Source organism: Hibiscus syriacus, unplaced genomic scaffold, assembly GCF_006381635.1.
Source record: "Hibiscus syriacus cultivar Baekdansim isolate YM2019G1 unplaced genomic scaffold, ASM638163v2 tig00008146_pilon, whole genome shotgun sequence".
In the NCBI taxonomy this organism is placed as follows: Eukaryota; Viridiplantae; Streptophyta; class Magnoliopsida; order Malvales; family Malvaceae; genus Hibiscus; species Hibiscus syriacus.
In genome coordinates, this window is record NW_024062154.1 from 248,588 (window position 1) to 320,676 (window position 72,089).

At 34.4% G+C, this 72,089-nt stretch overlaps 1 protein-coding gene, 1 long non-coding RNA gene and 1 pseudogene across 2 annotated transcripts; 2 read left to right on the top strand and 1 right to left on the bottom strand.

Annotated features, from left to right (window-relative positions):
• Positions 1–18,553: 18,553 nt before the first annotated feature.
• On the top strand, positions 18,554–19,730 carry LOC120202079. Its single transcript, XR_005523702.1, has 3 exons — positions 18,554–18,805; positions 18,974–19,039; positions 19,131–19,730. It is a non-coding gene; the product is annotated as an uncharacterized LOC120202079 (long non-coding RNA).
• Positions 19,731–20,943: 1,213 nt separating this feature from the next.
• Positions 20,944–21,756, top strand: LOC120202047 (ethylene-responsive transcription factor RAP2-1-like). The gene has a single exon (XM_039202537.1). The coding sequence runs from the start codon at positions 21,083–21,085 to the stop codon at positions 21,548–21,550; it is 468 nt and encodes a 155-aa protein (XP_039058468.1). The 5' UTR covers positions 20,944–21,082; the 3' UTR covers positions 21,551–21,756.
• A 13,534-nt stretch (positions 21,757–35,290) lies between these two features.
• Positions 35,291–36,448, bottom strand: LOC120202085 (annotated as a pseudogene).
• Positions 36,449–72,089: the final 35,641 nt, after the last annotated feature.

The window sequence follows — 72,089 nt, forward strand, 5'->3', positions numbered from 1 at the left end:
CATTGCAACACCTAAATTTTTCATATCAACTTTATGACTCAATAAAGTTTTCAAACCGATAACATCATCCATGTTCTTGCAGCAATTAACATATCATCAACATACAGTAACAGAAAAATAAAAGAACCATCATCAAGGCTCTTAACATAGACACAACAATCATACTCACATCGCTTGTAGCCAATCTTGATCATATATGAGTCAAACTGTTTGTACTATTGTCTCAGAGACTGCTTCAACTCGTACAAAGATTTCTTCAATCTACAAACTAAATGCTCGTTTCCAGGTTGAGTGAAACCTTCAGGCTACTGCATGTAGATATGTTCCTCTAAATCACCATGCAAAAATGCAGTTTTAACATCCATCTGCTCTAAATGAAAATCCCAGCTAGCCACTAATACAAGTACTGCTCGGATTGAAGTGTGCCTGACCACAGGAGAAAAAACTTCATCATAATCAACTCTTTTCTGCTGTGAAAAACCCTTTGCTACCAAACGAGCCTGGAATTTCTCCCCCTATTTTTCTGTTACTGTTGGTTTCTTCTTATCAATGTTATTAAAACCAAACCGGACCGGCCGGTTCAACCGGTTGAACCATGAACCGGTGGCTTGTCCGGTCCGATTAACTCCCAAAACCGGATGAGCACAAAACCGGTAAAGAATCTGAAGAACCGGCTGAGAACCGACAAAATCGGGGTGAACCAACTGAAAACCGGCAAAACCAGTGTGAATCGTCGGTTCTCTTTTTTTCTTTAAAAAAAATTAAACCAAACGACGTCATTTGTTAAGCGAGCCAACTCGAACTTGAGTATTGCTGAGCTCGACTCGAACTCGAAAACTTTAAAAGTAAGCTCAAGTCGACTCAAAAACTCACGAGCTAAAAATTATCAAGTTTAACTCGAACTTGAAATGTAATATTGAAACTTAAACTCAAAAAGGCACGAACTCAAAAAAAATTTAGAAGCTCGATTGAAGCCTAAAATTCGATCTAAATTGAAGCGAAGGAATAATTCGCTCTGTGCTCACCAAAAGGCTCCATGATTTTGAATGTCAAATTACCTCTAGTACTTATAGAAGTCAATTGAGATTCTTTTTTATGTTTCTTAGCCATGTGAGATTGTTTTGTTCTCATATTTTTACTCTTTAGACTTTTGGGATGCTCTTCTATGTTTCTTAGCCATGTGTGATTGTTTTTAAAAAAATTAAACCAAACGACATCGTTTGTTATGATTTTTTTCATCCCCAAATTTATTTTTTGATTATAGTTATATAATTATATTTATTATTTAATATGTTTTACCTTAAATATTATGTTGTAGTTGATTTGAATCATTTTGTTTCACTTGATTTTATGTTTTTTAACTTATATATGTTATGACTTGTGATATTTTTATACCTTTTAATATTGTAAACTTAAAAAACTGTTATATATATATTAATATTGTTTTGAAAATTATGTAAAATTTTAAAAAATATTATTTTATATAAAATCCGGTTGAACCGCGGTTGAACCCAGTTGAACCAGTGAACCAGTACCTTCACCGGTTCAAGGTCCGATCCGATTTTAAAACATTGCTTCTTATACACCCATTTGCAACCAATAGGCTTCTTACCCTCAAGAAGACGAACTAACTCCCATGTATGATTGTGATTCAAAGACTCCATCTCCTCAACCGTGGAAGCTATCCACTTGTCGTTTTCCTAACTAGTAACAACATCATGAAAAGTAACTGGATCATCACTGCTAACAGTAAGTGTAAAAGAGACCAAGTATTCAAAACCCAATATGATCAGAGGTTTTATATTCGTCCGTCTCACCCTGTCACTGGCGAGACTATAATCCTGCAAATCAATCGTAGCGGAACCACCAGAAGTCGATTGAGAAGTTTATGTTTTCTTAACTGGAAAGTGCTTAAAATCTACCACTGTCGTGTCTTTCTTTTGCTGCAAGATGGGTTGTTCATCAAAAACATCTCTACTGATCACAATTTTCTTCGCTACTGAATCCCAGAACTTGAATCCTTTGACACCTGTCTTGTAACCCAGAAAAATGCACTAATTCGATTTTGCATCAAGTTTGGATCTCTCATCAGCAGGTACATACGCATAAGCAGGATAACCAAACATCCGTAAGTTATCAAAAGTAACATCATGACCAGTTCATACCTCTTCTGTAACTTTCCCAGGCAATGATTCCCTTGGCGATCTATTGATAAGATAACATGTCATGTTAACAGCCTTAGCCCAGAAGTATTTGGGAAGCCCCGCATTCAACCGCAAACATTTGGCTCTTTCATTCAACGGCCTGTTCATCAGTTCTGCAACACCATTATGTTGTGGTATCTTGCGCACTGTAAAATGTCTCTTAATCCCATGCTCCTTACAAAAGTTTAGAAACCATGAATCTATGTACTCCGTACCATTATCAGACCGCAAACACTTGATTTTTCGTCCTGTTTAGTTTTCTACCTCAGCTTTCCATAACTTGAACTTCTAAAAGACGTTAGATTTCTGTTTCAAAAAACACACCCAAACTTTCCGTGAAAAATCATCAATAAAAGTAACATAATACCTATATCCACCCAAAGACAATGTTGTGGAAGGGCCCCCATACATCAGAATGCACATAATCAAGAATCTCTTCAGTTGTGTGCTTCCCAATCTTGAAACGAACTTTAGTCTGTTTACCAAGAACACAATACTTGCAAAAATCGAGCTTACATCTTTTAACACCATGCAACAGATTTCTTTTATGTAATTCAGCCATACCACATTCACTAAGATGAGCAAGACGCATGTTCCACAGTTTGGTAGTATCATAACAGGACTCAACAGAATGAACTCCACCTACAACGATACTCCCTAACAATCTGTAAATATTCTCTGCAATCATCTTTCCTTTCATCTCAGTCAAAGCTCCTTTTAACAATCTGAATAGTTTCCCTATCCTCATCAGCCTTAGGGATAAAACCATTCTTGTGCAAAGTGCCCAAAAAATCAAAATTTTCTTCAAATCTGGGACATGTCGAACACCACACAACATCCGAACAGAACCATCATACATATTACTTCTGACATCACCAATACCAACAATATTACAACATCGATCATCACCCAAATAAACAGAGCCAAAATTAACCAACCTGTATGTCAAAAATCATTCCCTATTTGGCGTGATGTCATAAGAACATCCAGAATTAAGAATTCAAGACTCCTTCAATTGAGTCATTGAAATAGAGAGCATATTACCCTCACTGCAATCAGAATTGTCATCCTCGACCACATTCATAGACTTGGAAGAGTTATCACGCTTCTCATCAGTCTACTTTTTCAACTTCAGATAGTCTCGCTTCATATATCACACCTCATTGCACTTGTAACAGTGAATTGTCTTCTTATCCTCAGATTTGGATATGAAATTCTATTTCCCAGACCCTGCCTTCTCTGGCTTCCAGCCATGGTCTCGATTACCCTTGACATATAAGCTATCAGCTTGAGAGCTTTCCCCTGCATTCTGCTTTCGTTGGTTATGAGCCAACAAGGATGCAGTAATCTCCTCAACTTTGATAGTCTCTTTCTCATTTGTAAGAGTAGTCACCATGTGTTCGTAAGAGGGAGGCAACGAACAAAACAGAATCATCGCTTTGTCTTCATCCTCAATTTTCATATCAAGCCGAGCCAAATCATAAATGATTTGATTGAAGACATTCACGTGTTGCGCCAAATCATGATCATCCTGTATCTTCAGCCTATACAGTCGCTGCTTTAGATACAGTTTAGCCGTTAAGGATTTGGACATAAACTGACTTTCCAACTTCTTCCAAATTTCATCTGAAGATGACAGATGCATGACATGAAATATGACCTTGTTCGCCAAACATAAGTATGGTTCCTGTCGCTCGCTGCTGCAATTCTTCCCAATCTTCCTCCTCCACCGACGTCAGCTTTGTAGGTCGCAAAGCCTTCAGGATCCCTTGCTATGCCAACAGATCCTTCACCCTTGTTTTCCCATATTCCGAAGTTACCCTGACCATCGAATTTTGCAGCTTCGAATTTGGCTCATGACATCTGATACCAATTGTTGAAAACTTGGGTAAAGAAAACAAAAAAACACAAGAATTTTAACGAGGTTCAACAATGTGCTTACGAACTCGGTGCCCTAGGTGGTTCTAGAATTTTTATTCAATATCTCATAGGTTTTGGTTACATCTCATTTTATAATAAATAAATCATGGTACATATTTACAAAAATAACCCTGTATATTTATGAGTCATACCTAACATAATATAACATAAAAATAACATAATTATAATATAATAATATAATTATATTGAAATCAAATTCAGACAAAAACGACTGTCGACAAAGGAACTTTAGCAGCATCACCCGTCTAAACTGCTGACCCATCTAAACTGCTCACCCACATACTTGTTCTTGAATTCCTCTAAGAAGAATTTTCAGGTCACTTGTTCCGGTGGTGCATACATCATAGTATTTAACCACCATACTCGAGGTGATCCCCTAAGTAAAGATACAACTCCACTCATCTTTTCTGAATCTGAGCAGTGAAGACTTTCAAGTATTACCATTACATCATTTAGCCATAAGTCAGCCTCCATAAGACCTTCATCCTCTTCTCCCCAGAACTCAGGAGCTCCTAAACTTTTCAATTCTTTTGGAATCAACATCCTCGATACTGAAGAAATAGGGGGAGGCATAGTAGGTTAAAATTGGGTTAATATGGTGTTAAGATCTTGCATAAAAGCTCCAAACTCTGGCACGGGCAGACCCTGATGTGTAGGATGCACTAGCGTTCTCTAATGGAATCAGATGCTCACTATTCTACTCATAGCTTTTGCTACCCGGTCATTCTATATTTTCTCGATCTGTCGCTCTTCGTGAGTTTGAAGATTCTGACATCTTCTAGAACATACATAATAGTACTAAAGTTAGTAAGGAATGACATCAATCACACTCTAATAACACCTTATCAGTAACCTTGACAATCTTAATGTCATGTAAACCCTTTTTTTCTAAATTCAAATAAACTCGATTTCAAAAGAGAATCGACTAAACCTGTAGCTTTGATACCAATACATGTAAGACCCATTTCCCGTATATGTTCTCGTACACAAGTCACAAGTGTCACATGACTTTTAAAAACATTATCTTATTTATAAACCTGTAAAATTTTGTTTCAATATTTAAAACAAAACATTTTTAATATAAGGTAAAACATTCGTTGTAAACTATTACAAAGTTATAACTTAAATACATTACAGAGCATTTTATTAGATTCATATACATGCCATCTAATTATCAAAAGAAGACTTGATTGTCCTATGTTATTGATTAGTCAACCTTGAATTGATGTTCTCTGTTGCACTCCTTATTATGCTAAGTCTTTGCGTTTACCTACACTTGAAATCAACACACGTTAAGTATTTAGTTAGTGAGGCATAATAATGTAAATGAACTAAAAATTCATACATAATCATATTATAACTATTGAAATACGAACTAAATCATATAGTTCATAAAAATTAGTTAACCATCTCAATTAAACCCATGTTTCTTTCATATAGTCATCAAAACCATTCTTATTATGCCCATCATACTTATTTTTCTGTATTTTATTCCCAATTATACTTTATTTTGCCCAATATATGTTAAATAAGAATTTAAGGTACATACATTGCACTGAAGTGCTGAAATGGTAATTCGTCTTTTATGAATACCATGAGTGGCAGCTTTTATGCGAACAATGCACCATTATACATTTTCATTTATGGCACCTTTCTGCCAATAATACACCGTTATGCATTTTTATTTATGGCACCTTTCTGCCAATAATGCACCGTTATGCATTTTCATTTATGGCATATTTCTGCCAATAATGCACCGTTATGCATTTTCATTTATGACACCTTTCTGCCAATAATGCACCGTTATGCATTTTCATTTATTTCAGTAACATCGATAACCATAACACGACATTAATATTCCTCCATTCATTTTAGAATAATTCATAGTCTAAAACTTATTCATAATAGCATTTCTATATACATTATGAAAATATACCAAAATGTTGTAAAATATACATTTAACAAAACATTTGAGATTGACTCATCGCGAGTCTTCCTTCTTTCATACAAGTACCATAAATGCACTCACGTGATAAGCCTCGCTAATAAGCTATAATGATGTCTGGCTATTCGCCAACCTTATCTTTTCCCTTTTTCTTGCTTGACTCAGAAGCTTGGTTATAATCTACACAAGAATCTATTAAAGGCACATACCATACCAATGATAGTATATTCCCTAACATTTATACTATAATAATACTCAAAAGTACTAATATTTTCAATTTCTATTACAATTTCAACCTATCTTACAATTCCAGACTCAAAGGTATCGGTACCCCTACTATGGTATCGATACTTCTATACTATGGTACCGATACTCCCTTTCAGTATCGATATCATTTCTGTATTCTGGAATCCATGGTATCGATACCTTTCTCTTAGTATCGATACCCACAACAATATCGATATTAATTGCAACAGTATCAATACTAATTGCATCAGTATCTATATTGATCATCGTAATTCTTCAAATTTAGACCTATAGTATCGATGATATTCTTCCAGTACCGATACCCCTACCCATATTTTCCATTTTTCAGTTCGATTTTTACTAAATTTTCATTTAAATCTCTTACTTTTACCTTAAACAATACCCTTAAACTTAACATCACTTAACACAACTAACTTTCCTCAATTTAGCTTCTTATAACATCTAAATTCTCCAAAGAACATCTCAAACTAAGAATCATACTACTTTTTCTAATGTTTTTAATCACATCCAACGCTTCTAATATCTTATTTACTTATTTTACAAGTCAAATCTTCTAATAAACCTCAATAAAAACTCATATTTCAACATACCATTCAAAAACTCATTTTCTTCAATCTCAAATAAATCATCAATTTCTTAGTTTTAATCTTCTTTAACCCTTTCTTAAGCTTCCACATCACTTAAGGTTTCAAGAATGAAAGGAAAAACTAGCTACTTGAAGCCTTACCTTTTGCTATGGAAGAGAATACGGTCACAGGGGAAGAAGAAGAGTAGATGACTTAGTTTAGTTTTTAACTTTCCCCTTTTTCCCTTTCTTAGATCCCTAATAAAATGAATTTTAAATCCATTTCACTCTAAAGGACCAAAATGCCCTTTTATTTTTATATTCTTACTAATTTGTCTTAATTAAATCATTTCTTATACTTTACCATTTATTCAATTTAATCCTCCAAAATTTTAAATCCTTTCAAAATAGTCATTGACCTAATATTTGGGGTATTACATCATATCAACATAAGAGTTCCATAACTAGGTAGTCAAATCTATAAAGGCGATGACTTACAAACAAAGTTGATTTACGAAAGAAGAGCTCAAAGTCGATCAATGACTCATATTAAATGAACGAAGGTTGAAATGGTACCAAATAGTCAGATTCTAGTTGAGTTAAGAATGAAAAGATCCTTCATGAGATATCAAGGTCATTTTCCTCGCGGAGAATCCCACGAAAATGGAGGTCTAGAGATCCAATAATTATAAAAGGTGAATTAAAACGAAGATAAGTGGATCAACACTTTGAGAAGTCCAATAACGACTACGAAGATAATATCGAATCGTGAGAAAGGCCCAGATCAAGTAAATGACGAAAATAAAGCTTGTATGTCTAGTGTAAGGAGAACTTATGGTCTAATGAAGGTTGTTCTATGGTGGTCACTTTTGGAACTAACTCCTTGTGCATTGGCATTTGCATTCTCATTCTTGTTTTGCATTAGCTTATTAATTTATTTATTTTGTTATTGTTGCATTTATAATAATTCTTTCACCTTATTATCTTATTTGTACTTACTTATTTTTTGTATTGCTTTTTTTTCTGCTTGTATCACATGATCATAACATTTTTCATAGGTGTTTATTTGTGAGTGGTCATCAGAGTAAAAGGTTTTTATGATGGATAAAGGGTTTCATGATCAAGTAGACTATAACATAACTAGGGAATGGCATCCTGAGGAATCTCCGAGAATAGTGGAGAGTTATGTACCCAAAGATCGTATGTCTGACGAAGAGCAAAAGGAGATAAGAGAAATGAGGGAGAAAATGTCCAAGATCATGGATAGAATAACTGCTTTGTCCAAAGGAAAAGAGACTTCTACAAAAGGAAAGAAAGAGCTCGATAAAAATAATCTTGCGGTGTTAAATACACAAGGGATTACTTTAGAGCAAGCTAATTCTAGTCGATATGAAAAATCACATACAATCATCATTCGTGTCAACAAGTTGTCTGGAGACACCAAGGATATTTTGACAACGGTGGAAGTTCAGAAAGATGAGAAGAAGCTATTCGATCAGAACTCATTAGGCTTGAAAGTCTACTTTCAACGTTAGAGGGAATAAACCGAAAGACTCCAGTTCAATCCAAGTGACAAGGTGGCTCTCATTTTAATTTTATCCCTATATCCTATAAGGAGTTGTATGATAAGCTTTTAGAAGCCCAAGAGGTGGCCCTGCATTATGTGAAACTTTGGAAACCTCCATATCCAAATTGGTATGACGTCAATAGTCGTTGAGAATATCATGCCGGAGCTCAAGGATATTCCGTCGAGAACTGCACTACCTTCAAGCATCGAGTCCTACATCTTTTAGATCATGGAGTATTAGAGTTTGAGATGAAAGGTCGACCTAGTTTGGTAGCTGATTGTCCTGTTAAGGTGGATTCGAAAGTGTTCAAAGGTAAGGGTATCAGTGGGGATATCTAGAAGGAATAATGTTTGCCAAAACACGAAGCTCAAGTGCGTTATTTGAAGATCGAGAATGATAAACTGAATAGAGAGATGGAAGCCATGTGTGATTATTTTCAAAGAATCAGTCAAGCCTTTAAAAATGTTGGTATGGGAAATACCCCAGAGGAATAGACAACAGGGGTCACTAAATTGAAAAACGATACTGAACAATAGAGAAAGAATTGTAAGATTCATGAAGGTCGAGCAAAGAAGTTCTCTTATGATTTACGAATTGCAGAAGAAATACGTAATACAACCGTTAATGATTTGGGAAGATGTCAAGCGAAAAATCAGGTGTTGAAAATGCCCATATCCAATATGGAAGCTTTATATTAGCGCAACAAGCGTGAGAATGATGCTGAGCTAAAAGCCACTAGAGCCAAGAACGAGACATTGATGAAAATTATAGATGATTATGAAAATTTGGTACGAGAAATTTGTAACCATAAAGACTTTCTTGCAAGGAAAAATGAACAACATTGTCTACAGCTCCGAGAAATGACACATAATATGAAGGGAAAAGATGACATCATACAAGAAGATGTTGATCAAGCAAGCAATGTGGCTCATAAATTGGTTAATTTAGTTGGCTTTGCAAGATAATTGAAGCAGATTAACAACTCAACACCTGAGAATGAGTGAAACTTAACTTGGCTTTTGAGAGAGATAGAGAAGTTAGGAGTGAAAGTTATAATTTATATGTAAAGTTTGTTTGATGTAACGAAACCTTTTATGTTCAATGAAAGTTGTATTAAGATGATCACTCTAGAATGACACCATTTGCATACATACATTTGCATCGTATTTGTTTATTCAAGTATTTTTAATTCATTAGTTATGAAAACGTGGAAATAATTTACAGAGGATTATGTGATAGTAATACCAAGATCATTAATTCATATTTCTTTCTCATCATCATGAACAAACAAATGGAAACACAAGATCGGTTGCAAGAGCAGCTGATTAGGTTATAACGAGTATAAGGAATCAAACATCGAATTCTATAAAAGATGAATCAAATTGAATGATCCAGCTGCTGGCAACCAAGGCTGCTGATAGAAGGGAAATTACCGCTAAAGAATATTAGTGTTATCAGACTAATGCGTCAAGAAGTATAACCTACCCTGGGGAATCCCACTCGAACTAAAGAATAGCCTCATTAATCATGAGCAATTAGAGAATGGATTCAAGAAGTTGAAAGAAGAAATTGGAGCTATGAGAGGTGTTAATGCCTCCCACAAAGAACTAGAAGTGAGAGAGCTCAGTTTGGTCCCGGATTTGGTCATCCCACATGAATTTAGGATGTCTAATTTTGAGAAATATGATGGCACCAATTGTCCCCTAATTCATTTGAGAATGTTTTGCAGAAAGATGGAATGGTACTTAAATGATGATAATTTGCTGATTCACAACTTCCATGATAGTCTTGTTGGGCCAGCTATAGTATGGTATAATCGTTTAAACAGATAGTAGATCAAGAGATGGGTAGATATAGCTGATGCCTTTGTGGGGCAATATCGATATGTTAAAGGCTTAGCTCCAAAGCGTCAAGATCTTAAAAGAATAAGGATGAAAGTTACCAAAAACTTTAAAGAATATGCTCTAAGAGGAGAGAAATGGCGGAACAAGTTTAGCCTCCCATGTTAGAAGAAGAAATATCATATATGTTTCATAATTCTCTCATGGATCCTTTCTTCGAGTTAATGTTGACAAACTCGACATGGGACTTCAAGGATCTTGTGATAACTGGGAAATTAATTGAAAATGCAAACAACAAAGGAAACTTAAAAGTCACTTCCAAAAGCCCAACCGATCAAAAAGCAAAAGCTGATGATGTAAATGAATGTCACGTCTAGAGCCCCCACAACCGTAAAAGAAAATGAGCAACTAGTTGTTCGGGCCGACCAAAAAAAGTCTCTCGATCGAGAAATACTATGGAGGTGTTCCAAACTTCTATCTCATATTTGTACCCTCATTTGATTAAAGGTTAATACCTCACACCGAGGCCAACAAAAGTGCCACCAAACCCTTTTTCCCAGAACTATGATCAAGATAGTGTCTTGATTTCCACTTGGGGACATCAGGGCATTCTACGGGGAATTGTAGGCCGTTGCTAAAGGAGATAGAGATGCTTGTTGAAAAATGGGACGTTGACACAAGAACTGGTGGAATAGTGGACAACGAACTCGAGTGGGGCATCAAAACATGATCTGTAACATCGCATTGAGTCAAGTGCCACTACATTAGATGAGTAATAGGGCATCCTAATTAAATTAGGAATATATTATTTCATCCAACATGGAGCTTTGTTCCATTTGCAATATCTTGTTTGAATTTGTTTTTTTCATTTCTCAGCCTTTTTGTAAGGTTAGTTAAATAAATTTGTGCTATTTTAAAGATGGTGAGAATTGAATCAAATTTGCAATATTGTAGTTCTTTGAATATCAACTGAATTAAAAACTCTTTAAATTATTAGAGTCATGGATCTTTGACAAAGTAACAAGATTGAAAACTAATAAAACAAGGACCCTTGAACTTACCCCAGAAGACACAATCGAACACCCTACCATTCTCTCGTAGGGACCAATGTAGCCTTCTCCTTTCATGAGGAAATGAACAGGAGGCTTGGTATTCAGGTATGCATAGGAGTGGACAATGGGCAACTCTTATGTATGACATTGCAAAATTGACTAGACTACACTTCTATTGAGGACGTTCAGTGATGATCCTAATCTTAACAAATGGAATGGTGGAGTGGATGTATTTAGTATAGGTCAGTTGTTTGGGAACTGAACACTAAATATGAGATTGTCTGACCATCAAAGACACATAGACTATAACAAGTTCTTCTCGATGAGCTTAAGAAATTTTGAATCTGAATACTCAAAAGGTTAATAAATAAAATATTAATATATATTATACAATAAAGCTGAGCTATTCTACTAAAGCAATTGGTTATAGAGGAAACTCAAAAGCCCCGACTTTATGAATAGATTGTATTCAAACCATGATATTGCTTGGGTACTCAGCAGTTCAGTGTTTGCTCCACTACGATTATCAAGTTGAAGACTTTGTGATGAGATGATTCCTTCAGCTAGCCAAATAAAGGCGATTATAATATATATATATATATCCACACAATAAAGCTGAATTCATCTAGCCAAACAATGGTAAATTAAATCAAATTATTTAGCATTGGTTTTCCTCGCATGAACTAAGGGAGTTGAGAAACACCTATTATAGTCACCCTCACACAAGCACTCAGGAATTTTATATTTAGATTGATGTCCCTGCACTAGCTCTACTAAAAACGTTTGTGAAGCTTAAACAAATGGAAGATTTCAGAGAACTGAAATAGAAGTGTTCTAGAAAGTCTAGTAATTGATTATGCTAGTTGCATCATTTTGTCCATATCCGATTAAAATACCAAGCCAAGAAAGAGAGGCATGTTATAATGTTCACAAGGACCCAGAAAGAAATGACATCTTTGGTGATCGAAACCTTAGAAAATAGGAAGCCAACCCATCAATCTTAACACTTGTAAAAGAGTTATAACTTTGAAAATATTAAAAGAGTTGTTGATTCTTTTGATATTATGTGAACTCATGTTCATGATTTGCTTCAATTGTAAGCCTGAATTAAGGGGTAATACTTTACAAAAATCTTTCATTCTTTGATTTCTAAAATAAAAGAAAGGAGAAACATTTTCAAACATGACAGTCTCAAATGCGAAAGGTCCTTGAAGCATGGTAGGCCCAATTTTCCTCTATTGGAGAAAACGAATAAACGATGCCAGAATAATAAAGCATTCCACAATCTTGAAAGCAAGTAGTCCTAGAGATCAGAAGGGATAGAGGATAGAACTTGTAACACTTCTTAGTGACGTGGTCGGTAACCCGTCGAGAAGCAGATGATAGCCTTATTTGAAAGGGGCACATATCCCAACGCATAGCAAAAATGCAAGAGTGCGACTAGCCAATGATGAATTTCAGAACCCAAATAGAGAGGAGCCATAAATACTCGCCTTGGGGCATGACCAAAAATCCAGATCATGTAGAGATAACAAGGTTTAAACCAAAACAACATTGAGAGTGAGTCTCACAACTTGAAGTGTCATGGACAGACCATGAATTTGAGTAGAGCTTACCTTGTAAAGCAAATTAGTCGAGCATCAACTAATGGAAGAGTCCCGAAAAACAACTCTGATAGCGCAATTGAGCCAAGGACAAAAAAAGGCATCAAGATCATATTCCTGACTGCAGCAAGAAATGAAGTATTTCTTCTGAGACTATAATGTTGATGAGAGGAAAAAAATATGCAAAAGACATAAGATGATCAGATTGCTCTTCAAAGTTGCAAGCATGAAATCATAAGTGGCTACACTGATATCTACGTAAACCTTGGAGAGAAGTGATCAAGTGGAAGAAGATCGAGTTCTCCACTTTGGAGTCAAATGAAGATTGAATCAACATTTATGCATTCATAAGAACATCATTTGCATAAAAGAAAATGTATTACATTAATACATTTAATTACATTCGTATTTCCCACATAAACACGTGGTTTTTACAGATCTTCATGTGAAAATAGAAGATTCATGATGTCAAAATCCTAACAAGTGGAACGTAGAATTCAAACCTCAAATACAAGAAATCATGTTTAGAGAGGCATAACCTGAAGAACAAGGGGCTAATCCATAAAAGAAGCATTACTTTTAAGTGAGGCATGTTACCCAACCATTAAGTTATTTTGAAAAATAAGAAAGCGATTTCCAAAGTTTCTCGTTTAAATCTTTTCTGAAAACGAATTTTTTGAAAAGTAAGAAAGTATTTTCCAAAGTTTTTACATTTTAAACTATTTCCCAAATTGGTAAGTCCTTCAAGCCATCAGTAAGTCTTTCGAGCATGATGATTAAATCCTTTGGTTCATCTGTAATTCTTTCGAGCAAGATGATAAGTTCTTCGGGACATCCATAAGACCTTCGAGTAGGATGTTTTCACATGAATTTAAAAAATGAGAAAGCGATTTCCAAAGTTTCTCATTTAGTATTTTCATAAAATGAAATTTTTTTAAAAGTAAGAAAGCGATTCTCAAGGTTTCTTACCCAATAAACTATTTCCCAAATTGGTAAGTCCTTCGGGCCATTAGTAAATCTTTCGAGCATGATGTTTAAATCCTTCAGGTCATCTGTAAGTCTTTCGAACAAGATGATAAATTATTCAGACCATCCATAAGACCTTCGGGAAGTATGTTTCCACATGATTTTCAAAAAATGAGAAAGCGATTTCCAAAGTTTCTTACCTAGTAAACTATTTCCAAAATTTGTAAGTCCTTCGAGCCATCAGTAAGTCTTTCGAGCATGATGAATAAATTCTTCGGGTCATCTGTAAGTCTTTCGAACAAGATGATAATTCCTTCGGGCCATCTATAAGACCTTTGGGCATGATGTTTTCACATGAAATTGAAAAATGAGAAAGCGATTTCCAAAGTTTCTCATTTAATATTTTCAAAAAATGAAATTTTTGAAAAGTAAGAAAGCGATTTCCAAAGTTTCTTACTTAGTAAACTATTTCCAAAATTGGTAAGTCCTTCGGGCCATTAGTAAGTCTTTCAAGCTTAATGATTAAGTCCTTCGGGTTATCTGTCAGCCTCCATTGAGGTATCAACGAGATAGAACTAGACAAAAACGTGTAGTCTTTTTATCTTTGCCCTATTCTTGTTAACACGAGCATGGGCAAAGAGGGGCAGCTATAAATACATGTTTTATTCGTGTTATTATTAACATTTATTATTATTATTATTATTATTATTATTTACTTATTTATTAATATTACAGATTTTTTTATAAACCCAAAATCGGGCCCAAGCTATTACAACCCAACAGCCCAAGACCCAACCAAACTATGGTTTTCAGCTATGGCTTCCAGTCGCCTGGTCTCTTAGTCATCGGATCAGAAGGCATCCAATGGTTCAGATCAAGGATGATTAGGGTTTTACCCTAATCAACAACTGCCTCCAAGCGCCTAGGCCGCCTCCACGCGCCTGATGCTCATTGCACGTCAGCCACACCGCCCGATTGAGAGCCACCTGTGACTCATTATCGTGTCCCGAAGACTGCCACTGCCATCAAAAAATCCGTCGATCACCACAAAAGTAGATAAAAAGAGCCTTGGGTAAAACCATCTTACCCCATTCGTATATACGTCTAACGCATCTCACTCTCCTAAGACATACCAACCAAAGCCAAAAAAAATCAAAAGAAACAAAAAAAAATCAGTCCCATAAACATGCAACGGAAAAAGAGGCCCTTTATATTATCAACAACCAAACACAAAAGGAAAAAATCCAACAAAATAAAACTCTGAGAACAAAAACAAAGAAAACCCGAGAGTGAAAAAGGAGGAAAGAACCAAAAGTTGAAAAAAATGAGAGTTTTTTTTAAAATAAAAGAAAGGGATAAAGGATCAAGGAGAAGAGGATTACCTTGCAGTCACTGAAGTCTTCCAACGTCATCAGAGGGCCTTGTTTTTCGAAGGTAAAACCCTAGATCTACGGTGTTATGAAGATATTTGGCTTAGGGGAATATGAATCTAAGTTTAAGGGAAGGAAATGGTCGTTTTGGGTAAATTTTTAGGTCGTCAGTTGTCGTGTGCAACGGCGAAGGGCTCCGAAGAGCGATTGCTGGAGGTTGTCGGCCTCTCCCGACGAAGGAAGTTAGATAGAGGCTAGAGAATTCTTTTATCTATTCTATTAGAGAGAGTAGAATGAAAAATGGGGGAGTTTTGGCCATTTTCGGCTATTTGTTGGATATATATATTGTGGCCTAGACGACGACATTTTGGGGAGGGGATTTTTGCGTTTTGGGCATGTGGGCAAACCCTTTCCTAGGTCCTTCTAACTTTGTAAAAATCTGATTTGGTCATTGAAATGAACATTTATCTATTTTAATTTGCGCTCTAAGTTTTGCCCATGTTTTGTTTTAGTCCCCTTTCTACTGGTGATTTTATTTTTAGCATTATTTTTAATTTGAGCATCCTATTTTAATAATTTTCATTTCAGTTATGGGCTCGTTTGTTTCATAGTTTTATTATGATTTCTTCATTTGGTGCCTTGTTTTAATAATGTTTCATTTTGGTCCTACTGTTTATGGTTTTATTAAGATCCTAGTACTTGTGCTTCATATTATTTACATTTTGCTCCTTACCTTTGGCCATATTTATGTCAGTGCCCATGTAGTTATTGCTATTTATATTCTGGCTTGTCACGTTTATATTCTTGCATTTAATTCCCTTTTATTTATTTAACAAATATGTATGCAATAGTACATTACATAGCCTCATGTATTGTTTTTAGGTATTATGTATATATTATATGTTGCTATTGGCCTTTTATTGTTTATAATTTTTTCTTGTATTACATATATACCTAGTATTAAATATATTTTGTTAGATTCGATCGTAAACATCTTTAAGATATTATTTTGTGAGGAGAGATCATGGAAACGCGTCCTAACTAACAAGGAATATGTTTCCGAGGATTGTCCGCATAAATTAGTATTCTTTTTATTTTTGAAGTTTTTTTTTCTTTTGAATATATTAAATATTTGAATTTCACTAAAAATTAAGGCAATATTATTTTGTGAAGAGAATTCATGGAAACGCACCTTAACTAACAAGGAACGTGTTTCCAAGGATTGTTCGTAAAAACTAGTATCCTTTTTGTATTCGAATAATTTATAAATATATTAAATATATACCTTTTATTTCCTTTAAAAGAATAAATTAAAGCAATATTATTTTGTATGGGAAATTTATGTAAAAGCACCTTAACTGATAAGGAGTGTGTTTTTAGGATTGTCCATACGAAATAATACATTTTCGAAAAAAATTTCTAATATGATCATAATTTAAATGTATACTCGACTGTATAAATTTCAATACTTAGATGACGTATAATCGCTTAGGTACCGATTTCGAGCATTGTGGGGTGCTAATCCTTTCCCACATGTAATCGACTCTCGAACCCTTTTCAAAACAAATTTCTGGTTAAACGTATATCGTGTTTTATCTTTTAAAATTATTTTTCTTAAAATTATTTTAAAAGTTATCTTTAGATACTCGACCTACCTAACCCAAAGATCGATTGCGACTCCAAAACTATTTATTTGTTATTTACTTTAAAACTCAATCTTTTCCAATATTAAGTTGGATCGATCCCTTCCATAACCCTAAAAAGCTTAAGGATCATTCTGACACACATTCTATTAATATAATTATTCAAATTCGAAACCTTTAAAAAGAATATATATAATATGTTTAGCCATATGTGTTATATTTAATTTTTTGTGGTATTCTAAAACCAACAAAATCAGTTGGTATAAAATAGTGTAAGCATTAAATGAAAAAACAAAAGGCTCAATATAAAAATTTGAGTCAAAATTATATCTTCACTACAACAAAATGAGCAAGTGGTATTTTTAGCCGTGTTTTTAGAACAAACGCCACAAAAAAAATTTACGGCGTTTGTAGGAAAGCGCTGCAATAGTCATGTACATATAGTGGCGTTTTTACGAAAAACGCCGCAATAAATTGATATATAGTGGCGTTTGTTTTAAACATCGCTAAAAACTTGTTTTAGGGATTTAGTTGTAAACGCCGTAAATTTCCCCCAATTGGTTAATAGATAAGACAACTTTACTCTCTTTATTCTTTAAAACTTAACCCGTCAATTCTTCGTGTTCTACCCTTCATTTCCTCTTTTTGCTCGCTTCCTTCTCTGTGTTTCCCTCGCTTCCCTCGAGCGTTTCCAGAAACCTTCCTTCTCGTTCCCCTCTCAGCATTTCTCTTTGTTCGACTTCTATGGCTGGTGGTGATTCTGACTCGCCCCTAACCTCTCTTTCCTTGGAGAAGCAGTTTAAGAAGTTACAAGTCCAACTAGAAGATTCTGACGGTTATTCTGACTCATCTACTCGTCTCATGCAAGCTAGCCTCCTCCTCGGTCTCCAATCTAAACCAATTCCTTGTAACATTTTTTTTTCTTTTTTTTAAATTTATATTAATTTTGAAATATTACCTAATTTTTAATTTTACCTGTACATATTAATAGAGGTTTCAGAGAAGGCAAATACTCAGATTAATGTTTAAAGGATCTTTACAATAAACTTGCTGAAATTGTTAGGGAATTCCCTGGATAATATTACAGGTGAGATTGGTTTTAGGTTTTTGTTACTTTCAATTTTTATGTTGAAATTGTTAGGGAATGCCGTGGATAATATATTATTTTCATTATATTTAGTGTGCTTAGATTTCATGGATATTGGAGGAGTGAAACTTAAATGGTCATTTCTTTGCTTGCCTTTATGTGTTAGTTGCCGACTCCATTTATAGTTTGCAACCAATGCTTATACGAATCTCTGTTTAAGTAAGGACCTTTTAGTTCCCCTGTTTTGCTTTCATGAAACTGGGTCATGTATTTGTTCCATTTGCAGTGGAATTGTTGTATTGGTGGTAATAAAATATGCGGACAATATTGTGAAGGTAAGACATGATATGAAATTTCATATTTATTTAATCATTTATTTGTTTGAATTTACATCCATTTCTCTGATTTTGTTAGGATCATGTAAATTTGAAGTATGTATGTAAATTTGTATGGTTGGTGTATTCATAGTCTTATATTAGGAATCTAGCCAAGGAAGAGATATTTCTTGAACATTTACTTGCTAACTCCCCAGGGCATTTTGAAATTTGTTATGTGATCATCCCATTATCTTTCTTAATGTTGAATCGGGTTGATGATAATGTCTTATTAGCCAAAAGTAGTAAAAGTATACTTTAGTAGTTATCATGTCATATGCGATTCAAGCTGATTGCGTTTAGTTATTTGGTTCAGCAATGGAGTTGGCCTTGTTCCTGGAGAAACTAACAAATGAAAAGCTCTTGAACCTACATAGTGTAAGACTCTCTCACTCACTCACTCACACTATCCATATGTATAGTTGTATATACATATTCTTTTCCATCTTGTTCTCTGCTTGTAGTTTTGAATTTTGATTTTAAAATTGTTAATAAGGTGATATCACACAGAATTTTTTAACTAATAGTTAAGATTTTGGAAAATAGGTAGCTGCGCGGAACCATGACGGGCAGTTGACAGAATTCATCGAACGCAAATACTAAGCTGAGCAGGTAAAATACAATTTTTGTGTCTATAAAATTTACTTTTGTTGATGAATACTGAAAACAAGGTTTTTGATTCTGTTGTGCTTTCTTTTTATAGGTGGAGGCCATCAAGAAAATATCGGAATACATGGCTCAATTAAGCAGAGTTGGAAAAGGACATGGTAAGAGTCTAAACTTCTTTAGTCTTCTTTTTGTGAAAGGTGATATCTTTAACGCTAAATCACCATGATTTCATCTTGTTAATCTATTATTGGTCTTCATGCGTTAGAAATATCTCTTCATGTATTTGTTCCATTTGCAGTGGAATTTTTATATCGATGGTAATGAAATATGCAGACAATATTGTAAAGGTAAGACATGATATGAAATTTATTTCTGCCTATTGAGTGTGCTGATCTGGAAATGTTTCTCTCATCATGCATGTATTTGTTTCATGTCAAATGAAATAGTAAGAATTATGTTAGGTATTTGTTCATAGACTGTTTTCTTGCAGTCTCATAATTATGTCAGGAATTGTTGTATCGAAGATAATTCTGTTGTTGGTTGTTGTTGATGTTCACTACTTGTTTAGGTGGTTGCTCTTGTATGCCAAAACTTCAGTTGCAGTCCCCGGTAAGCAACCCTAAATCCTTACAAGATCTGCTCTCAAAAAAGTCTTCATCGCGGTTTGATGGATGAATTAGTCAAGACTCGAAATCTGCCCATATTTTATTATACCTTTATTTCTTAGTAGTGTATAAAAACAATCACATATTGATATTTATTTCGTAATAATAATATTTCTTTTTAAATAAAATATGATGTATAATGATATTTATTGCCATTTAAAATGTTTTTTCCAACAAAATTAATATTGATATGTGACGTCAACTTAATCCAATTTGCATCAGTTTGGTACAAAGAGCAGAACATGATATTTGGCAAACTATGCTCTTTTGTGGGCTTTGTATAACAAACGACACTACAATTCACACTTTTTTGCGGCGTTTTTGAATGAAAATGCCACTAATGACATATACCCTTGCGGCATTTGTGAAGAAAAATGTCACTATATACATAGGAATAGGACGTTTGTGGTAAAAAAACACCACTAAATATCATAACATATAGTGGCGTTTGAAAATAAAAGATGTAATATATCACGACTATTAGCGGTGTTTGTGGAACCAAATGCCGATATATGTTGTGATATATAGTGGTGTTTTATGTTCACAAACGCCGTTAATTATTGTGGCACTCGATTTAGCGGCACTTCTTGCGACGCTTTTGTTAGCGCCATGAGGTTTTTAGTGGCGCTTAAAAATGACCTATTGAACTAAAAACCGTCTCTAAAATCCTATTTTGTTGTAGTGTTTTTTTCCTATTTAGGTGTAAAAAATACTTGTTTGACGTTTATAACATTACACTTTTAGATGCATGGACCGTCATCGTCGGTAAATTATACCGTTAAATGACACGTACCACATTTATAGAATTTTAAAATTTTTATTTAAAAAAATTAATTTTTTTTAATTTTTTTTATGTTAAGCAAAAATAAAATTGGGAAATGATTTGCTTGGCAGTAGGATATCCCAGACTAAAAATGCGTCGGCTATCACATGGTTAGAACTGAGAAGCCGCTACTTTAGTTGATTTCGGTTAAGTCACTAAACACCCTTTCGTATTCACCAAGAGAAAATTAGTGTGTCATTGTATGTAAGTGTGTTTATTATGTTATTTATATATAGCATTTATAGGTTACTTAGAGAAATTAAGATGTGGAAGACGATGGGTTATGTCGGCCAAATTTGCATTTATCTTTAAGGATGATCAACGTGGCGGCCGTGCCCAGACGACAGACTAGCAGCCAAGTGGGAAACTATACTCCCCCACTCTTTCATTTTTGTATATAAAACTACTCAAAATACCTTTTGAAGCAAAGGCTATCCTTTGATTAAACAAATATACATTTCTTTTCTTCTTTCTCTTGCTATGTCTTACAAGTTTTAATTTTTGGAAAACCAAGATCCCGTTGAAGGGTTTTCAATTTGTTTAAGGTTTGGGTTTAGCATGGAAGGTGATTGTTGTTCAAGTTCGACGAGCGGAGAGATGCGGAAGGTGCAAAGGCAACAGAAAAAGGAGAAACCATTTAGAGGGATAAGGATGAGGAAGTGGGGGAAGTGGGTGGCTGAAATCAGGGAACCCAACAAGAGGTCCAGGATTTGGCTCGGTTCTTACACTACACCTATCGCCGCCGCCCGCGCCTATGACACCGCCGTTTTCTATTTGCGCGGCCCTTCAGCAAGGCTCAACTTCCCCGACCTCGTTTTACAAGAAGAGGAAAAACTTAGGGACATCTCAGCCGCTTCCATACGAAAGAAAGCAACCGAGGTTGGTGCTAAAGTCGACGCCTTACAGTCGACGTCGCCGTCGCTTCATCATAATCATGCTTCCGCATCGGAATCACCGAATAATACTCATCAAGTTTTCCAGAATCCTGATTTGAATAAGTACCCTGAAAGTTCTGGAGAAGATTGAGTCCATATAATAGTGATGATTGATGAAAATAACACTCCCCTACTGGAAATCCCCGGAAAAAAACTACAGTTCATGGGCGCCATTTTTTTCTTCTTTTGTGTTTATCTCATCGAAAAGGAACCAGTGAGTGAAAAATGGTTTGGTTCTGTTTGATAAGGTTGTATTTTTCTTTGGAATACAATTAAACTTTAGTTTATGGCTTGTAAGGATGGTCATGGAACAGGAAATTGGCTAAGCCTATCTAGTTAACTGCGTTGTTAATTACTTTAATTTTTTCATCTTTAGATACATACGATACTCTATTTGCATGGCGTCCAACAAATTTAAAAGTTAGAATCTGGAAACAACCTATTTTAGTTTTAATATCCATTAAAATTGGGTTAATGACCGATTTATCTGCTGAAAACCTGTTCGATTTCTGAATGACAGTTGGAAAATCCCCTTCGAACTCGAGTTTTCGAAATCCTAACTCAACTGTCAACATGATTGCCTTTTCGCATATGCAACAAACACATCAGCCACGTCTTCATGAGGGTACAAGTACACACTCTCATGATATTTCCTGTATTGTTACGAGCTAAATCACTGGAAATAAAACTCTGCGTGTCAGGATAAAAACTATTTGTATCAAAATTGATTTTTATACAATCAGATGTCGGTGGCCTCTATCGTTCTTGCTTAGCCGTTATTTTTCTTCTAAAATATCATGATTCAATCAGAAACAGTCTAAAAAATTATTGTTACACCCTGCTAGAGAGTTATCATAAATAATCTAATATTTAATTATAATTCTTAGTATCTATTTATTAGAATAATTAATTAAAAATGAAACTAGTTAAATTGAATTTCTTTTTATTATTCAACATTAGACATAGATATGTTTCTTTAAACAAACTAGAATTCATACTTTCTTCAATTTTCTTTTTATTTATATATCATCAATTGAATTAAACTGAATTCAAATCAAATTCTAACACTTTGTCTATGTGTATTTGGGGGGGAAATTAAAACCCCAAAAATAGAATAAACATATGAAATAATATAATTTTTTTGATTAATATGAGATAAATACAAGTCAATATCTAATCAAGATAAATATCAATCATTTGATAGTGAATGTTCACATCCTAGTATTTACGATGTTCAACCTCAAAAAATAACAACAATTTATTTTTTACTAAAATCACTTAATTCGTGTAATTAACGGTCAAGAAAGTGTTGAATATTCAAGGCATGGGCGACTAATTAGCATGGCGCGGCTAAATGTGTAATTTGGTCCAAGTTAGGCAGCCAATTTTGTTGATTTTTTATATGGGCAAATTACAAACTTTAGTCACTAAACTTTAGGATATTTATAAGATTAGTCCTTAAGCTTCAACTATAAATACCCTGACTCATTTAGCTTCAAAACTATCTCATAGCATTCTAGCTTTCTTCCAATACTAGAGAGAATTTAGAGAGTTTCTTGAGAGTTGTTTTCTCCTTTTTATCAAGAGAGAATTATCATTGTTTTCTCCTTGGTCGATCGAGAGAAGTTGTAATTCCTATTTTCTCATAGTGAAATTCTTCTACCGTTGCCCATGGTTTTTACCCTATATTATTTAGAGATTTTCCACGTAAAATTTGTGTCTTCTTTATTTTCATTTTTATTTTCTGAAATTATTAGTTGCGATTTTGCTCTATTCGATAGTGTCTTCCGCAACAATTGGTATTAGAGCCAGATCTGAGTGTGTAATATCTGTTTATTGTCTTTGTCGTTGCCACCAAAAGGTGGATCCTCCAACATAAGAAAGTAAGAAGGTATTACCCATTCTTTGAAGGTTCCAAAGAACTATTCACGATAGTGAAATAGTGAGAGCTATCAGTAATAGAAGCTATGACAACGAAATTTGATATTGAAAAATTCGATGGGAGAAATTTCTCATTGTGGAAATTGAAGATGAAGGCCATCCTGAGGAAAGACGGTTGTCTAGCAGCTATCAGTGAAAGGCCGGTAGATTTCACAGATGACAATAAATGGATCAAAATGGACGGGAATGTTATGACAAACTTTCATCTAGCATTAGCAGATGAAGTATTGTCAAGCATTGAGGAGAAGAAGACAGCTAAGGAGATATGGGATCATCTCACCAAATTGTACGAGGCCACATCGTTGCACAATAAAATTTTCCTTAAGAGGAAATTGTACACTCTCCGGATGCCAGAATCTACTTTAATGACGGAGCACTTAAACACGCTGAACACTTTATTTTCTCAGCTTACATCCATAAGATGTACAATAGGAGAACAAGAATGTGTTGAACTTCTACTTCAAAGTCTACCTGATTCGTATGATCAACTCATCATCAACTTGACAAACAATAATGTCACCAGTCTAGTCTTCGATGATGTTGCAGTTGCTGTTCTACAAGAAGAAAATTGGTGCAAGAACAAGGAAGACAGACAAGTAAATCTGCAACAAGCAGAAGCGTTGACAACGATGAGAGGGAGATCAACGGAACGTGGCCAAAGCAGCAGTTACAAACATGGTAGATCAAAGTCGAGAAGCAAGAAGAATTTAAAGTGCTACAACTGTGGAAAGAAGGGTCACTTGAAGAAGGATTGTTGGAGTCTAAATAAAAACTCCAATCTACAAGGCAATACCACAAACACTTTAGATGATGAAGATGCTCTATGTTGTGAAGCGTCAACCACCGTGGAAGGCAGAAAAAGATTTGCAAATATATAGCTCATTGATTCGGGAACAACATATTACATGACCTCAAGAAGAGAATGGTTCCATCATTATGAACCTGTCTCAGGAAAATCTGTCTATAGTTGCAATGATCATGCCTTGGAGATTATTGGCGTGGGGACCATCAAATTGAAGATGTATGATGGAATAATTAAAGTTGTTTGAGATGTACGACACGTGAAAGGCCTGAAGAAAAATTTATTATCCTATAGATTGTTGGATAATAATGCAAGCAAGATTGAAACACGAAAATGAATCATGAAGGTGTTCCATTGAGCGCTTGTGGTGATGAAAGGCGAAAAGATAGCAGCAAACGTGTACATGCTGAAGGGAGAGACTTTGATAGAAGCAGAAGCCTCTGTAGCCTCATGTAGTTCAGATTCTGCAATACTATGGCATCAGAAACTTGGACACATATCAGAACAAGGAATGAAAGTCCTTGTGGAGCAAAAGCTACTTCCAGGCTTAACAAATGTATCACTTACTTTTTGTGAGCATTGTATGACAAGTAAGCAGCACCGATTGAAATTCAACACATCAAATTCTTGAGAAAAAAAGTGTTCTAGAATTGGTTCACTCTGACGTATGGCAAGCACCAGTTACATCCCTAGGCGGAGAAAAATATTTTGTCTCATTTATTGGTGACTACTCCAGGAGATGTTGGGTGTACCCTATTAAAAAGAAGTCAGGTGTGTTTTCAACTTTCAAAAACTTCAAAGCGCAGGTGGAACTTGATTCTGGAAATAAGATCAAGTGTTTCAGAAAAGATAATGGAGGAGAATACACAAGAGAAGAATTTGATGACTTTTGCAGGAAAAAAGGCATCAAAAGGCAGTTCACAGTGGCGAACACTCCTCAACAAAATGGAGTGGCAAAGCAGATGAACAGAACCTTATTAGAAAGAAAAAGAGCAATATTGAGGAATATAGGCCTAGAAAAATCATTCTGGGGAGAAGCAGTCAATACCGCCTGTTATTTGGTGAATCGAGCTCCATCAACTGCAATAGAGCTGAAGACACCAATGGATATGTGGACTGGTAAACAGTTGATTATTCAAACCTCCGTGTATTTGGAAGTATTGTGTACGTGATGTACAACTCCCAAGAAATTTCAAAGCTGGATCTAAAATCCAGAAATGCAAATTCTTGGGGTATGTTGATGGTGTAAAGGGGTATCGCTTGTGGGATCCCACTGGCCACAAAGTGATCATTAGCAGGGATTTTATCTTTGTAGAAGATAAGCTGCAAAGAAAAAAAGAAGATGGTAGCACTGAAAAGTCAAAGACTACATAGATAGATGTGGAAAAGGAGTTTGAACAAGGAGATTCTTCTGAAGCAGAACCAGTACATGATGAACAAGAACCAGAGAGTTTTGAAGCTCCAACAACTCGTCAATCAGATCATGTGAGAAGATGTCCCAATTGGCACTCAAATTATGTTATAGAAGGTAATATTGCATACTATTTTTTAACAGAGGACGGCGAGCCATCAACATACCAGGAGGTAATAAACAACTCAGATGCTTCACTGTGGATGATGGCGATGCAAGAAAAAATCGAAGCCCTTCATAAAAATAATACATGAGACCTTGTGCCACTACCACAGGGAAGGAAGCCAATTGGTAACAAATAGGTCTTCAAAATCAAGCGAAATGGTGATGATCAAGTGGAGAAATATCGTGCAAGACTGGTGGCAAAGGATATGCTCAAAAAGAAGGTATTTATTTCAATGAAATCTTTTCTCCTGTGGTTCGACTAACAACAGTACGAGTAATCTTGGCAATGTGTGCTACGCTGAACTTACATCTAGAGCAGCTAGATGTTAAAACAACTTTTATTCATGGAAATCTTGAAGAAGAGATTTACATGCTCCAGCCTGAAGGTTTTGAAGAAGACAAAAAGAAGAACTTGGTTTGCAGGTTGAACAAATCTATGTACGATCTAAAGTAGGCGCCGAGGTGTTGGTATAAGAGATTTGATTCATTCATTATGTGCCTTGGATACAACAGACTTAATGCAGACCCTTGTGCTTATTTCAAGAGGTTTGGTGATAACAATTTTGTTATATTTATATTGTATGTGGATGACATGTTGGTTGCAGGACCCAACAAAGATCATATTGATGAATTGAAGGCACAACTGGCTAGGGAATTTGAAATGAAGGACTTGGGATCAGCAAACAAGATTTGGGGATGCAAATTCACCAAGATAGAAGTAATAGGAAGATTTGGCTTTCACAAAAGAATTACTTGAAGAATATCTTATCACGATTCAGCATGCAAGATTGTAAGCCAATTTTTACCCCTCTTCCTATTAACTTCAAATTATTCTCTAATATGAGTCCTAGCAGTGAAGAAGAGAGGATGAAGATGTCTTGAGTGCCGTATGCATCGGCAGTGGGAAGTTTAGTGTTCGCTATGATATGCACAAGACCATACATTGCACAAGCAGTGGGAGTGGTTAGTCGGTACATGGTGAATCCAGATAAAGAGCATTGGAATACAGTGAAGAGGATTTTGAGATACATCAAAGGGACCTCAAATATTGCATTATGTTACAGAGGATCAAACTTACTAATCAATGAGTATGTAGATTCTGACTATGCAGGGGATTTGGATAAAAGCAAATATACTACAGGATATGTGTTCAAAGTTGATGGTGGAGCTGTAAGCTGGGTTTCAAAATTGCAGCCAGTTGTGGCTACGTCCACAACAGAGACAAAATATGTAGCAGCTACACAAGCCAGTAAAGAAGCAATTTGGTTGAAGATGCTATTGGAGGAGCTTGGGCACAATCAAGAGTATGTCTCTCTGTTTTGTGACAGTCGAAGTGCCTTGCATCTAGCAAGGAATCCAACATTTCATTCAAGGACAAAGCACATACGAGTTCAGTATCATTTCATTTATGAAAAGGTGGAAGAAGGGACGATAGATATGCAAAAGATTAATACCAAAGACAACATAACAGATTTCATGACAAATGTTGATAAATTTACTTGGTATCGATCCTCTTGTGGCCTGTTAGCAACGTAAGTAACATGAAGGTACAAGGTAGAAAGAGTGGTGTGAAGATATGATTGTTCCAATCAAATCTTCAAGTGGGAGATTGTTGAATATTCAAGGCATGGGCGATTGATTAGCATGGGGCGGCTAAATGTGTAAATTTGGTCCAAGTTAGGCAGCCAATTTTGTTGTTTTTTTTATGGGCAAATTACAAACTTTAGTCACTAAACTTTTGGGTATTTATAAGATTAGTCCTTAAGCTTCAACTATAAATACCCTAACTTGTTTAGCTTCAAAACTATCCCAAAGCATTCTAGCTTTCTTCCAATATTAGAGAGAATTTAGAGAGTTTCTTGAGAGTTGTTTTCTCCTTTTTATCAAGAGAGAATTATCATTGTTTTCTCCTTGGTCGATCGAGAGAAGTTGTAATTCCTATTTTCTCATAGTGAAATTCTTCTACCGTTGCCCGTAGATTTTACCATATATTATTTAGGGGTTTTCCACGTAAAATTTGTGTTTTCTTTATTTTCATTTTTATTTTCTCAAATTATCAGTTGCGATTTTGCTCTATCTGATAGCCGTCTTCCGCAACAGAAAGAAACCGAAAAACATACTCACCGCCCACCTTCATCACCTATCAACTTCCACCGACCAAACCGTTTCGTAAGCCATCAGCAATGATGAAGGCGACAACCTCCAAAGGACCACTCTTTTTTCTCTCTATGGGGTTTCTCTCATTTGGTTGTTCCCCCAACAAATTCATAAGTATCCCACCCTTATCTCCTTATCAACTTTCTTTGGTTTTAGGAACTTAAAACTGGACACACACAAGCTAGTAGTCCTCACCCTTTGTGTCGTCATACTTTATCAGACGATTGAGGTAAGAATTATGGAATTACACTATTACGAGATCCTTATCGCTTCGAATTTGGAGCTTTAGTTCTTATATTTTGTCTTTTGAAGTAAGGGACTTGATAGAAAAAAGGATGACAGAAAAGCTGATTGATATGGAGTAGTGAATCCTATTAATGCCGACAGAAAAGCAATCAATTTAGGATTTAAAATCAACAATATTAGTGATTATGGTATTTGTTTGATGCTTAAGTAGTTTAGGACCATCTTTAAGTTGGAATACATTAAAAAAGAAACAAAAATCTTCTAGTTTTAGTTCATTTTCTTCAACTACAGAAAACCCTTTAAAATCTAAATCATCCATCAACCATGCCCTTATTTCTGCTTAAAACTGTTCATACTTGTAATTTTAACTGAACCAAAAATAGAGTTTAGACTCTAGACCTTATTTTTCATGCTTCGACGAAATAACTACCAAGTTCGCGTAGTTTATTTTGGCACCACCAGTGATTGAAGGTAACTTTAGAGAATCATTTAACCCGACCTTTAATAATCTCAATAAAAATGCAGAACGTCATCGTCCATTAAACCTGAAAAGGACCTCAGTCGGCAAAAAGGCTAAGAACTCCTGAAATTAATACATCGATTGGAATTAAGAGCAATCTAATTATCCAGAATCAATACAGGCAATAGACAGAGGGGAATAATGCGTGGATGCTCGAACCGGACATGGAAGAGGCGATGATATTGTCTGGTATGGCAAGTCATTCATTGATGACAACAATCAAAGTTGTTGTAGTCGAACTTCCCAAGGATAAGAAGTATGTTCCGGCAATGCCCGAGATATGTGCGGCATGGATTACTGAGGAGGAATAACAAATCACAGAGGGCATTTCCCTGTTGGGTGTCAATGGAGGAATAACCACTTTTTCTCATGCACATAATGGGAGACAAAACACCACGCAAAGGGGGCACTCGAATTTTATGGGTTTTCGTGGGATTGGGTGATTTTTTTAAAGATGAGTCAAAGCTGGTCGAAATTGCTATCGCCAAAAGGTGTCAGGTCAGCTGAATTAACCAGCCATGTCAACATTCAATTTTGAGGATAATAAGATTCTTTAGATTTATGGGTTCACTCACAAGTCTTGAGCTAGTAGAAGGGTTAAGAGAGTTAGAAACGAGATCGATAATCCACTCGAGGTGAAAGATAAGCTTGGCCTGCTTCATCCGGCTTTTAAAGCCATTAAGGTATCCTCTTCTAGGTTTAAATCCTTACTTTTTTCTCACATTAATTATAATATATATATATATATTAAATGTTATAATTGATTAATGAATATGATATTTAATCTAATGGTTAATGTATCCATAATTGTTCTTTATGTCCCAGATTCAGTCCTAATTACCCTAGTTTTTTCTTTATATAGTAAACTTTAGGCTTAATATGAAAATAAGTGTCTAATTCTACCGCGTTTCTTAAAGTGGTGCCCAAATTATACTATTTTTCTCAAAGTGGTGCCCAAATTATACTATTTTTCTCAAAGTGGTACCTAAATATTTTTTGGGTCAATCCATATACCTAACATTATAAACATTATCACTTTGGGTGCCTCGACCGTAACAGATGTTAAAAAAGCCTGATAAGTGACACATGTCGCCTTCAAGTAATTTTAAAAATTTTATTTGTTTAAAAAAACTTAAGAATATTATCAAATTAAAAAAACTATAATTTCTCTTAAATTACAAAAAAGTCCAAAATCCCTATAAATTACAAAAAAGTCCAAAATCCCTAAAAATCCCAAATTCTTAATTCTAACCTTACCTCTGTTGCCAACCACGCTTGTCACTGCCGACGTCATCCTTGTCGTCAATTGACCGTCAAGATCACGTGGGGTCGCGGTTTGCAACTTTGTTCTTTGTTGGGGTAGTGTGATTCGTCGTTAATTGGCTTATTGGCTCATATTCTAGTGGTTGTTCGTGGGGTTAACTGTTGTGGGGTGAAGGTAAGGTCAGGTGGTGATTCGACGACGATAAAGGACGACGACCGACATGGGTTTAGGATTGAAACGAAGGTTTTCAAAGTTTTGGGATTTTTTTTAAAGATTTCCAAAAATTTTGGGATTTTTATAAAGAAATTATATTTTTAAGTATTTTATTTTAAATATAAATTTTTAAAATTATCAGAATGTGACACGTGTCACTTAGCGATGTTTTTTAATGACCGTTATGGCAGAGACACCTAAATTGTTAATGTTTATAACGTTAGACACCTGAATTAACCCAAATAAAATTTAGGCACCACTTAGATAAATCAGTATAGTTTGAACACTTTTATATTAAGACTAAACTTTATTGGCAAAAGTGCCCAAATAAGGAGGTGGGAATGTTTAATTCCCAATCTCACTCATCCGATTAATTTCTGATATAGGGTGTTTTCTACAGGGTTTTGGGATCTCTCAGCGTCTTCAGTAGTGTTGATTATTTCTTGGGATCTCTAGGCATCATCAATTGAAATCCAGGGAAAAAATTGGTGTTTTTATACAAATATCACCTTAACATAAATTAATTACTTGTTAGACACTGTTTAAGAATGTTTTACGGATCTAGCAAATTTTTAAATACTTTCTATAAAATTATTCCTGCATTAAATTACACAATATAATTATTTCTACCAATTACCATTTGACACTTTCTGATGCGTTTTTGACCCTTTCAAAATCCTATATGCATAGTATATTCTAGGAAAACTTTGAGCTTAAGTAATTTAAAATATATATAATTTTATAAAATATTATGGATCATCATCATCATTATCATTTTGAAAATAATTTTGCAAAAAGGTGCGCATTGCATAAGATTTTGAAAAATATTTATAAAAGTTTTATAACTAATATTTATTTTTTAAAATCCTATACGGTGAATGTGTCGCGCCTTTTTGCAAAATTATTTTTCAAAATCCTAGAATATAGTATACGTATAGGATTTTGAAAGTGTCAAAAACGCATCAGAAAGTGTCAAGTGGTAATTGGTAGACATAATTGTATTGTGTAATTTAATGTAGGAATAATTTTATAGGAAATATTTAAAAATTTGCTAGATCCGTAAACTATCCTTAAATATTTACGTTTCAGACACCCTTTGAGATAATATTTCCGATCTAACACCCTTTGCAGAAAGGAGCGACCATACACCTTCCATCCCACCGACCCAACTGACTGTTCACACCATCCATCCCATCCTATAAATACCTCACTCTCAACTATTTTCACCACACCAAATCCTCTCAAATCCTTTCAAAAACCAAACCTCGTTCAAATTTTATTTATAAGGTATATTTTGTTAGTATTTTATTTAATTATTGTATTATTTAATTTTTTATTATTTTATTTAAATATTTTATTTTTTTGCAGTTATAAAATAGAAAGCGATCTGCTTCGTTTGGATGGAAATCTGTATAAGTTAACGGAAACAATGATGTTTGATATATGTACTGAAGCGACGACATTCTTCTAGTTGAGAGGATTGTTGTGAATGTTTACGAGTTGAGAGTGTATTTATAGTCGAGAAAAAAGTTTAAAAGCGATACATGAGTCGCGCCTTTCAACAAAAGTTTAGATCGAGAATATTATCTTAAAGGGTGTCTGAAACGTAAATATTTAAGGAAAAAGTATTTTTTGATAAAATCGCCAAAAATGCGCAGTAAGCAAAAAAAATTAACTAAAGACTCTGAGTAATCCATGTATGAAAATTTTAGCCTAAAGACGCCGAGATATCCTGAGTCTTTAGGTGATTACTGTAGAAAATACGTTAGATTAAAAAATAATGTTGAAAGAACGTTAATTTAAGAATTAAACACTCTGAAGTATTATCTGTGCACTTTTAAAAATTTATTAGAATATATAAAATATGTCGTAAAATTTTATCCATTGTGTGGTTTAACGTGAAGGTACAAGTGCGCTTAAACCTCCCCGGGTTGCGAGTATGATCTCCAACAACTACATCCATTCTATTTCAAGTCATTTTAACTCCAATGAGAGTGTGACGCATGCATTAAATTAAATTAAATTAAATCAATTAAAACAATAAACTTAATTAAGCGATGACATATATCATCATCAAGAATTAAATTATTAAATTAATTTAAAATTATGACTACATTAATAGAATATGTAAATACTAAATATATAATTACACTAATTTTTGTTAATAATTATGTCAACATATCCGTTAAATGTTAACAACAAGTGATTTATTTACAATAATTAAATAATTAGATGGTGCGATTGATAAAATTAAAAAAAGTAATCAAAATGAAAAAATACAATAATTAAATAGTCATAGATATAACTTACCCATTTAAAAAAAACACCTAGACAGAACATCGAGATTGAGCAGGAGCCTTTAGCTGTAACAAATGAAAATCGCAGCAACATTGGAAGGTGGAAGAACCAACAAGTTGCGACTGCAGTGAGTTGTGCAACAAAAACAGCAGCAAAAGGAACAGTAACAAATATCAGTGGCTACGGTCCCTAATGAGAAACAACAACAACAACAACAACAACAACAAAACCCAATTCCCATATGTATGGGGTAAGGGGGAGGTAGGGTAGTAGGCTACCCCCAACGCCAGATTGAGAGTAACTTCCGTGGAAGACCTCCGGCAGTCAGAAAATTAAAAATTTAGATAAAATGCAATGCATGTATAAATAAATACATAAATACATAGCTAAACAGTATTCATATGCAGTCATTAAAATCATATGTGCGTCTGTAACGGGAATTAATCCCTGCATAATAATCCCTACGAAAGAATCTCTGCATATAGACAGAAACATAAGATAAGATCCGGCTAAATTTAAAAGAGGAAACATGAAGAGAATGATACACAGAAGTCAACGTTAGCAAGCCCAGTTCTAATCCTTCATAAATACCAATAACAGAAACGTATAAAAAGTATAAGTCATGGAAAATACTACAAAGACATTAAAAGAAGACAGATATGATACACCTATAGATGTGACCCACACTACTCAACTACCCTAGTCTTTAGCCTCCATATTTTCCTATCAGAGGTCATGTCTTCGATAAGGGCTAAATCCCTCAAATCAGATCTCAAGCAGTCTTCCCACTTTCGCCTTGGTCGTACTTTCCTTCTGGCACCGTCAACTGTAATCGACTCTACCCTCCTTACCGCATCCGACGGTAGTCGCCTAAGGACATGCCCAAACCACCGTAGTCTTCCCTCCCTCAATTTTTCGGAAACAGACACCACCCCCAATGACATCCTAATAGCAGAGTTTGTCGTCATATCCCTCAGAGTCTTACCACATGTCCATCGAAGCATTCTCATTTCTGCGGCCTCAATCCTCCTTACGTGATCCTTCTTGGTTGCCCAACATTCTGATCCATACAACAGCTTAACACTTGGGGATAAAAAAAAAGGAAGAAAATAGATAAAGCTACTGTTATTTTGGTTAGTATAAAGACCAGTGAACCAACTGGAGTCGAAAGCTTCAATGCAAAATTGCAGCTCCAGTTGCCAAATCTCACGAAACATTCTATTCAGACAACACTCCACTTCCCTCTATCAAATTAAATGCACACCAGTAGAATTGTAGTTAACAGAAGCTCCTTTTTGCGCATGCCAATAGTTCATGCTCCCCCAAGGACAATTAAGAGACGAATCACTCGAGAATCGACATCTTCTTATTGTTAAAATACTTTGTTCTCCAATATTTACACATATGTGTATTATGTATTGGTTATCCATCTTCTCATATCCAAACAAAAGAGTTTTGAATTTTCTATTTCAGATTGGCCAAAGGTCACACATTGATGATAGAACCAGCAATCATGTAACCGCATTAGGCATCACCCACATGAATAGTTCTTCAACATAACAACCCAACAGAATTTGATCTAATTTAACCTAGACAAGCTCTAATCTAAGAACAAAAAGTATGATTTGTATATACAATCTCATTAGATAAATGAGAGATTCTCCATATAAAAATATATATGACTAAAATGAAAACTCTATATACAAATATATATTTATATATATTAGCGGACGGTGGTGGATCATTGATGCTTTCTTATACAATATAGATAAATGAGATATTCTCCACAAATACCGGTGTTTAATGAGTTAAGCAACTTGTGAACAGCTCGAACTCGACTCAGTCAAAACTCGACTCGAATTCAAGCTAGACTCGATACCTTAACGAGTTGAGTCGAGTAAAGTCCAACTCGACTCGATAAGTTCGTGAGCAGCTCGTTAATTTTTTTAGCAATTATCTTAAAAAAATTTCATTAAAAAAATTACTAATTACTAATAGATAATAAAAAATGTTATAAATTGCTAATCTATAAATTTTCTAATAAACAACAAAAAAATACTAGATTATTAATTAATATTTTACTACACTAAAAAATAAACACTATTTATTATTTTAATGTATTTGTAGATTGTTATATTAAAATTTAGATTTTGAAAATGAAAAGCTCTATTTTGATAATTTTTTGGTTAAATTTATTAATTTATGTTTATATTAAGTTATGTATAGTGTATTAGTAGATTTTACATATAGTTAAAAAAATAAGGTAAAACTTTCAGTGAGCTTAAAGAGCAACGAGGCAAACAACGAGTATCGAGTTTAACGAGTAACGAGGCGAACAAAGAGCATCAAGCTTAATGAGCAACGAGCATCGAACTTAACGAGCAACAAACTTAACGAGCAATGAGTCGAGTAATAAGTTTTTTTAACGAGCACGAGTCGAGCAAAATTTTAACGATCAACAACTCGAGTCGAATAACAAAATTTTTTAACGAGTACGAGTCGAGCACAACCTAGTTTGCAATCGACTCGCTTGATAACCACCCCTATATACAAATATATGTGACTAAAATGAAAACTCTATATAAGAAAGCATCAATGATCCACCACCGTCCACTAATCAAGTTCAAAACCTACACCATAGATAAGGCTTTTACTAAAATTGGTATTGAAACTGACAAAGATTCTAATCTACACAAGCATTGCAGTTCCCCTGTTGTTCTTTCGTATATGCCATTTCAATTTCCATCAAAAGAAAATAGTATAGAGACAATATGAGGCGGATATATACCGGTCGCAACTCTGAAGACAATGAAGAACCATATTGAACAAATGCCACCATTAGTATGTTCAACTCTTATTAATCGAGCAGCAAAGTCACCAATTTTATACATTACAATCTCTTTACCCATCCTTCCCTGTATGAGTTCAAGTTCTAAACATCCATGAGTAAACTAGAATTTCCTCATCAATAATACCCATCTTCCTAAAAAAACATCATCACTATCATCCAACAAATAATCTTCATCTCCAACTACCTCGAATTCCATCTCCCATTCATCCTCATCTCCCTCCTTCCCTTCCGAAAACAACGAGATCTCATCCCACCAAACTCACTCCTCTCTACTAAAAGCTCATTCACAACACCATCCAATTCCCCAATACTCGCATTCCCACCATCGAATTCCGAAGCCGAAAACAACCCATCATCACTCCTCATTCTCCTCTTAGGCACCAAATCTTTCTTCGTAAGCTCCCCATTTTCCACCTCGACCCAGGACACCCATAAATCGGCATGTCTCCCCAAACCCCTATCCAATCCCCTACAACCACAGTCCTCAAATTTGATTCCCTTGCTCTCCTCAACATATCCACGAAATCCTTATCGTCCACTTATATACCTTTCCTTAAACCGCTGACGTTTCTTACCCTTAAACGATTTCAATCTGTTTAACTTCTTTCGTCGTTCCCTTTCATGTAACTGCTTGAAATGTTTCTTCAAATCCAAATTCGTCTTGCATTTCCGACCGCAAACCCCACAGATGTAAGGTTCGGCCGGAGTTACGATTCCTTTGCGTTCGAGGATGTCTAGGCTTCTCCTCTCGCTGCGTTCTTGCAGGACCCATTGAGGCAAGTGGATAAATGCGTAACGATTAGCGTAGGCTGACATGTCAACGAGTTCCCCGAACTTCTGGGCAACCGTTTTCATTGCCAACGCCGCTTCGTATGGCGGTCCGCGCGGAGGTTTGTTCTCGAGGTCCCACAAGACGACCACTTTCTTCTGTTTGGGAGCGTAAACGCCTTGCTTGTTCCTCACCATGTCGATTTCAACGGCGCTGGCATCGGCTTTGATGGTGAGGCGGCATGGGCGCGGCGAGGATTTGGTTTTGAAGGGTGCGGTATAAATGGGAGAGAAGGAAGGGGGAAAGGAAAAGTCTGGTTTGGGGGTGAAAAGGGGTGTTGAGATGAAGGGAATTTAAGGAGTTGCAGAGAGGATTCATTAGGATTTTCTCTTTTTTTTTTTGGTTTCGAAATAGAGTGATTGTTTGCTGAAGATCAAAGCCGAAAGGTCTAAATATCAACAAATGTCAATCTTTAACTATCGGATCATTTGTAGATCCAACATAGATGATAGTTTAGGATCCAATGGATATAAGGCTGTCAATGTGGCCCATCCAATTATTTTATTTAGGCTCCTCTCATGCAATGTGAAAACTAGGGAGGTAAACTATTCGAGTATTGTTGAGCTCGACTAGACTCGATTACTTTGAAATAAAACTTGATTTAGCTCGAAAATTGAGTTTAGGATTTTAAAGTTTGGCTTAAATTTGAAACCATGAGCTGAAGCTCGAAAAAGCTCACAAAAGCTCAAAATAAAAAAATCTTAAATTTAACTCTTTTAAAGCTCAATCTCGAACTCGAACCTGAATTTTAAGTATATTTATATTGTATTTTAAAAAAAATCAGTACATAAATATTAATATTATTAATAATTTAATTATTAAAAAACAAAATTTTAATATATATTTTTTTTGAGTTTCTTGTGAGCTTTTTGAGTTGAGTATGAAATAGTTCATTTCAGCTCATTAAGAAAATCGAGTCGAGCATTTATCGAGTTTTGACCGAGTCGATCTCGAGTAGCTCGCGATCTGGCTCGTCTCATTTATAATCCTAGTGAAAACAATAATTAAAAATGTGTGACATCAGTAGTAAAAGAGAATGTTATTCTCTCTAAAAGTCATGGTTTGAGTAACTACTTCTGCATGGTGTGTTCGTTGTCAATTAACTAAGAAAATTCTTAAGAGATATTACCTTGTAATTACCCTATACTATCAACTTGATATAGGGTTGTCAATTTGGCCCATCCAATTATTTTATTTAGGCTCCTCATACAATATGAAAACTAGGGCGGTAAACGAGTCGAATATTGTTGAGCTCGGCTAAACTTGACTACTCTGAAATGAAGTTTGATTCAGCTCGAAAAAGTGAGTCTAGAATTTTCAAGCTTGGCTTAAACTTGAAACCATGAACTGAAGCTTGAAAAAGCTCACAAAAGCTCGAAATAAAAAAAATATTAAACATAACTCTGTTAAATCTCAATCTCGAACATGAATTTTAAGTATATTTATATTGTATTTTTTTAAAAAATCAATACATAAATATTAATATTATTAATAATTTAATTATTAAAAAACAAAATTTTAATATATTATTTTTTGAATTGCTTGCGAGCTTTTTGAGTCAAGTATGAAATAGCTCATTTCAGCTCATTAAGAAATCGAGTCGAGTATTTATCGAGTTTTGACCGAGTCGATCTCGAGTAGCTCGCGAACTGGCTCATCTCATTTATAGCCTTAGTGAAAACAATAATTAAAAATGGGTGACATCAGTAGTAAAAGAGAATGTTATTCTCTCTAAAGGTTCTGGTTTGAGTAACTGCTTCTGCAGGGTGTGTTCGTTGTCAATTGATTAAGAAAATTCTTAAAAGATATTACCTTAATTACCCCAGACTATCAACTTGACATAGGGCTGTCAATTTGGCCCATCCAATTATTTTATTTAGGCTCCTCTCATACAATGTGAAAACTAGGGCGGTAAACAAGTCGAGTATTGTTGAGTTTGACTAGACTCGACTACTCCTCGACTACTCTGAAATGAAGTATGATTCAGCTCGAAAACTTGCGAGTCTAGAATTTTTAAGCTTGGCTTAAACTTGAAACCATGAACTGAAGCTCGAAAAAACTCACAAAAGCTCGAAATAAAAAAAATCTTAAACTTAACTTTGTTAAAGCTCAATCTCGAACTCGAACATGAATTTTAAGTATATTTATATTTTATTTTTAAAAAATCAATACATAAATATTAATATTATTAATAATTTAATTATTAAAAAAAATTTAATATATTATTTTTTTGATGCTGCGAGCTTTTTGAGTCGAGTATGAAATAGCTCATTTCATCTCATTAAGAAATCGAGTAGAGTATTTATCGAGTTTTGATCGAGTCGATCTCGAGTAGCTCGCGATCTGGCTCGTCTCATTTATAACCCTAGTGAAAACAATAATTAAAAATGAGTGACATCAGTAGTAAAAAAGAATGTTATTCTCTCTAAAGGTCTTGGTTTGAGTAACTGCTTCTGCAGGGTGTGTTCGCTGTCAATTGATTAAGAAAATTCTTAAGAGATATTACCTTATAATTACCCCAAACTATCAACTTGATATAAATAAAGAAAATGAACATCGACCAAATTTGTGACGGATTAAGTTAACTCCAACACTTGATTAGAGGTTGATAATATATTTTATTAAAATTTATCTTATTAGTTTAAATAAAGACACATAAATAAATAAATTCTAGAGTAAATAATTAAAAATTCTTAATTAACATCTTTTATCTCTTCTAAATTATGGGTTCTAATACTCAGTAAGAGTAAAATTTCTCTTCTTATCTTTTAAATAGTTATCGTTAAAAAAAGAAAGACATAACACATGAAAATAAGGGAAATAAAATCTACATCAACTAGAATAAAAGATTGCTTATCCATTAAGTTCAATTTAATAGATGATTAATATTGACAACATATTATATATAGCTTTAAGTTATAGTTAATAAAAAATAATATAATAATATATAATTTTATTTTTATAATATATAATAAATTTTCAATATAATTTAAATATTTATTACCTTATAAAACATTGTTTAATATTTAAGATATATTTATCAATGGTTTTTTAATTAATATTAATAATTATTAAAATAGAAATATTACATTATGTTATTAAAATTATTAGTAAATATAGTTTTAATTATTTAATAATTAATTCTTTTAGTAATAATACAAAAATATTATGTTAATATTAAATAAAAATAAAAATAATATTATATTTTTAATAGTTCGCTGGTTATTCAGATAGTGCACTCTAAAACATTATGTATGGAGTTAAAAAATTCCACCTTTAATAAATCGTGAATATGGATGCTGATATAATTTGTTTAAGGATTAAATTCACCTTTGTCCCTTAAACTTTGTATTTTATATCGAATTATCTCTTAAAATATTTTTTGAACTGTTTTATTTTATGAAATTTAAATTGTTACCTCGTTTGTTCTAAATTGTTAACTCTGTTGAAAAAAATAAAAATAAATTACATATTCAGTCACTTAACTATTTCACAATTTCGTTTTGATCAATAATTATTATTTTTCAAAATAATCACTAAAATTAATATTCTATTTCGTTTTGGAAATTCAATTTTAATCCAATTTATTTTTTAAATCTATAATATATAAAAATTCATTTATATCAAGATAAAATTAATATACAAGAATTCATTTTTATCATTTTAACACATAAAATATTATAATATTAAAACTAAATTAATTAAAAAGTGCACTTATACACTAATAATCCCCTATGTATTCAATTATAATATTCATCCCTTAGGTAGATGAGAATTTACTTCAACAGCAGAGAGAACAACAAGAAAAACTATAAAACCCGAGTAAGTACATTTAATCGGTAGATCAAGTTATTTATCTTTGTTTTTTCATATTTTCTTATGTTACGGGTTCTTGACCCATTAGGTGCACTTCTGTTTTTTCCCCCTAAAGTCCCTTTTTACCTATAAATAAAATAAAATTTAGATTTAGATTTTTTTAAAAAAAAAACTATAAAACCCCAGTCATAATTGTGACAAAATATCTTTGAGGGCTGCAACAATCTTATGTTAGGCACTGCAAAACCTGGCATTCATTTTCATTCCTAGCTGCATAATCCAACTGTAATATTTCAAAAACCAATATAATACTTAATCAAAATCAGAACAAACACATAAAAGGAATAGAAAAAGGATTTGCAATGGAAAAAAGGGATTATCATAACTTTGGTAACACGACTGAAAAGATTGGAATAAAGCTTCCTAAGTAGAGGCCTTTAATTCCCAAGTTTCCTTGAATGATGGTATAATTTGTGAGAAAGAGGTCATGGTGGCCGGAGATATACGTGTGGTGATGAATGTTAAACTGTTAAAGTTTAGTATTTGACTAAAATAAATTGAGAAAACTGAATATGTATTTTATTAGAATTGAATTACAAAAGGCATAACCCAACTTATTACACATATTTGCCATTTATAGCCCATGTCATAATAACCCAATAATTACCTAAAGTAGACTAACAAATATACAACTAAAATTTAGCTAATTATAATAAACAATAAGCTGACCCAAACACTTTATTTCTAACATTCTTCCTACTTCAATTTCTTGATCTTCTTGAAAAAAAATTAACTACCATGGCATCCAAAAGAAAATAACGTCTTCTTTTTTCTTTCATTCACCTTGCTTCTTCACCCTTCTTGCCTTACTGAAATTCACCTTTTGATTTAGGAGTTGATCGAACAATGATGCAAGCTTAGTGAGCTAGAATTCATATACATTGAACAACTTTTCTATTGAAAGAAGCTTTCTTCAGCTTCTCTTTTCTTCAAGAACTTTTTCTCTTGCTCATTTTCTTCATTTTCTTTGTCATTCTTCTCCACTTATTTGGGCAATCTTTTTATTGGAAGTAAGGCTGTTAAGCTATGAGTTCTCGAGTGTAATCTGAAGCCTCTCTTGGGGGAAGAATACATCTTTTTTTTTTTGTTAAGGAGAACAAGACTGTTAAACTCTTGACTCTCCCCCAATATTTTCTACCATGAACACTTGGTTGTTAACCTTCAAGTTATAATTTCCTTGGAGAAGCAGCAACATACAATGAAGAATACAAATTGTCAACAACTGAGGAACGCGATGTCGTATTATCTATTTCCAACATTCAACAGCAACTTACAACTTACTCATCACTAACTTCTAGAAACAAGCCACTAAAAATGTGAGGGAACTACAATTCCATAAAATTTACTAGTCAAATGAAGACCAATCAACTAAAATTACTGCCGATAACTACCGAAATTATCACTAGATGCCAAACATTGAAGTAATTGTATATCTAAATCAGCAAAGGATAAACCAAATAAAAGATGCGCCAGACAGGGATTCGCAAGAGCAAAGTAGTAACTAGACCGCAATTTAGCAATAACAACCATAAGCCGGACAACAAACCCTATATTCTACGTTAATAATTGATTTACCAAAGATTAATCTTAATATCTAGAAATGGGATGCAAACCAAATTGAACCAGAACCAGATATGGAAATCAGTAATATAAACGCATAAACGCAAAATCATATTACAGTTTCAAAACTAACAAAAAAAAATCATGATGGAATAACCAAAGCAGAAATTACCATAAAATAATGAAACAACCAAAGTATAGTTGCATCATCAGATCTTTAGGACAATACAGAAAACGGTGACCGATGCGCAATGAAAAAAAAAATCACAAAGGAAGAAATAGATCACCCATGCACGAACGATGATTGAAAAGATAATACATGTTGTAAAGAAAACATGCATCAACAATTGAGGAAACAAATGGTGAACGAGAACTGCAAAACAGACGAGAGGAGTTCATCATCGCAATACATGCATGCATCCAGGGTTTCAAGTCGCGGTCGTGTTTTCGGTTATTTCAAATTTACCGTGATTGCGGCCATCGCGGATAACTCGGATGGCGACGAAACCATTATATCGCGGCCGAAATCGCGGTCACGGACCGTTTTTTAAAACCCTGCATGCATCAACAATCAAAGTAAAAAATACAAAGAAAACTTCAATCTCTAATGACCATAGCATCAACAAATCACTTGCAAAAGATAAATCGAAAATGTGAAAGACAGTGACAAGCTGATGGAAGAAGCAGCAACGAACGAACTGGGTTTAGATTGGAGAAAGATAAAAATAGTAGCAGGGAATGAAGGAAACATTCAATTGAGAAGAAAACAATAGCATCGGATGAAGGCGATGAGGAAAAGTTGTCGAGACGTTTCTCCGCCCGGCGACGAAGAATGTAAATAGTACACCTCAAAGAGTGTAACTAGTCTCGAAAAAACAAGTGTTTATCTTCCTTGAATCAGATGAAATACCAAGTTGTAGAGTCACCACCAATCTTTTAACTTGGTGAGATTGGTCACCAAAATATCATATTATTCTAATAAAATTTCTAAGAATAATATTAAAATAATACAACTCGGGTATGCTTACTAGAAAAATGAGTTCGGGAGTCGGTTACATATGAGGAAGGATTAGCACCCCATAACGCCCAAAATTGATACCTATATTTATTAATTAGTGTCTTTGCAATAAATGATAAACTTTTAAATTTAATAACTTATTATAAAAATTACTAAATATCTCATATAAATATTATTAATCTTATTATAAAATATTAACTATATAGATTAAATTATAAATTATGTAAAATAATAATTCTAAAGTATAAATATTAATAATAATCAATTAATGATTAAAACATAAAATGATAAAATTAATTAATCTAGTTAGAAATAATACTAAAATAATGTACTAATTATGTAATTTACCCTAATTTACTAATATGGGATTAAAGTGGAATTTATTAATATTTAAGGGACTAAACTTGTTATTTATTCTAAATATACGTGTATATATATATATATATTTAAGGACTGGAATAAAAATAGGTAAAATATGAAAACAAAAATTTAAAAGGTATGAAAAACCTGATTTTAGGACCAAAATAAAAGGCTTACAAATCTGGAGTGGCCACGAATGTAGTTTACCCACGCATAAATTCCAAAGATACTCTCCCCAAAATGACATCGTTCAGGAAAGAGTATAAATGCCCAATATTCGGCCCAAAAGGGCCTCACTTTTCTCATTTTCTCTTCTTCTTCTCTCTCTAAACGAGAGAATCCTCTCGATTCTCTCTAAAACCCTCGCCTGAGGGATTTCAATCACTAACCGGTAGCCGAGAACCACCGTCGACCGTTACCGTCGGCCACTACCTATGGTGGCCGAAAATACCAAACTATACAAAAATGAAGCCCGACTTTCCCTCGTCCTAAATCCGGCTTTATTTTCCTCTAAAATCCGATCAAATATTGTAGATCTAAGAAAATACCTTCAGTATTTCGACCCCTTGGCTACGCGTGGGTGCTTCGACAATAGTGGTAAGACTCATCTTTCATTTTTCTTTCGTTTTTTGCTGTGGATATTCTCTGTCTCTCTTTTTTATGGTTGCTTGCTTGCTCTCTCTCTGTGTTTGTTGCTATTACTTTGTAAATCCTTTTCTTATAGGGTCAGGGTTTATATAGCCCCAGGAGATCCTTTGTAATGATGAGGAAATCCGATGAGTCACCGGACCTCCTCTGGAATCTTCGAGGGAGCTCTGGAGAGGTGGCAACGTCTGGTTGGAGCAGTGGAGGCGGTGGCCGGAATAGGCCCTAGGGTGGTAATGATACCCTAGGGTTCCTTCTGGTTCATTTATGGCCCTTGGATCTGCTTCGGATCGAACGACTGAGAAAGAGCAACGGCATTGGAGAAGCTGGTGGAAACCCTAGCTGATGATAGGCTTCTCGCAGGCCTGCTGGAATTGGGCTTTAACTGGTTGTTGGGCCTGAATCAATTGTAAACCAAATCTGGACCTAGCCCAATTGAACTTATAACTTGGGCCTTCGGGCTTTGTAAATAATAATATTAATAATATAATATTATTATATAATAACATATATAAAATAAACGTCACTCGGATGAAAACTACTGTCGACAGCTGCCCCTCTTTACTTATTTTTGTGTAAACAAGAATAAAGCAAAGATAAAAAGACAAAAAGTTTTCATCGAGTGAACTTCTTGCTTTACTGGGAATTCGTTCCACTACTCTTTCGTGGAGAGCGAATTTCAATCTGATCTTGATCCTGCTTCACTACTCTTCTGTGAAGGCTAAGGATGACTTGCAAAGGATTTGCTTCACTACTCTTTTATGAAGGCTGAATTTGCATTACTCGAACAAAATCTGTTTAACTAGTCTTCAATGAAGATCAAACTCAAAATTAGATTACTTCACTACTCTTCCGTGAAGGTTTCATACTTTGCTGAAAATTTCTTTCCACTACTCTTCAATGGAGAGCGAATTTGATCTCGTTCTTGCTCCACTACTTTTTTGTGAAGGCTGAAAATGATTGACTTGATAAGAATCTAATTTCACTACTCTTTCGTGAAGATCAGATTCGAGGTTGGATTTGCTTTCACTACTCTTCCGTGGAGTTTAATTTGTCTTGAACAGAATCATCTTGCTTTGAGAGAATGACAGATGACCCAAAGGATTTGCAAATTATCCAAAGGTTTTATAAACAACCCGAAGGCTTTACAAATGACCCAAAGGCTTTACAAATGAGGAAAATAATTTACTAGGCAAGAATCTTCTTACTTTTCAACAATTTCATTTTCTAAGAAATTAAATGAGAAACTTTCTCACTTTTCGAATAACTCGTTGGTTGGGCATGTACCAAAATAATACTTTTTCTGTGGATTACGTCCATCTATTCTTCAGATGTTTGCCTCTCTAAACATGCTTTCTGTACTTGGGAATGTAAATTCTACCTCATACTCGTAAGGTATTTTGTCCCTGCATCTTTGTGAAAATGTATTTATGCAAATGCAATCAAATGTATCAATGTAATGCATGCTCTTTTATGAAAATGATGTTTTGAAGAATGCAAAATGTTGATTCAATCTTCTTTTGACTCCAAATTTTGATCTTCTTTTATTTTGATCATTCATTTGCATTTCTAAATAACCATCTGGTCAACTTGTATCTTCTTTCGCCTTCAGAAGAACTGTTTCATTTATGGTACTCTTGACATATTCAGAATTATGACCTTGTTGCCCCACTTTGTTCTTGATAACACCAGCTATCTTTACTTGAACTTGCGTAGAAATCCAATATCTTTCTGTCTTTGAAAAGAGAATCTATCATTCTTGTAAAATGTAGATATATATGCTAAACATAGTAGAGATTAATCAGGATATCAACCATGTCTGTTCTGATTTGATTATTGAAACACATCACTAGAAGGATTTATCCTAATTCCTTTCATGTCTCCACATATAATCAAATCTCTTGAAATAACTCACAAGAAGGATTTATCCTAATTCCTTTTATGTCTTTGCATCAAATCAGATCTTGAACAAGGTTTTTTCAAACCATATCATATCAAGATGTTTAACAATTACTCATAATTTAATCTTAGTTGGTTATACTAGTTTCTTGTTGTTAAAGTTCCAACATTCATTCATGGAAAGGAAATCTTCATCCTTTCTCATCTCTTACCTTGGGTTTGAAGACAAACTTCATCTTAAATTAACCATATGATCACAACATTGGTTCAGCACCATAATCACTGGTTCGTAAAACATTTGACAACACATTCATCCTTTCCTATGGTTTTTGTCTAGATTAAGGAACTCTTTGCATGATGTTCAAAGCTTTTGTATGATGTCACAATGATACTTCAGTAAGAATAAAAGTGAGATGCTTTAACTTGTTAGCATCATATCAAGGAACATTTAACAATATTCATCCTTTCTTGTGACTCCTGTGGGGATAATGTAATCGTATGATGAACAAAACAGTGATGTATAATCAATTCTACTTTCATTTTTTCATCATTTTCATTCTTCATACCTTTTTATTTCAGGGAAATATTTGCTCAAATCAAATACCCTTCTTTTTTAAACGATACAGGCCTTCAGCATGCCCCCATCATTTGTTTCTTGTAAATGTGATCCTTCAAAATACCCCACATGGATCATTTATGTCTGATACAAGCTTTCACAAATACTTCATATGGATTATTTATGTCTGATATGAGCTTTCAACATGCCTCAACATTAAATGTCCCAACATTATTTCATGCTGATATGAGCCTTCAAGACGACCCAACATTTTCATACTAATGTGATCGTTCAAAATACCCTGTTAGATCATTTTTATCTGAAATGGGCCTTCAGTATGCCCCAACCTTTTTATGTGAATATGAGCCTTCAAGATATCTGAACATGCTAAGTTGTAAGGCTTACTCTCAATGTCCATTTGATTTGAATCTTATGGACCTTACAAGGTCCAACATTGATACGACCCCATCGTAGGTACTCATGACTTGATTCGAGCCCAAATCTCTTAATCTTGAATGCTCTCATTCCTTTTTATTAGTGCTCTAAGATATGTGCCTTTCTTTCAAATGAGGCGATCATCTTCTTCTTGACAGATTGTCACACAGGGAATATTATAAGTCCAATGCCCCAGACTTTGGATTTCTCAGGCCACTTTCTTTCAAGAATGTGAAATGCTTCATCATTCTAGCCTTGCTTATTTCTTTTTCCTAATAGGGGTAGAATAGACATCAACTTGATTCAAGATCCTTCTTCGTTTCAGACTATCTTGTTTAAAAATGTTCTTCCTCTTTTTTTTATCAAAGAATGAAAGAATTTTGTAAAATATTGCACCTTACAGGTTCACAATAGAATCATATCACAAGCATGAATTCAAAGAATATCAAAAGAATCAACAACTTTCACTATTTCATAGTTATAGTTCTTTGACAAGTATCAAGATTGAAAGGTTAGTTTCAGGTTGACCTCCCTATTGTCTATGGTTACATCTTAGTGAAGATGTCACTCCTCTCTTGCTCTTTATGAACATTGTCATATGCCTCACTTTCTTGACTTGGTATCTTTAACCGGATGCGTACAAAATGACACAATCTAGTATAACAGTTATTAGACCTTCTAAAATACTTCTATTTCAATTCTCTGAAATCCTCGATTCTATCCAAAGCAGTGTGAAAATATCGATCTAACAATGAAATTTCTTTGTGCACATATGTGAAATAGACTATAACATATATTTATTTCACTTTCTTATGACAACTTCTTCTTTTTCCATTTTGGCTAACTGAATTCAACTTTAGTGTGATTAGCCTTCATAGGGCTAATTGAAACTTATCCATAAAGCCAGGGCTATTAACCAATTGCTTTAGAGGGATACCTTTATTGCATATATTACTCTTACGTTTTTAGAAGAACCTGTTATAGTCTATGTGTTTGGTGGAATCCATAAAATCTCATTACCTAATTTCAATTCCCAAGCAACTGACTTTAGACTAGATTTGTCAAAGTTTCATCATCGAGTATCATCAATAAAAAAGTAATCTAGTCAGTTTTGCAATGTCATAGAAGATGCCCCACGTTGTACACTTATTTATATAAATACCAAGCCTTTTAATCTAATTCCTTACTGGAGAAGGTTCTCTCATATTTGTAATATGATATATTTTCGGAGCATATTTCATCTGAGGTAAGGTCAAGGTTTTTTTTCTGGTATTCAATCTTGATACTTTTGTCAAAGATGTATAACTATAATTGTAAAGAGCTTTTAATCTAATGATATTCAAAGAAATGCAAGATTGAAAAATTGATTCAATACTCATAACCTTAAAAGCAAATCATTTTTTATTTATTATAAAAGGGCAGAAAAAGGAACAAAAAATATGTCCAAACAATATGCTACAAAATAAGGTACAATAGAGGTAGATAACAACATCCACTGCCTCATTATTCCTTGGATGCTGAGTATATAATCAGATCAGGATCTTTGTCTATATTTGTACTCCATTTCTTGATCATTTCTTGGGTAGCTTCTTTGGATGAGCTTTTAGATACAAAAATCTCTGTTTTTCCTGAACTATTTCTTGATCAAATCCTGTCATCATCTCTCTTGACTGGAAATTGGGCTCAGTTTGAATTTCAGAACAAATCTCTTTGGTAACAATGGTTGAATCATGGTTCCGGATGCTCCCTGTAGTTGTGATTGGAGTAGCATTCACTAAATTCTTTAAATTGCCCCATGTTTCTCTTGATTTCATAAAACTTGACATAGGTGTCTCCAAGGTTGTATCCACCTCATTTCTTTTTAAACATGTAGGCCAGTCTCGAATTACCTTTCCTTTTGTTTGTTCATTTCTCATTTTTTCATCATCTTTTAGCTTTATAGAAGTATCTAGAGTTAAATCTTCCTTGATTTTACCCTTTTTGTTTTAAATACCTTCTATATAAACTTCATATGTTTTCACACTATCAACTTTATTTCTGGGGTTGATTCCCAAATGTTTGATCAAAATGGATTGACTGTTGGCATCCACTTCTATAAATTCATGAGTTCAAGTCTTGAACTCGTTGTTTGAAGTTGCCACAATTTTATACGGAGTGTCCTCGAATTCCAGCATGATACTCACAAAAGACCTTTTTATTATGCCATCTTGGGTAAGGAAGTATTAAAGGTTTAACTAGACATGGAGCAATAAGATGGGCTTCATGTAATAAAGAATACAACTTGCTGCATGAGACTGAAGGGAAACAGGGTAAAAATTTCCTTAATATCATTGTCTCTTTACTATTGCTTTTCTGAAAATGTTTGCTTTCCTAAGAGAAACTGTGATTTGATTATTTTTCTTTTTCAATCAGATTTAAGCTACTGAGGAGCTTAGGTTTCCCATTTTCGAAACATAACAACCTTTTTGTCATAAGGTCTTGAACTTTTAATTTCAACATTATGCAATTTTCTATAGGATGTCTAAAATCTCCAGAATGATACTTGCATGGATTCTTGACATTTTTTCTAATTTGGATGCAAATAACTACTAGGAGGAATGGGTGTCACAAGACCAATTTCAAAGAGAAAGGGTAACAACTCTGAATATGAGATTGGAATTAGAATGAGACGTGTCATCCTCTTTTCCTTCTTGCCTTTTTTTATCATTTGTCAATGAGACTTGTTCCATATTTCTCTTCTTTGAACCAACTTCAATTTCCATGTCTTCTGTCATATTTCCTGATCCGTGAAGATGAATTGGATTTTTGAGTTCCTTGATAGGTTCTTGGTCATTGATTATCATATCATCATTAAAATCTAGACTTTTTCCCAAGGCTTTCATTTTCTCACGCTCAATAGAACCTTCTAATATTTCCTCCCCATATAATAGAGTAACTATCATGCTTTTTATCTTGGTCATCTGTTCCCTGGACTCAGCTTGGAACATTCTTGTTTCTTTAAACATTTCTTGTTGCTTTTCTACAAGTTGTTCTTGGATTCTTTCAATCTTTCCAACTCTAGCTAATATTCCATTCATTGCTTTCAATCTTTTAAAGACCTATCTTGATTCTTGGATGTCCTTTTAGAATTCCTGATTTCAAAATCCTTTACTGATTATTCCTAAGTCTTTGTGATTGACACACGTTATCATGTTATGCAGAACATGAATGTAAATATAAATATATATGTATGTATGTATGTATGTATGTATGTATGTATGTATGTATGTATGTATGTATGTATGTATGTATGTATGTATGTATGTATGTATGTATGTATGTATGTATGTATGTATGTATGTATGTATGTATGTATGTATGTATGTATGTATGTATATGTATGTATGTATGTATGTATGTATGTATGTATGTATGTATGTATGTATGTATGTATGTATGTATGTATGTATGTATGTATGTATGTATGTATGTATATGTATGTATGTATGTATGTATGTATGTATGTATGTATGTATGTATGTATGTATGTATGTATGTATGTATGTATGTATGTATGTATGTATGTATGTATGTATGTATGTATGTATGTATGTATGTATGTATGTATGTATGTATGTATGTATGTATGTATGTATGTATGTATGTATGTATGTATGTATGTATGTATGTATGTATGTATGTATGTATGTATGTATGTATGTATGTATGTATGTATGTATGTATGTATGTATGTATGTATGTATGTATGTATGTATGTATGTATGTATGTATGTATGTATGTATGTATGTATGTATGTATGTATGTATGTATGTATGTATGTATGTATGTATGTATGTATGTATGTATGTATGTATGTATGTATGTATGTATGTATGTATGTATGTATGTATGTATGTATGTATGTATGTATGTATGTATGTATGTATGTATGTATGTATGTATGTATGTATGTATGTATGTATGTATGTATGTATGTATGTATGTATGTAGTATGTATGTATGTATGTATGTATGTATGTATGTATGTATGTATGTATGTATGTATGTATGTATGTATGTATGTATGTATGTATGTATGTATGTATGCATGCATGCATGCATGCATGCATGCATGCATGCATGTATGTATGTATGTATGATGCATGCATGCATGCATGTATGCATGTATGCATGTATGTATGTATGTAGTATGTATGTATGTATGTATGTATGTATGTATGAACATCTTAAAACAGCTTTCATTGAACACAAAAGAGATTTTTTAGTACATCAAAAGATCATTACATATAAGGGATATCTTTTCTCCCTAATTTCTCTATTTCCTTAAAAAGCCAAGTTAAATTCCATTTATGCTCCAGAATCAAATTGTGATCCTGCTTCAGTTCCCTTGTAAAACCAGCTAAGTTTACCAGCTTGTGAGCTACCTTGCTTACTTGGGCAACAACTTTCTTTATGTCATCTTTTTTTCTTAAATCTTACCTGTCATCTTCTGAATTTTTAGAAAAAATTGCCCATTTTCTCTCATAAGAGAGCCTTTATGTTCAAGAAGTTCTTGTACCAGATCTCCATAATCACCCACCATTTTCATCAATGTGTGGTTTTGAGTTCTGGTGGCTTTCAATTCAGTATTAATCTCACATTGATGGATCAGATATGAAGTTTCCATGTTGGTTATATCCTTATTCAATATCTGGTTTCCAGCTTGACATTTTTCTAAATTGGTGATGGATGCATTATATATTTCTTCAGCGGTTTGCAGGTCACAGGAAAACTTCTTTGCTCGATCCTCATGTATCTTATTCCAATACTCAACATCACTCTTCAGTTTAATGATTCCTTCTATCCATTATTTTGGGACATTTCTTAGTCCAACATCTTTAAAGGTTTGACTGACTTTTCGGTTATTTCAGATTTACAGTGATTGCGGCCATCGCGGGTAACTCGGACGGTGACGAAACCATTATATCGCGGCCGAAATCGTGGTCACGGACCGTTTTTTTAAAACCCTGCATGCATCAACAATCAAAGTAAAAAATACAAAGAAAACTTCAATCTCTAATGACCATAGCATCAACAAACCACTTGCAAAAGATAAATCGAAAATGTGAAAGACAGTGACAAGCTGATGGAAGAAGAAGCAACGAACGAACTGGGTTTAGATTGGAGAAAGATAAAAATAGTAGCAGGGAATGAAGGAAACATTCAATTGAGAAGAAAACAATAGCATCGGATGAAGGTGATGAGGAAAAGTTGTCGAGACGTTTCTCCGCCCGGCGACGAAGAATGCAAATAGTACACCTCAAAGAGTGTAACTAGTCTCGAAAAAGCAAGTGTTTATCTTCCTTGAATCAGATGAAACACCAAGTTGTAGAGTCACCACCAATCTTTTAACTTGGTGAGATTGGTCACCAAAATGTCATATTATTCTAATAAAATTTCTAAGAATAATATTAAAATAATACAACTCGGGTCTGATTACCAGAAAAATGAGTTCGGGAGTCGATTACGTATGAGGAAGGATTAGCACCCCCATAACGCCCAAAATTGGTACCAGTAATTATTAATTAGTGTCTTTGCAATAAATGATAAACTTTTAAATTTAATAACTTATTATAAAAAGTTACTAAATATATAATATAAATATTATTAATCTTATTATAAAATATTAACTATATAGATTAAATCATAAATTATGTAAAATAATAATTCTAAAGTATAAATATTAATAATAATCAATTAATGATTAAAACATAAAATGATAAAATTAATTAATCTAGTTAGAAATAATACTAAACTAATGTACTAATTATGTAATTTACCCTAATTTAATAATATGGGACTAAAGTGGAATTTATTAATATTTAAGAGACTAAACGTGTTATTTATTCTAAATATATATATATATATATATTATGACTGAAAGAAAAATAGGTAAAATATGAAAACAAAATTAAAAGGTACAAAAAACCTAATTTTAGGATCAAAATGAAAGGATTACAAATTTAGAGTGGTCACGGATGTAGTTTACCCACACATAAATTACAAAGATACCCTCCCCAAAACGACGTCGTTCAGGAGAGGGTATAAATGCCCAATATTCGGTCCAAAAGGTCCTCATTTCTCTCATTTTCTCTTCTTCATCTCTCTCTAAACGAGATAACCCTCTCGATTCTCTCTAAAAAAACCTCGCCTGAGGGAGGCCAGTCACTAATCGGCAATCGAGAACCACCATTGACTGCTACCGCCGACCACCACCCACAGTGGCCGGAAAATACCAAACTACATAAAAATGAAGCCCGGCTTTCCCTCGTCCTAAATTTGACTTTTTTCCTCTAAAATCCGATCAAATGTTGCAGATCGAAGGAAATACCTTCGGTATTTCGACCCCTTGGCTACGCGTAGAGGCACGTGGGTGCTCCGACAACGGTGGTAAGACTTCTCTTCCCTTTTTCTTCCGTTGTTTGTGTGGATATTCTCTATGTCTCTTGTTTTTGTGGTTGCTTGCTTGCTCTGTGTGTGTTTGTTACTGTTGCTTCGTATATCCTTTTCTTGTAGGGTTGGGGTTTATATAGCCCCTGGAGATCCTCTGTAATGATGAGGAAATCCGGTGAGTCACCGGACCTACGGTGGTGACTCACCCTAGGCAGTGAGTTGTTCAGTTCTCGTTCATCCTTTGGAATCTTCAAGAGAGCTCTGGAGAGGTGGCAGGTCGTGGAAACGTCTGGTTGGAGTAGTGGAGGCGGTGTCCGGAATAGGCCTAGGGTGGTAATGATACCCTAGGGTTCTTGCTGGTTCGTTTCTGACCCTTGGATCTACCTCGGATCGAACAGCTGAGGAAGAGCGACAACATTGGAGAAGCTGGTGGAAACCATAGCTGTTGATGGGCTTCTCGCAGGCCTGCTGGAATTGGGCTTGAACTGGTTGCTGGGCCTGAATCAATTGTAAACCAAATATGTACCTAGCTCGAGTTGGGTTGTAATCGGGCCTACAATTGAACTTGTAACTTGGGCCTTCGGGCTTTGTAAATAATAATATTAATAATATAATATTATTATATAATAACGTATATAAAATAAACGTCACTTGAACGAAAACTATTGTCGACAAAAGTGACAAAAGAAAAAATGACTCCAGGATCTTCGGCTCTGATACAATGCGAGAAAGTTACCATGGTGGTTGGAGATGTACCTGTGGTGATGAATGCTAAATTGTTAAGGTTTAGTATTTGACTAAATAAAGTGAGAAAACTGAATACATTTTTTTATTAGAAATGAATTATAAAAGGCTTAACCCAACTCATTACACATGTTTGATATTTATAACCCATATCATAACAACCCAATAACTACTTAAAGTAGACTAACAAACTTACAATTGAAACTCAATTAATTATAACAAACAATAAGATGAGTCAAATACTTTATTTCTAACATAAATATCATGCTTCAACAACGAAGAACTCTTCATCAACTCTTTTTTGAGCTTCACACTATGCCTTGGATTCAATCAAATCTTTGACTCGCAATAAAGCTTTTACATAATTTTGGATCCCATTTTATGCATGCTTCTTCGATAGGTTGGTCTAGTGCCACCATTCTTAAGTCAATTTCAAGTCCATACGCAATATTTTCTTCTTTTTTTCATTTAGTAAAGAGGAAACCATTGTTGCTATTAGTAGGACTCACACCCTTCTACTGATATTTGATTAAACAACCGTTTTCACAAGCTTTTCGTTGTAATATATTATCCTGTTAGATTTTCCGTAGCTGGAGATTAAGGTTTGTGAAGAATACGGTGGGTTATTCTTTAAACCTAGAATCAGTCTTAATGTCATCGTTCCTTCAAACTGTACCTGGAACATATATAAGTATGAATTTTAGAGACTGGCATATTGTTTCTACTAGATTTGAACAATATTTGTAACAGGTCATGAAGGAATGGAACCAGAAATTTATATCGAGTATGCGAACTTAAGAAGTTATATTAAAAATTTAGGAAGTGCGGAATTATAAAATTTAGGGAGTGCGGAATTATAAAATTTTAGGGGTACGAAATTTAATAATTAATAGAAAATATAAAGAAAAATTCTAAAATAAAAAAGAAATTTAAAATTTTTAGAAAGTACGATCAAACTCAACAGTCCTCGGTTAGGCCAAGTAATTAGGATTGAAAACCTAAGCTTTGATTGGGAAGAAGAAATAGCACTAGGAAGGTGGGGTACAAAATGCATAGCTTAGGGACCATTTTTTAATTTAAAAGGTTGTATGATGTTCGTCGTTGATGATCACAAGTTAGGGATGTAAACTCATGTAATCGTTCAGGTTTCAGTCAGATCCTGTCAGGTCGGTAAAATCGGATACAGTTTAAGTCATGTCAATTTGATATTTCGACTCAGATTAGGTCTGGTCCAGGTCAAATTAGGTCAAGTCATTTTTAGGTTGATTTGACACCTGGTTCAGTTCGGGTTCATGTCGGGTTACTTTCAATTCGGATCGATGTCAGTTCAAGTCCGGAGCAATTAAAGACCAGGTTAATTCAGGTTCGGATGAACTTCAGGTGGATCTCGTTCAAATCGAGTCACATCATTGGCAGATAAAATTCAGGTCGGATCTTTATCATATACAAATTGAGTCAAATCGGGTCAAATTTTATTTTTGATTAATTATTTTTTGTCTTTCGTGAACGTTGAATTATAATTTGTAATTATATATGATTTAGAGTAAATTACTAAGAATATAAATAATCATGGTTCAATTTTATGAAAAATATAAATTTAGTGTCTAAATCGAAATAATTTTAAAATGTGAGGTTGAAATTAATATAGAAAAGGACTAAATTATACCCATTTAAAAAGTTATGGACTAATTACAAAAATATAAATAAGAAATAAGAATTGTCCAAATTCATATGCAATTATAAATTTAATGACTAAACTGAATAATTATGAAAATGAAAGAATTAAAATTTAAATAAAGTAAAGAATGCAAAATAATGAAATCAAAACAATTGTAAATGTGAAGCAAATATGAAAATATAGTAAATTGCATTCATTTCAAAAGTTAAGAAAAAAATTAAAAACTATATAATTTATATTATATATATATATATATATATAATTTTATATATTGTATACAAACTATGTAGTGTATATATGAACTATATATAAACTATATTATATACTATATATAAACTATGGTTTATTAATATAAACTATATAGTTTATATTAATAAACTATAAAGTATATAGTTTATATAATTATATTAATAAATTATAGTTCATTAGTATATATTATATAGTTAAATTATATATTATATAGTTCATTAGTATATATAAACTATATATTTCATTATTATATAGTTTATATATATATATATAGTTCATTAGTATATATATAGTATATAGTTCATTAGTATACATAAACTGTATAGTTCATTAGTATATATAAACTATATATTAATTTATCAATATAAACATATATATTAATTGAAAGAATTGGAAAATATATAAGGATCAAATTGAACAAATTTAAAACTATGGTACAACGCTACAATGCCAAATGAAGTTAAAAAATACGCAGGCCAAAACCCAAACCCGGATTTGGATTGGACTTGTATATAAGCCAAAAATTTTCCATTTTCAACCATTTTCCTTTTTTTTTCTCATTTTGTGATTTTGCTCTCTCTCTCTCTCTCTAACTATCCGATTCTCTCAAAATTCTCTTACTTTTCTATAGAAATTCATCTGTGTTCATCATTTGTTCATCTCAAAAACCCTCATTTGATCTTCACAAACACCAAAACCTAAACTATTTCTTTTTTTTATCAAACACCCAATATTTAAACTATTGGTCATCCCAAAAACCCTCATTTGATCTTCACAAACACCAAAACCCAAACCCATTCCTATTTTTTCTATCAAACACCCAAAAAATCAACCCTTGTTCATCCATTTCATCTCTGTTATCCCCCAAACCATTATTTGATCTTTACAAACTCCCAAAACTTAAAACCAACCTATTTTTTTTATCAAACCCCAAACCTAAACACTAATTCATCCATTTTCACTCCAAAACCCTTATTTTATTCTTACAAACACCAAAAAATAAAACCCAATCTATTTTTATATCAAACCCGCAATTTTTCATCTTCTCTAACCCAAACCCTAACTGAGCCTATTCAGTTTTTATCTCTGTTCATTTTCTCTAATCCCAAATCCTAACCTAGCCTCTTCATCTTCTGTCTCTATTTATCTTCTCTAACCCCAAACTCAAACTGAGCATCTTTATCTTCTATCTTTGTTTATCTTCTCTAACCTTAACCCTTTATGTACATCATCTTCTTCTTCTTCTTTTTCTGTACATCTTCTCTAACCCTAACTGATAATGTTCATTATCTTCTTCCACTGTCTCTATTTACATTCTCTAACCCTAAACCCAAACTGAGTTTTTTCATCTTCTATCTCTATTCATCTTCTCTAACCCTAACCCTTACTATTCATCATCATCTTCTTTTTCTTCTGTACATCTTCTCTAACCCTAACTGATATTGTTCATTATCTTCTTCCTCTGTCTCTATTCATCTTCTATAGCCCTAGATCTAACCAATACTGTTACAAACTATTCGAAACCTTTATTTTTTCTATGATTTCATGGATAGTTTGTCTTATGAGTTGAATTATCCATGTATTTTTCATTCATTTTTTATTTTTATTTTATTATTCAAATTAATATATTTTTCATTTATTATGTAGGAGAAACCCCAATAGTTCATAATGAAGAACATTCTAAAAGTGGTAAACTGCCCTTTCATGTTTTTGTATATGCTTTATTAATGTATATATTTAAAAATTTTAATTTTGTATACTAACCCTAGTTTTTTTTGCAAGGTTATGTAAATGATCTACTGTTTGAAGCAGTTGATGTCAGTAAATCCTCTAAGAGGAAGGCTACATGTTCAGCCGAGTTCGGGAGAAAAACCCCTCTTATTTGGGAGAATTACACCTTCATTAAATATATTGATGGTATTGTTTATGCCGAGTGTAAGTATTTCAAAATTAAAAGATACTAAGTTGATTCTTATATTGGTACATCTAACCCTAGAAGGCATACTGAGAAATACCAATCTTATAAGGAATATCTTGCTGAAAATCCTGATTTGGTAAGTTCTTTTGATCAAAACAAATATTGTGAATTGTTTGCTAAGGCTATTATGTGTCATGGTTATGTATATAGTAATTTTGAGCATGAAAAAACTTTTGGATTTGCATCATTACCTTAATTCTTCTGTTAAGGATATATCTAGGTATATTGTTACTAAGTATTGCATGTTGGAGCATGAAAAGCATTAAAAATTGCTACTTGATTCAATTAATGCATTCTATTTCAAGTCGTGTTTGTTTTACATGTGATGGTTGGTCTGCATGCACTTCATGTTCTTATTTTGATCTTACTGCTCATTATGTTGATAATAATTGGAAACTTCAGTCTAAAATACTTAATTTTCGTCTCTTTCCTCCTTCTCATGATGGTGAGTCAATATTTAAGTTTGTTAAAAAGATGATATATGAGTGGGGTCTTGAAAAAAAGAATTTACCATTACACTTGATAATGCTTCTGCAAATGATAAAAATATTAAGAGACTAAAAAATGATTTGAATGTCATTTCTTATCTTCCCTGCAATGGTAAGTACTTCCATATAAGGTGTGTTGCCTACATTTTAAACTTGATAGTTCAAAAAGGTTTGAAGGTGATTGATTCTTCTGTTATTAAATTCGTGATATTTTTAAGTTTATTGATTTTTCTGACTCTCGACTTTGTGCCTTTGAATTAACTGTTAAAGACTGTGATTCTTCTTTATCTGGTAAGTTAGTATTGGATGTTCCTACTCAATGGAATTCTACTTACTTGATGATTCATAGGCCACTTGAGGCTAGATTAATAATTAACTTGTTTGTTAATAGGGAAAATGACTTGGATATCTTTACTGATCATGAGTGGGAAATTTTTCAAACAATTTGTGATTTTCTTGAGAGTTTTTATGAAATTACTACTCTATTATCTAGTTTTAAGTATCCCACTTCTAACTTGTATTTGGATAACTTTGTTACAATTGAAAAATTGTTGTGTGATGCTTATAATGATCATTGTGCTGATATTTTTACAATGGCATGACCCATGCTTGACTATATGAGAAATATTGGTCTGATCAGTCAATGATTTTGTCTTTTGATGTTTTACTTGATCCTTGTATATAAATTACAACTTCTGAAGGAGTTGTATAATGTTCTTTATGTTGAGGATGGGTTTCAACGGAGGGTAAGTCTCATTTATAATGAGTTTATTGAGTTTTATGTATTTTATTCAAAAAAAATGCACCTTGTGGTTCCTCTTATTCTTATTTTGTCCAAAGTAACACATCCTTAAACAGAAGTGACTCAAGTTCCAATCGACCTCGAATATTTAGAAAATCAGAACCATTTCAGGTTAGTTATTATAATTTCGAGTTGAATTTTATCTTATTTATTTCCTATTTTCTTTTAGTAATTTTTATCTTTTATTTTTTAGAATTTTGATGCAATTTAGCTGCTGATGTTAACTCTTACATCAGTTTACCCCTTGTCCCTTGTACTGGAGAATCTGAATTTGATATTTTTGAGTATTGAAAAAATCAACGTATTTCATATCTGGTACTTTCTCGCATGACGAGAGATATATTGGCAATTCTAATTACTTGAGTTACATCTGAATCGTCTTTAGTATGAGGTTTGAATTTTGAACAAATTAAGAGCTAAACTGATAAGTGCTTAATTTAGTTAATATTTTGATTTTAAATTGCTCTTTAATCACTGGTTTTTGTGTCTTATTTGTTCTTTTTGATTCATTTTCTGTTCAGGACGTCAGATTCTAGAAATTGCACTAAAAGTAAAGAATTGTGCAGTTTTTTTTATTTTTGGAATCGGAGCTGGATTAGTGGGAATGAATTCGGATATGAAACATCCGATGAGGCAATGACGTTAGTACCTTCTAGAAGATCCAGTCAGCGTTTCTAGAAGAACGAATGAATTGGTTACATGTTTCTGGAATATGAATTTGAATCAAACTCAAGTTTAGGATAATATTTTAAGCATTATATTTTATCTTTGTATTTTAGTCTAAATAGGTTTAGTATTTCAATTTGGATTTAGGATATTATTTTAAATAGTATTTTAGTTTATCTTTATTTTAGGTATTTTAGTTTAAATAGTTTTAAGTGTTTTTATTAGGATAAAAGATATTATTTTAGGAATTATTTTTAGCATATTTTTAGGAATTTGAAGGCTATAAATACCCTCTAAGGGTGAGCCTAGAAACATATCTCTCTCACATCTGAGAATAAAATCTTCTTTTTCTCTCTAGCTTTCTCTCTATTTTTCGCATACTTCTTTATTTTCTTTTAAATTTTATTTTCAACAAATATGCTAAGTATGACTTTGGTCATGCTTAGCTAATTTTCTTTTAAGCCGAAGGCTAAAGCGAAGGCTCAATTCCAAATCTGAGAATTGTAAGGCACTTAAATCGCTTCGGATTTTTCTCTCTGTTTTCTGAGCTTTTTTTTTCAAATCAAAACGATTTCGACTTTGGTCCGGATGTTGTTATGGTTAACGCTTGAAAAAGTATTTGCTTATTGAAGCATATTCAACTTCCCGATATCACAATTAGCAAAATTGCCTTACTAAGAGGAAACTGAGATCGGAATCAGTTATTGTTGAAACAACATAATCCGAGTCGGCAGCGAAGAATTGTCCTTGTAAGTCGACGTGAATCATGAAGTAAAGATATGTTTCGATGATCCGAGGAATTTGAGGCAAAGCTGAAGTCCGAGGCTGCTTTCACTATAAGTTTTCTTTATATCAATCTCTTTAGATTATTTATTTAATTATTTTCTTTTATTTAATTCTTATCTTTTATTTTAAAAACAACTTTTAAAAACCTCTTTTTATCTTTACTACTATTATTTATTATTTTATTATTTCCCCTTTTATTTATTATTACTTATTTTATTATTTTTTCTTTTTAAATTATAATTATTTATTTTATTTTATTTCAAACTTCATCTGGAATTCTATCCTCCTCTAAATCAAATAGTTTTACTGCATCACAAAAACCATAGTCCTTGTAGATCACAAAAAGAAATTATTTTGATAACAAAGAGATGGTTATCAAATTAACACCGTTACAGGGATCGAACGAAAAGTACTGATTTATTTTTCTAGTTTTTGATTTATGACCAGAAGAAACCCATGTGAATTAGTAGATCTAGACCCGGAGATGAAGCACGAGCACAAAGAATCCACGCACAAACGCTTCGAGGAAAGAGAAAAAGACAAGAAAAAAAACAGCAGAGTTCAAAAGCAGAATCAAATCCGGAGACAGGCTATGAAGCAGACGCATACAATATCCCGATGGTAGAAGAAGAACAAACAATCCTAGAACTAGCCACAATACCTGTCACTCAGACGCCATTATGCATTAATTTTCCTAGTGGTGGGACTCTGTTTCGATTAAAGACGGACTCATTCATCTTCTTCCCACCTTCCACGACTTTCCCACTGATGATCCGCACAAACATTTGTTGGAATTCCACATGGTTTGCACTAGCATGAAACCACAGGGAGTTACCAAAGATCAAATTAAATTTAGAGCTTTCCCTTTCTCTTTAGCCAACTTGGCTAAAGATTGGTTATTTTATTTACCTCCAAATTCAGTTAATACATGGACTGACATGAATTGAATTTTTCTTGACAGGTTCTTTACAGCGACTAAAACAAGCGAGTTATAAATGAGCATTCTTTCCATTAAACAAAAGACCGAAGAATGTCTTTATGACTATTGGGAATGATTTTAAAAACTTTGTGCACGTTGTCCACAACACGGATTAAGTGGGCAAACATTACTTCAATACTTTTATGAAGGTCTTTTACCAATGGAGATGAAAATGGTGGATGCCGCCAGTGGAGGAGCATTAGTTAACATGACCCCAACAACAGCAAGGTAATTGATTTCAACCATGGCAACCAACTCTCAACAGTTTTCAAGTAAACCTAGCCAACGAGTTCACGAGATAAGTACTTTTCCCTTGAGAATAAGTTAGACAAATTAACTGAAGTAGTTAATTCACTTGTTGTAGGAAAATCTGAAGCAACAAGAGCATGTGGGATATGCACAAAGCTAGACCATTAAACGGATTGCTCGCCGCTGATACAAGAAGTAGGCAATGCATAAATCAATGCAGTGGGGAACTTTCCAGGTCATCTACAAAGATAATACAACCCATACAACAACACTTATAATCCAGGATGGCGAGGCCACCCAAACTTCAGCTATGCGGCAAATCAAAGATTAACTTATCAACAAAGACCTCCTCCTTAACAAGAAATGCAAAAACCATCATTGAAGGAACTCATAAGAAAGTTAGCAATTTCACAAATTAAAAGTTCATGACTTAATAAAAAAAAAATTGGTGTTAGAGTTAATAGCAAAGTTTGAAAGTAGAAAGGGTATAATGGTCATTTAATATGAAATATTTTTATTTTTCCCTTTATAAGGATATTAATCAAGTGTAAATGAGATTAAAAGAAAGAAAAGTTTAGAGACTTCGTTATCTTCTTCTCTCTCATTGTCGTGAGCATTATTCTAAAGATAACGATCGAGAGCAAAGTCCGGACAAGCCGACCAAGTAATAGTCATCGAGAAGAGATAAGGGATCGATATTGACTAATGAGGCCAGGTGAGTGCATAAAAGTTATATGAAGTGTAATGGAAATAAGACTTGCGACGAGTCTATTTCTTATATTAGAATGCATGAATAAATGAATATAAGCATGTGTTTGTGATCGCTTGTAAATGCATATGCTAAGGCAAGCAAATCTGTGCAAGTATACACAATCGATGCAAGTAATATAGTAGTGAGTGAGTATCGTCTCCACAGGGATTGGATTAGAAATATATTTTCACCACAACTAGAACTAATGTCACAAACTAAATCCTACTAAGTATTTGAACTAAGAAATAATACAAAGAAACTAAGAAGAATGATTCAATGATTTCAGAATAATGTAGTCGAGACAAAGGAAATATGCAGACAGATAAAAACAAAACAAGTATTGGTTTAAATATAATGCAAACAATCTCTCATATTCAGACGTGTCGCAGAGCACTGATGCTAAACTATTGTCTTGACAACAATTATTCTACGTTCTGAATGAATTATTATGCTTTACTAAGCTGTCTGACAGGATTACTAGGTGTTCTTGGACGGTTGCTATGGTAATACCTCTCGGCGTTAACTATAGATGTTGTCTTAACCTACTCTAGCAATTATCCCTTTTAGTCACTTGAAACTCACTCCTTATCTCTAAGGTAGACAAGTTAGAACTTCACCATTCCAGATTTATTCCTTTGCTCACATTGATCTATCTTAATTCTCTCGAATCTAAGAATCACTATCTAGACAAAAGGCTATCTCTCGATGCTCTTACAATGCCAAGACATGTTTTACCTAAACCCCAGACTATCTCTCGATGCTCTTACAGTGTTAAGGAAAAATATTTAAACTATGAGCAAAACAGTCATAAGCAAACATAATTCATCATTCATAAACATAAAAATATTGTTTAGGCAAAACAAAGTTTAACACCAAGTAAAACATTCATGGTGTTATAAAAGATCATATAAGATTTAACCGTTTAATACAACCCCAAATAAAATAAGAATTAAAAACAAAGGAAGAACGACTCCCAAAATCGGGAGCTTTGTCGCGACAATCCTGATAAGTACCATGCCTGCCTTAGTGATCACCCTTTCTCAAGGCCTGATCACCACTCTGCTATCGTCTGGCTATGGAGGACACCAAGGAAGATTGGTGGGTAGACGGTGGGAAAGCACTGCAGTTGCTTGCTCACACCTTAGGTAAAGCTCTTATATCTTCTTCTTCCTTGTCTCCTTCTCTTTGCGGCTACGACTGAATATTTATAAGGAAAAATCTCCTAGGGCTTTGCATGCTTTTGGAGTTTCCTTAATTAGCCGTTATTAATTTCCCAAGCTTAAAAAAGAAAGGAAGATGGCGGCTGTCAGAACAATCAAGGCTTGCTTGCACGTGAAGTAGGTCATCCAACTGGCATGTGACATAGGCGGTTTCACCACACCTCCTTCAGACTTCTTTAGATAAATCTTGCCTCGGCGAGATAAATCTGCTCTTCACATTCTCTTCTGTTCCATTGACCTTTGCAACTTTTCATTGTCACGACTGAAATGTTCTTCCTCTGTAGAATTCCTGCACAAACACAACTCAAACAACCCTTTCTCCTCAACAGCATCAGCCAAGTCAAATATATCTTGCCTAAGCAAAACTTATCCACCACAGGCTAATATAACCTATATGCAACTAAATGTAACTACAAATGTAATGCATACTTTGTTTAGACGAGCAATAGCTTAAGTGAAAATACTAGAAATTGAGTCTTTTTACAGAGTTATCACACCCCCAAACTTAAGCTATTATTTGTCCTCAAGCAATGGATAATAGCTAGAAGAAAATCAAAATTGTCATGGCAAAGCAGTATCAAGAACATCATCAGGTTTGAGATTTCAGCCCTCAACAAAAATATTTGGCCTCAACATGTTCGATAATCATATCAGTCAAGTCCCTTTCCTAGTCAGGATCCTTTGCTATGGTGTGTGCATGATTGTAACCAGTCTATGCATAGATGTAATTAGAAAACTTAAAGCACTTCTAGGTTGTCAAGGCAACAAACTATTCATCAGGCTTAGTTTATACTCCTAGTTATTTATCAACTTTTATTCTCTTTATTCACACATTTTTTTATTATAGGGGAGTCAGCTCATCACACCTACCGTTCCACACTCTAGGTGAAAGGGAGTATACCTTCCACCCCTAACCTAGTCGGGCAGAGTCATCCTGTGACTACTTTCATTCACTCATATGCCTTGGTTACTCTTAATTTCTTTTGGAGTTTTTCTTGTTCATGCATTTGCACAGATGAGTGTCCATTTGTGTTTTTCGAGTTTTTCAAGTTTTTAAACACTAGAGAGTTTTTACTTTACCCTTAGAATAGTTTTTTTAAAGTCTTGGCAATTAGAAATTTCTTTCCTAAAAATTTTGCAGATTACCTAGAGAAAAGGCAGCCTACAATCGTGTTTATAAATTTCAAAGAATCAAGGCTACGGTTGGTTCTCTTCTTTTGACAGTCTTAATAATAATTTATGGCCTAGACAATAAAATTCTGCTTTCATCATTGGGCATCCCTAATTCATTCCTAACAATAATCTTAACCTACTTATGTCATGACAACCAAAATTTTCAACCAATTAACATTAATTACTATTTAACAAAGTATGGCAGAATGGTACAACACCTCCCCCAAACTTGAGGGGTTCATTATCCTCAATGCATGAAAACTACAATATATGATTTTATATGCATATGCGAAAGAAAAAAATTAAAAAGAAAATGATAACTAAGAAGAATAACTTACTTTGGTGGGGTGGCTTGACTGGACGCCCTCGTGCGACGTCGTTTGGGAGGAGAGGGACTCTCAGATCCGGAGTCTACTCTGCTGGGGAGGGAGATGGCTGATGTATACGTCTTGTTATTCTCTTGTAGCACTTCTTGCTAGACGAGGCACATGCTGGAGTGGACTGCTCGGTCACAGGAGTCTGTTGTACTAAGATGGGTGGTGGACTAGGAATTTTTGTTGGGACTGGTGGTGTTGATTGAACCGGGGACAGAATAGGATCATGCTAGGGCTGCTTCAGTGCTGGCGTGAAATCTTCATCAGTGAAGAAGTGGGGTGGAGTATTATTGTTGCTTTCGGTGATCGAGAAGGATGAGGAACTGAGGAACTTTTCTGTCTCTTTGTCCTTCTTCTGGTACGGGTGGGACATGGGTTGCCAGTGATGGCACATCGGTGGGCACTTCTGGTGGAACGTCTGGAGGGACATAAGATGTCGAGGCATGGAATGTGTTGCCGCCTGCATCGTAGTTGAGGATAACACTGGGAAAGGTTGGTAGTCTGATCATTGTGGTCGATAGCAACTCCTTGATGAAGGCATTGAGTTGCATGTCCCTTGTCTTGGTATACTCAAAGTAAACTTTCATGTGGTCTTTCAGGCGTCCGATCTTTTCACGCGTCTCTCGAGTGTACGTGACCACAGCAGCCATTCTAGCCGCGTCAACCGATTTTGCGCCTCGCTCTAGACCTTTCTTCGGGTCGTCATCATTGAAACTCAGCAACTCGGGGACTTTTTTCTTTGAAATACCCTCATTGGGTTTGATGAAATCTTCGAATGGTTCCTTAGGAACCTTTTTCTTCCTTAATAGCACGGTTATAAGGTTTAGAAACAGTAGGTTACCCCAGTTCCGTTTGGCACAATCATGGATATGCCTAAATATGATTTCACCCATGTCGATCTTCCTACCATATATGATCGAGTGCAAGAGCAACAGTCGCTTGACGATGACAGTGGTGTTGTGGGACGTTGATATCAGTTTGCCTTTGAGAAAGTGGTTTTACAATTTCACGTGCGGTTTTAGGGCTCGACGGTCTACTCGTTTCCTTGTGGGGGTATTCCCTTCGAACTTGGACCACCCAAAGCATAAATCCTATAGAACTCTGCTGTACGTTTCTTGATCTGCTTCGGCCACAAATCTCTTGTACTGGTCATCCACTTTCCCCAACTTAAAGTATTTGTTGAGTACAGAGGGGGGGAAAGCGAATGAGTTTTCCTCGAATATATATTTTATGGTTGGAGGGGTTCTCAAGATGGGCATAGAACTCCCGCATAATTACTGGTGCTATGGAGTTAGGATTTTGAGGAAACTTCTCCCAGGTATGTTTCTTTATGACGTCCATCACCTCGGGTCCAAACAGCTCCTCGCCCTCAGATGGAAAAACGAATCCATCTTCCAAATATACTTGGCGTTGTTGAATGGTTTTGAAGTGTGCTTTTGCCTCGGATGTTTGGAAACATTCGAAACCTTGTTTGAGGGATGGGGCCGATCTTGATCTCACCATTTTTCTTGGTTGAATTTAGTGGTGGCGATGGGGAGGTATTTTTGAGAAAAAGAAAAAAATTATGGTTTATAGAGAAAGAGGGAAACACAATGAAGAAGAGGTTGGTGGGTAGTTTTTCTTGGAAAGTGATGGGTGGTTTCGGGTTATTTTAGTCTTTACATGGTGGGGAAAAGATTTCTCATTAAATGAGAAATATGTGATTTGACATAAATGAGGAGAAAAGATTTCTTTCTCCTTTTACTCTGCCGCAAAAACCTTGTGCCCTAGTTTTTCCTTTTTCCTTCATGCATGCTTCAAATCCCCATGCTGCCACATGTTCCTTGCTTGCCTACAATATGAAAGAAGAAAATAATAAAATAAAATGGATTAAAGAAGAAAATAACTTAACTTATTTATGTACAGAATTCATATTTTTGTTGCCTAGCAACAAATATTTGCTCAATTAAGTAAAGCAAACTCTTGGGCATCATGTGCCAACGATGCCAGTTTGTCGCGCATGACTGTGGCTCCTTTGTACTCCTTGAGTCTCAATCCATTCACCTTAAAGATAGAACCATCATTTTGGTTCTGGATTTCAATTGTTCCATTGTCATGGGCTTGGTGAACAATAAATGGTCCTGACCATCTCGATTTTAGCTTTCATGGGAATAACTTAAGGCGTGAATTGTAGAGCAGTACTTGTTGTCCAGAATAAAATTGCCTCGATAATATTTTTCTGTCATGCCATCGTTTTGTTTTCTCCTTGTAAAGGCAGGCATTTTCGTATGCATGTGCTCTAAATTCATCCATCTCGTTCAGCTCCAAGAGTATTCTTTCTCCAGCAAGTTGAACATCCATGTTTATCTTTTTGATGGCCCAATAAGCTTTATGTTCAAGTTCAACCGGTAAATGACATTCCTTCCCGTAGACCAGCTTGAATGAAGACATTCCCAGCGGTGTCTTGAATGTTGTGCGATAAGCCTATAGTGCTTCATCTAGCTTCGGCGACCAATCTTTTCGACTTGGGTTGACCACTTTTTCAAGGATCTTCTTGATTTCTCAGTTAGACACTTCGTCTTATCCATTCGTATGAGGGTGATACTCCATAGCGATTCTATGTCGTACTCCATATCTTTTTAGTGCCTTGGCAATCAATTTATTGTCGAAATGTGTGCTTTCATCGCTAATGATAGCTCGTGGTGTTCTAAACCAGGTGAATATATTTTTATGCATAAATTTCAACACCATCTTGGAATCGTTCTTAGGTGTTGCAATGGCTTCAACCCATTTTGATACGTAATCCACTGCCAAGAAAATGTACATATCTCCGAATGATGTTGGAAAAGGTCCCATGAAACATATTCCCCATACATCGAAATGTTTGATTTCCAGAATGTTTTTCCATGGCATCTCATGCCGTTTCGAGATGTTTCCTGTTCGTTGGCATCTATCACATGACTTATAGAATTCATTCGCATCTCTAAACAGGGTTAGCCAATAAAATCCAGACTGAAACACTTTTTTTGTTGTTCTCATTCCACCAAAATGCCCTCTATATGGTGACGAGTGGCATTGGAGTAGGAAATCTTGCTACTCTTCTTCTGGAATGCATCTTCGGATTATTTGGTCCCCGCATTGCTTGAATATAAATGGTTCATCCCAGAAGTAATGTCGCACATCATGTCAAAATTTCCTTTTGCATTGGCTAGATAAATCAAGAGGAACAATACCACTAACAAGAAAATTAACTATGTCAGCATACCACGGTACAGCTGTGACAAATAATATTTTCTCATCAGGGAAATCCTCTTTAATTTCTGTAATGTCATGACAATTAGTTTTGTTATCTAGCCTAGACAAATGGTCTGCCACTTGATTTTCTATACCTTTTATATCCTTGATCTCTAAATCGAATTCTTGCAGTAATAATATCCACCGAAGTAGTCTAGGCTTTGTATCTTTTTTATTAATCGAATATTTAATGACTGAGTGATCTATGTGCACAATTACCTTAGTACCTATTAGATATGGCCTAAATTTATCGAATGCAAATACTACCGCTAAGAGCTCTTTTTCAGTGGTGGTATAGTTTACTTGTGCATCTTTAAGAGTTCGACTTGCATAATAGATAACATGAAAACTTTTGCTTTTTCGTTGCCCTAGCACTGCTCCGACTGCATAGTCACTAGCATCGCACATGAGCTCAAATGGTTCGTTCCAGTCTGGTGGGATAACAATTGGTGCTGTCGAAAGCTTTTTCTTCAAATCTGTGAAGGCATTTAAACAATCATTAGTAAATTCAAATGGATGATTTTGTTGAAGAAAAAGACATAAGGGTTTAGATATTTGAGAAAAGTCTTTTATAAACCACCTATAGAATACTGCATGTCCAAGGAAACTGCGTACACCTCGCAAATTAGTAGGTGGGGACAGATTTGCAATTGCATCCACCTTGGTTTTGTCGACTTCGATACCATGGCATGAAATTTTGTGACCCAACATTATTCATTCGGTTACCATAAAATGGCATTTTTCCCAATTCAGTATTAGGTTGGCTTCTTCACATCGTTTTAACACCTTGGATAAATTGCCGAGACATCGATCAAAGTCCTCACCCGAAACGGAGAAGTCGTCCATAAATATTTTCATGCACTCTTCCACCATATCTGAAAAGATTGCCATCATGCGTCTTTGAAATGTAGCTAGAGCATTACACAGTCCAAACGGCATTCGTCGAAATGCATAGGTACCATACGCGCATGCAAAAGTTATCGTTTCTTGGTCCTCGGGTGCTATGGCAATTTGGTTATACCCCGAGTATCCATCGAGGAAGCAATAAAATGTTTTTCCCGCTAATCTATCCAACATTTGATCGATAAAAGAGAGGGGAAAATGATCCTTCTTTGTGGCTTTGTTGAGCTTCATGTAGTCCATGCATATGCGCCAGCCCGTGACTGTTCTCGTGGTGAGTAACTCATTATGCTCACTTTTGACCACGGTCACACCACCTTTCTTTGGTACGCATTGTACTAGGCTAACCTATGAACTATTGGATATAGGATAAATTATTCCCACATCCAGCCATTTTATTATTTCCTTCATGACTACTTTATTCATGATCGGGTTGAGCCATCTTTGGGGTTCTACCGAGGTGTTGTGGCTATCATCGAGATTGATTTTGTGCATGCATATTGTCGGACTGGTTCCCTTCAAATCTGCCATCGTCCAACCTATAGCTTTCCTGTGCTGTGACAAAATATTCAACAAACTATTCTCATGTTCAGAGGTTAGGTTGGCTGAAATAATCATTGGTAGGGTTTCAGCAACTCCTAAATAAGCATATTTCAAATGTGATGGCAAAGTTTTAAGTTCAATTTCGGTGCATGTTGTGAAGATGACTCTTGAGACTTAACTTCATCATAATCTAAAGGTTCAAATTTCATACCTGACCTATGAAGAAATCTCGATTGGTCTTTTGTCTTTCCTTCGCATCTTGCCTTTGTATCACTTTCAGGGTGTTCATTGTTCAGATTTCTATGGTCGGGGCCATAACTTTCAGAATAGTCTTCTGAAAATAATTCATCTCAGCCAAAGTTTTCTACTTCATGCATCTCGGTTGTAGGTTCATAGTACAAAGTACTGTACTCATCGAGCCTTAGGGATTCACCTCGTCCAAGGATTGCCTTTTCTTCAATCTTATTAATGCATTGGCATTCATTTGGATCGTCCGCGTATTTCATATAGTTGAATACATTGATAGTGACTCTTTGCTCTCCAATTCTCATGGTGAATTCTCCCTTTTCACAATCTATTAAAATTCTGTCGGTGGCTAAGAATGGGCGTTCCAAAATGATTGGTGCGTTTTCATCGGCTTCGCAATCCAGGATGAGAAAATCAACTGGAAATACAAATTTATCCACCTTTACTACAACGTCTTCAATTCTGCCCTCGGATCGCACATAAGACCGATCAACCAGCTGTAGGATGACTGATGTGGGATGGGTGTGATATCCGTCTAGTTTCATGAATATGGACTTTGGTATCAAGTTTACACTTGATCCCAAATCAATAAGAGCTCGTCCTATGAAGTCATTACCAATGGAACTTGGTATCACAAAGCTGCCAGGGTCCTTTTGCTTTGGTGGGAGTTTGCTTACTGCTGAGCAGATTTCTGTTGTCGTGGCAATACATTCTACCTTTATTTTATTTGTAACAATTTCTTTTAAAAACTTGGCATAGGAAGTCAATTGCTCAGTGGCTTCAAGTAGGGGCACATTGATACACAACTGATCCAGAACATCAACGAATTTCTTGAACTAGATGTCATCATCATACTTCTTCAACCGTTGAGGTAACAGTGGTGGAGGTCTCACATCTACTACTGATGATGCTGAGGAATTACTGGCTGTGACCATGAATTTCTTGTTATCTGGTTGATGTTTTTCTGAGCCTTCACTTCTTTCCTTCTCTTTAGGGACTTACTCTCATTCAGTATTCTCATATTGATCATGTTGTGTTACGCTTTGGCAAGACTTGTTCAGGTGATCTCCCCCAAACTTGTTATCTTGGTCAACTTGTTTTCCACTCCTTAGCGTTAGTACATTACATTGATCCTTCCCATAATGCTTAGTGACTTTAGTATCACTAGGGAGATTTCCGTGTGGGCGAGAATGTAATACCGTGACAATTTCTCCCACTTGATTCTCCAACGCTCTGAGAGATGAACTATGGCTTTGCAATAGTGTTGATTGGCTTTGTAACAAATTTCCTTGATTTTTAATTGTTGCAGAATATTCATGCATCAAGGTCTTTGTAGAAGCTATGAAATCTTTTGTCGAGGCCATGAATTCCTGCAATGATGATTCAAAGGAGTTAGTATCGGAATGAGTGTTAGAGGAATAAGCTATACCTTTTTTGTTCTGCCAGGGCTGCTGATGATGCTGATTTTGAAAATGTTGATGGTCGAAATTATTTTACTGTGGCCTGTAAGTTGCGGCTTGATTGTTGCTTCTTTGATTATTCCATGAGAATTTTAGGTGTTGTCTCCAACCAAGATTGTACTTATTCGAATAGGGATTATTTTTGTTCCGATTGTAGTTGCCCACAAAATTGGTTGACTCATGGTTTTCAGGACATTCGCTCTCATGATGGTTGCCATGACAGAACATGCACACATTATTGATTGCTTTGACTTCTCTTACATTATTAGGACGCTGCAAATTTTTCAACATGTTGGTTATGGCAGAAAGTTGAGCTGCTACCGAATCTTTGCTCTCTAATTCATATGATCCAGGGGGGTTTTTATCGGTTCCCAATCTTGCACTTGAAAATTATAGTCATTATTTGTTGTTCTGTCAAGAATGTCAAAACCTTTCTCAGGTGATTTGTCTAGTAAGGTGCCATTCGCTGAGGCATCTAGCATCATTCGAGTTGGTGCGTTGACTCCTTTGTAAAACATCATCACTTGCGTCCAATCATGAAATCCATGGTTAACACATTTCTAAAGTAAACTTTTATACCTATCTCAATATT

Excerpts from the sequence above, each read along its gene's own strand:
- LOC120202047 (XM_039202537.1), top strand. The coding sequence starts at position 21,083 with ATGGAAGGTGATTGTTGTTCAAGTTCGACGAGCGGAGAGATGCGGAAG.